This window comes from Schistocerca serialis, chromosome 5 (assembly GCF_023864345.2).
Source record: "Schistocerca serialis cubense isolate TAMUIC-IGC-003099 chromosome 5, iqSchSeri2.2, whole genome shotgun sequence".
NCBI lineage: Eukaryota > Metazoa > Arthropoda > Insecta > Orthoptera > Acrididae > Schistocerca > Schistocerca serialis.
Genome location: NC_064642.1, coordinates 417763708 through 417835796, shown reverse-complemented (window position 1 = coordinate 417835796; position 72089 = coordinate 417763708). Strand labels below are relative to the sequence as shown.

The window sequence follows — 72089 nt, the reverse complement described above, 5'->3', positions numbered from 1 at the left end:
GGATGACACCATACACAAGGATTACAACAACAAGGATTTACAGTTGTTTACCAATAACCATTCTTCCCTTGCAGATGCAGCCAGATGAGTGTTAACTTATTCTCTGCTTCACACTCTAAGATGGTACCTTATTTCTCAGTGCAATAGACAATGGGGTCATCGCAGAACACCATTGTATTTCAAATGCGGTTTAAGTTCATAAAGAACATGTGCTGATCACACAGGGAAAAGACTTCATGCCATGTCCATGTCGGGTGTGTTTCAAGAACTCTGCCCTAGTTCAGATCTGATTCATGCAGGTATTATACTAAGCATAGTAAAATTAAAATTATTGGTTTCTTTCTTCGTTGCTCTGGAGAACTATAAATCTACCTCAATCTATGTTTTCATCAAGCTGTACACCAAATTTAGTCTTCCTGGTTTAAGGAAATTATTTTGAGGTTACAGCAACAGATGGAAGGGATATATGCTCATTCCTCCCTAAATGCAATATCAAAGTCTGAATAGCATGCGAGAAAAAATGAAGAATGTAGTAAACTTTTGCATATCTTTCTGTCTGCTTATTGTTACATATACACTACTGGAAATGGAAAAAAGAACACATTGACACCAACGTGTCAGACCCACCATACTTGCTCCGGACACTGCGAGAGGGCTGTACAAGCAATGATCACACGCACGGCACAGCGGACACACCAGGAACCGCGGTGTTGGCCGTCGAATGGCACTAGCTGCGCAGCATTTGTGCACCGCCGCCGTCAGTGTCAGCCAGTTTGCCGTGGCATACGGAGCTCCATCGCAGTCTTTAACACTGGTAGCATGCCGCGACAGCGTGGACGTGAACCGTATGTGCAGTTGACGGACTTTGAGCGAGGGCGTATAGTGGGCATGCGGGAGGCCGGGTGGACGTACCGCCGAATTGCTCAACACGTGGGGCGTGAGGTCTCCACAGTACATCGATGTTGTCGCCAGTGGTCGGCGGAAGGTGCACGTGCCCGTCGACCTGGACCCAGACCGCAGCAACGCATGGATGCACGCCAAGACCGTAGGATCCTACGCAGTGCCATAGGGGACCGCACCGCCACTTCCCAGCAAATTATGGACACTGTTGCTCCTGGGGTATCGGCGAGGACCATTCGCAACCGTCTCCATGAAGCTGGGCTACGGTCCCGCACACCGTTAGGCCGTCTTCCGCTCACGCCCCAACATCGTGCAGCCTGCCTCCAGTGGTGTCGCGACAGGCGTGAATGGAGGGATGAATGGAGACGTGTCGTCTTCAGCGATGAGAGTCGCTTCTGCCTTGGTGCCAATGATGGTCGTATGCGTGTTTGGCACCGTGCAGGTGAGCGCCACAATCAGGACTGCATACGACCGAGGCACACAGGGCCAACACCCGGCATCATGGTGTGGGGAGCGATCTCCTACACTGGCCGTACACCACTGGTGATCGTCGAGGGGACACTGAATAGTGCACGGTACATCCAAACCGTCATCGAACCCATCGTTCTACCATTCCTAGACCGGCAAGGGAACTTGCTGTTCCAACAGGACAATGCACGTCCGCATGTATCCCGTGCCACCCAACGTGCTCTAGAAGGTGTAAGTCAACTACCCTGGCCAGCAAGATCTCCGGATCTGTCCCCCATTGAGCATGTTTGGGACTGGATGAAGCGTCGTCTCACGCGGTCTGCACGTCCAGCACGAACGCTGGTCCAACTGAGGCGCCAGGTGAAAATGGCATGGCAAGCTGTTCCACAGGACTACATCCAGCATCTCTACGATCGTCTCCATGGGAGAATAGCAGCCTGCATTGCTGCAAAAGGTGGATATACACTGTACTAGTGCCGACATTGTGCATGCTCTGTTGCCTGTGACTATGTGCCTGTGGTTCTGTCAGTGTGATCATGTGATGTATCTGACCCCAGGAATGCGTCAATAAAGTTTCCCCTTCCTGGGACAATGAATTCACGGTGTTCTTATTTCAATTTCCAGGAGTGTATTTCATTCTTATGGAATACCAATGATTTATATGTGATATATAATGTCACTGGTGTGACCTAGGAGATTTACCACCTTTTTCACACACATGGTAGAATTGTTGTGCAGCCTACCTCAACATACGAGCTACTCGACCGAATAATAGTGGCTCCGGTCAAAGAAAACCATCATAATGACCGGGAGAGCAGTATGCTGACCACACACCCCTCCTATCCGCATCCTCAGCTGAGGATGATACGGCTGTCGGATGGTCCCGATGGGCCACTTGTGGCCTGAAGACGGAGTGCTACCTCAACATACACCTCAACATACGTTCCCTAAATATAACCCAGCAAATGCATGTAAAAATGCTTACTGATTATAACTTTACACTCACCTACATGGGAAGCAATGATCATCTAAATAAAATAATAGAAATCAGGGCTCACATGGAAACATTTAAGTGTCTTTTTTCTATCCCATATTGTTCAATTGTTCAAGAGTGGAAAGATAGAGATACGGTTCATCTCTGCCAGGCATTTAATTGTGAATTGCAGAGTAGGCATGAGGATATAGATGTGATCATGATGCCACTTCAATGATAATAAGCTTCTGGAAATGGCTCACTCGTAGGTGTTTTATTGTAGTTAATTTTTCCAGATGTAGTGCTGAACATCAGGATTGATTATTTGCCACTTTCTTCTAAGTTGGATAACTCTGTTTCTTCCTCTCTCCCCAGAGTCTGGAACAATATTGATGAGTCTCTGCAACAAAAGAGAGCAGAAGGTAGGCAAGTGAGCTTGATTCTTATTGACCTAGGAGATTTCCCACCTTTTTCACACATATTTCCCGATATGTGGGACCTCACCACAAGTCAAAATCTGCTGTCTTCTGTCATGGTCTGAGTGTGATGGGAGCTGGGATTGGGCAAATAGGTGTAGCTCATGTGACGGGCCTTGTTCTGTGACTATGGGGTTACCTCTGCAGTTGGTAATATTTCTGTGACTAGTCTCTTGCACCAAAAAGCACTATCAAGATGTCTCACATTAATAGTGCAGGATACGCATTTTGCTGCATGCGAAAATTGTTTTATACGTATTTTAGAGTGAAGGCATTTAGGGAAAAGCCAATAAAATTGTAACATACAGCAATCGGAGGTGTGAGTGTTTATTATAGTATTTCAGGCATACATTGTAATGCAAAAGTATCCTACATCAGTAATTACAATAATATTTACTGCCATTATCTAAGCAGTATAGCTCTGCTGATGATGTTCCTCTCAATACAGTCTTTAGACCTACACTGATGAGGTGTAGGTGAGGGGTTGAGAAAAAATTATTGTTAGTAATAAAGCTGATATTAATTTATTATTATTATTATTATTTATAAAAAATACTTACACCTTGATCCCATATGAACATGTTCGTTTCACCACTGTGTACAGAGCATAAATGATAAATGGATTTAGATTAAGAGTGGGGAGAGGGAACTCGATTGCTATTGGCCCAGGGGGTTGCCACATGTTGGGTGAGGCAGGGGGAGGGGTCTTGTAAAGGTCAAGGTCATCTTGTTCTCTCACTGATGTTGGGTGACCCCCACCACATGTCAGATGGGAGGGAAGAGGAGTCTTATCTAAGTCAAGGTCATCTAGAACTCTATGGTGTGGTGACCTCACCACATGTCAGGGGGAGGGGTCCAGTGACCTTGAGGTAAGATATCATTACCTTGGCTCATTCTCTCACTGTTACATTACTCGCAGGGAGTTAAGAAGAATGGAGTACAATGGTTGATGATCTCCTTGAAAGCCACACATTTCTGTAATCAGTGCTACGCAATGCTTGGGGTAGTGTAAAGAGTGATGCCACTTGATTGAGAATGACTGAAAATGAATAATTTGGAGGATGAAGCACATTATACCCAGTGGCAGTCCTATCGCCGGGTTTGGATTTGGCTAATGCCCGTAGTACATTATCTGCCATCATGTGTAGCCAACAGTGAAGCACAGGGGACGTGTTTTCATGGCTGAGGCACAGACCCCTTACTGTACCTAAGAAAATGCTAAATGTGGAAGGATATGAGAACATTTTACAGCATTGTGTACTGCATACAGCAGAGGAACAGTCTGGACATGATGACTGTTTGTATCAGCATAACAATGCACACTGTTATAAAGTAGCACCTGTGAGGCAATGGCTTGTGCATAATAATATTTCTGAAATGGACTGTCCTGCCCTGTGCCCCCCCCCCCCCCCCCCCCCTGCGGAAGCATATGCTATTTGTTCATTCCTTTCATCAGTCAGCTCGACTGTACTGACATGGCTGAGGTCGACAATGGAGAAGGATCAACTTAATGGCTTAGCTCTGTTGAACACTCACCCTGACATTGACTATCCTATTGACAATGTAACTAATCAATTTGTCAGCAAGAATAGGCACATAGAATTCATCCTTAAAGGAAGAGAACCACAATTGTACCTTTTTAATATAATAAGATGGCATTGTCTTGTGCTTGTGTATAATCAGTTTAAAGAAAACTTTCTTAAACTTTGCATGTGACTCAATTATTTTTTATTATGGTAAAAGTAAAGGTAGCTCAACGTCCTTGAGGTTTTTTTGTATCCCCCCCCCCTGCCCCAGACCCCAGTGTCCAACGTCACTATCTCCTCGGGTTTAGGCTCCTGATGAAGAATATGCTGTCATTCAGCCATTTCCATTCAGATGCATAACTGTATGTGTTCCCAGCAGAACAGGACCGTCATAAAGGCTACAAGTGGGAACGCCCTATATTTATGTCCACTAGTAGGTGTCTGGATACTTTTGACCAGAGAGTATAATATTAAAAGCTAACTTTGGTAGCAACTGGAAGCAAGTGAAAATCAATTATTGATGGTTTTTCTGTCATAAACAACACACAGAAAAACATAAGTGAATAATGGTCCAAGGTCATACACAGCCCTTGGACTTCTGTTGAAACACCTACTTCTGTCAGTCACTGCTCTGGGAGTCTTTTCAGATTGTACAGTTGATGCTAGTTGTCTCAGTTGAGGGGTACACAATGACATAAGAGGTCATATACAAATCATACTCACTGCTACAAATTGTATTACCACTGAAATGAAACACAGCATTAAATGATGATGACTATGGTTCAGGCCTACTGAGAACAGTATCATTTAATCACCAAATTTGCCAGCTAGAAGAATCAACATATTAGTAGCTCGAATTCCAGATACCTCTACCGATTCACTACTGGCGAGACATGAAGCCACGAAAATGTGAGCGGACTGTACTGGAGCTGAAGGTATGAACTGTCCTCTTGAATGCAAGCCCAGTGACTTACCACTGTGCTACATCACTCAGTTGCCGTCAAAAAAAGGAATCATGCAACAAACTACTAGACAAAATTTTCAACTTCTGTCAAAGATGGACCACTTAGTGCAAATTGGCAGAAGGTATGTTTATGCTGCAGTCTCACTGCCAGCAGCTCGCTGCTCACTGCTGGTACATTGCATCTCACTGTTCACTAGGAACAGGAACATTTATCCTGTGGCTGTTCACATCATTAGTTGACTCCACTTGGAGTGTATGATACTAAAACTATGTTTTAAACATCATCTGATGACACTAACAATCATTTGACCATGCCAGAAGTTAGTTATTGACAACGAGAAAGAATAAGAGGTATGCATGCAACCTTGAGTGTAGATCATCCACACTGCAGATACTTTCACTAATTCAAACAAAATATCAAAAATTATGCTGAGCACTTTATGAGATGATTATCAATGTTGTAACAAATTTTCAACAAATTTTCCAATTTATTTTAAATACCAATATTACTGAACCAGAACAGTTTAAGATATCTAGTTTCAACCCGAAATTATTAATGCAATTTCAGTTGAAGAGCAATTTGTACATCTACTCACAGCGAGGTAATATTTTGTCCATTTTTACCCACATGTAATTATATGCTACATCTGCTGCTTGTAGATTTTTATGCTGATAGCCTCATGAAAACAAGAAAACAATCAATTAGATTAAACAGGTGATCTAATTTTCAAAAATTATTATGTCTAATATTAACCATCATGAAGTGGTTATGATAATCTGCATGTCATTGGTTCCTGATAGCTTTGCATTCAAAAACAGCTGAAATAAGTGCCTGATTAAATGGTCACTTGTAATTCTCAAAACTTTACTGTCTGTGTGGTTTCATTGATTGAATTCGGTGAAAAATTAGTTTACAAAAGAGATTGCTGACAAAACACTCATGTAACCCATGCTAGAATATAGCTAGGGACCCATACCAAATAAGACAATCAGCACACATTAAAAGTACATAAGAAAGGACACCACCAATGAACAAATATTTGTTTGATCTATGAGACTGGTTTACAGAAATTCAGAAAAATCAGACCTGGAAGATAACTGAAGTTAGAGACAAACTATCTTTCAATAGACTGGTTATAAAGCTTGAATTAGCAGTATTAAGTGAAGAATTTAGGAATATACTACAGCACCCTATATATTCATCTTTTTGTGATCACGAAGATAAAGATGCACTTATGCTGCCAACTCACTGCTTGTTGGCATGGCCTGGAAATATGATGAAACAAGTCCACTGAGTCTTACCAGCTGATTTAATGTGCAACGTTACTGTACTGCTCAGCCCACTGCTCTCTACAATCCTCACCAGGTGATGATGTAATGCTTGTTTCTGTTCCAGGCCACACCCATTGTTGCATGTCCTGGAACTTGAACCATGATTGGCTGCTTCAAGAACAGTTCATCAGTGCCATGTTTGATTCTTCTAGCACTCTACTAGCCATGTGAACAACTGGAGGGTAACAACTCTCTGTGTGCAGTGAGCATCGAGGCTGCATCGTAAATGTAATAAGGCTTCCAGCGAGCAGCGAGGTGTGATGTGCCAGCAATGAAGCTGCAAAGTACCCTAAGATGAATCTAATTACATCTTGCACAAAGGCATTTCAGAAGTCACTTATCCAATGCCCAAAACCTTAAAATATATGGCACAATGGGAAGTACCAGCTGTCATAAACTTAATTGCAATTTACAAACTATGGATGTAGGTAGAAACATGGAAATAGATGTACATTGCACAAAAATCCCATTACATTGTGCATGACTTCTGTTCCTACTACCAATGCTTCCCACTTACAGTCGCGGAACTGTGTCTTCTCAGAATGAGAAGACAATCCATTGGCATCACCCCTGTCACATGTGACAGCCACTTCTCTGTTGGTACGTCAAAGGTGTGTCCCGGAGGTCATTACTTGGCCTCAATCCATGCAGATGGTGCCACCTCCCACTCTGGCTGTATAGGATGTATTTCCCAAGCCATTGGCAGGGATTCCTGTTTTGCCCTCTCCCCATTCTCGATGCTGTTGGCATAGGTTGGACCAGAATGAGATTTTCACTCTGCAGCGGAGTGTGCGCTGATATGAAACTTACTGGCAGATTAAAACTGTGTGCCCGACCGAGACTCGAACTCGGGACCTTTGCCTTTCGCGGGCAAGTGCTCTACCAACTGAGCACTTGCCCGCGAAAGGCAAAGGTCCCGAGTTCGAGTCTCGGTCGGGCACACAGTTTTAATCTGCCAGTAAGTTTCATAGGTTGGACCATTTCCGGCCCTATATGCCAATATAAAGAGGGGAGGGGTTTCGTATCCAACAGTGATTCAGATTCCCAGCCTAACACAGACGTCATATGTCAGAGGTATTAAGGCTGCAAGCAGCAGCTGTGTGCTGACTTCATAAGGGGAGCCACCACTAAGATAAGAGTGTCATGTGGTGCCACCCTGTGGCAATTATTTGCACTGAGCCTGTGGCCTGGGCTCATGGCTTGGCTCCTTGCTTGCTGTACTTTGTAGCTGTTTATATCATGCCATTGCACAGCCAAGTTATTTTAAAGTCATGAGTGGGTACTGATTTGGAACTGTTGTACTTCTACACTGACTTTGCTATATCCCAGACTTGTTAGTGCTTTGTTCACTTCATGAACTGTAGAGATACATCCCCTTCTTTGAATTGGAGGTATCACATCCTTCAATACATATGTTAGAGGAAAGATGTTCATGACTGAGAGTGATCAATAAGTGGTGAGCAACCCACTTTTGGGAGTTGTTTTAAATCATAGGTGCTGATACAAGAGCTAATGATCCAGTGACTGGAAGTGGGTAGCAGCCAGATGAACCTACCTGCTGAGGTGGAGATATGAGTGCCATGGAGAGGGTGGCGTGGAAGAAAGAGCTCCATGAAATCTAAGAATGTGAAATTTCAAAGATAATATATGTATTGTAATTGTTACTAATCAAGTTGTTTATCAGATCTGTTATATACATAGGACAGAGAGGCAGTATGAGTTGGTAGCTGTCCTCATCTATCGTGTATTGAGTTGTAATTTTGGAGATAATATAAGAAGGTGAATTGACATCTCACTTCTTATCTATGTGGTAGAGTGAATGAGAACAAGTGGTTAATTTTCAGTTGCTTTATCTGCAGCCTGTATGGAGGCAAAGTCTGAGCCAAGCTGGAGGAAGAAGGCACACTGATTCAGGGCAGACTAGCTGGTCCCCGATTAATAATACTCCATGGCAATTGAACATTCATAGCATATAACAGGAGTGATCAGGTGGCAACTTATTTAAGTGTTTGGTGCATGAGGTGAAGTATAACAAACCACCACATAGCCCAACTCAACCTAAAATACTTCAGAACTTGGTGTATTGTGAGCTTATAGGAATGTGTGTTCGTTTCCCTGTGGTTTGGTGTTCCCATTGGAGCATGTTATGCAGGACAGAAAAGATATGCCGCACGAGTGCTTTAATTTTGAAAATCATGAATTGCATTTAAGTAGCAGCTTGCAAAGTGGTCACTATGTTGGTAACACAGCCTCATACACTTTTCCCCTCTACCATTCCATACTTCTTGACTTCTAATTTCTGTTTATCCACAAGTGTTTGTTTTAGCGGGGTGGAACTCACCTATGGACTAACCTGTATAGAAGGAATATAGATGGAAAACAAAACTGAAGACAATATTATGGCAAGGAAATTACATGAAGATAAGATGGGAGATTTGATACTGCTAAAAAATTCAACAGAGCATTGAAAGATTGAATTTGGAACAAAGCACCTTGAACAAATGTTATTATTTCAGAATTATTGAGATCCTTGGGAGAATATAACAAAACAATTCTGCCTCTTAACCAAGATATTTGGGAAGTGAAATATCTGATTCCAAGAAGAATGTAATAACTCAGTTTTGAAAGAAAGTGGATGCCGACAGGTGTGGACATTACTCAAACAATAGTGTAATAAGTCATGGTTGCAAAATACTGACACAAATTATTTACAGAACAATGGAAAGACTGCTAGAAGTCAAAGAAAATCAGTTTGGCTTCTGGAAAAAATTAGGAATTTGTGCAGCAATACTGACCATATGACTTATCTCAGTGGATAGGCTGAAGAAAGGAGAAATTATGTTTACAGCATTTGTAGATTTAGAGAAAGCTTTTGACAATGCTGACTGGACTGCATTTCTTAAAATTCTGAAAATAGCACAGATAAAATACAAGTAACAAAAGCTTATCCACAACTTATATAGAGGCTGGACTGCTGATGTAAGAGCTGAAGGACATGAAAGGGGACCAATATTTATTTTAGCAGGGAATGAGGCAGGATTGTTGCCATCTTCGTTTTCATTCAAGGAAGTGGAAGAGAGAAAGGAGAAATTTAGAAAGGGAATTAAAGTTCAGGAAGAAAAAACAAAACCTTTGACATTTGCCAATGACATTTTAATACTGTCAGAGATGACAAAAGACTTGGATGATCAAATGAATGAAATGGAGAGTTTCTTAAAATGAGGTTATAAGATAAATACCATCATAATTAATAGAAGTGTGGAGAAGTACAGTTGAATTAAATGAGGTGATTTTGAGGGAATTAGAATAGGAAATAAGATACTAAAAGTAGTAGATAAATTTTGTTACTGAGGAAGCAAAATAAATGATGATGGCCAAAGTAGTGAGCTTATAAAATGCAGACTGGCAATATCTAGAAAAACATTACTGAAAAAAGGATAAATTTGCTAACACTGCATATCAGTTTAACTATTAGCGAGTATTTTCTGGAAATATTTGGCAGATGTGTAGCCTTATGCAGAAGTGCAATATGGACAATAAGCATTTTAAACAAGAAGACAAATGTGGTGCTCCAGAAGAATTCTGAATATATAAAATTATTAGATTGGATAATGAGGAAGTAATAAATCAAATTGGCACGAAAAGAAATTTATGGTACAACTAGTGTACAGGAATGGTTCAGTTGATAGAAAACATATGAAACTTTAACAAAACATCAGTTTGGTTTTGGAGGGCAATGTGGAGGGTATACATTGTAAAGGGGGACCAAAGCTTGAATACAGAAAGAAGTTTCAAAGGAATGTAGGTTGCAGTTGTTACACAGTGATGAAGAGGCTTGATAGGATAGTATGGAGAACTGCATCGAATGGACAGTCTTCCTGGGTGGCTGCTTGAAATTATCCCTGAGAGTTCCTGATATTTTCCCAGTAAGTACGAGGTGTGTTTTTTAAGTAAGTACCGTTTTGAAATTTAAAAAAGACGTGCTCAGATATCTCAATAATTTTATTTTTACATGAAAGCCTGTACCTTAATTTATGCACTGACACCATTACAGCCTCATTCTTCCTTGTTAACGTTGTGTACTGAGAGTTTAACCTCTGATAATCGTGAGTCCCGCCGACTGTGAAGTACGGGCTGTTATTATATTTCTTAGTGTTAAAGGCCTAAAAACGATCAATGTTCATCATGGGATCTGTGCAGTTTATGGAGAAAACATTATGAGTGATGGAATGGTAAGAAAGTGGGTGAGAGCATTTAAAGATGGCCGCACAAATGTGCATGATGAACAACGGAGTGGGCGTCCTTCGGTCGTTAATGAAAGTTTGGTGCAGGAAGTGGACAATAAGATGAGAGAAAACAGACGCTTTATGATTTTCTCCTTGCAGGATGACTTTCCTAATGTTTCTCGTAGTGTTTTGTATGGCATTGTGACCGAGCACTTGAATTACTGAAAATTGTCTGCCCGCTGGGTACCGAAAATGTTGACGGATGTGCACAAAACCGAACGTTTAGACAGTGCATTGATTTTCCTTGAGCTGTACCACAACGACAGTAATGATTTCTTAAGCCAAATTGTTATGGGTGATGAAACGTGGGTGGCCTATGTCACACCAGAATCAAAGCAACAGTCCATAGAAGTTGAACAAGGGCATCATTTTGCTGCAAGACAATGCCCGTCTGCATGTGGCGAATCAGACCAAAGATCTCATCACATCTTTTTGATGGGAAACTCTAGATCATCCTCCATACAGCCCCGATCTTGCACCCAGTGACTACCATCTGTTCCTGCATTTGAAGAAACACCTGGGCGGTCAGCGTCTCCAAGACGATGACGAAGTCAAAACGGTGGTGATGCAGTGGTTAACAAGTCAGGCAGCAGACTTCTATGAGAAGGGTATTCAAAAACTGGTACAACATTATGACAAGTGCCTCAATATTGATGTAAATTATTTAGAAAAGTAGATTAAGGTTCAGGCTTTCATGTAAAAATAAAATTATTGAGATATCTTAGCAAGTCTTTTTTTTAATTTCAAAGTGATACTTACTTAAAAACACGCCTCATATTACAAATTTCCAGGTGAATATCTTCATTTCTTTCTTATATATCATCATTACATAAATGTGGGAAAATAGTGTTATTATAGGAGGTTTATAATGAAGTGGTTTAAAATAGTGATAAAAGGCCACTCAAAATGAATCCAAAATTATGAAATTGGTAGAAATATATTTAAAGTTAAACAAGCTTATACAACATAATTCAATTTTCTGTCAAAATTAAACACTTTAAATATTTTTCAACTTCAAATAATGTGTACTTATACAATATATATATATTTTAAATGTTTCACTTATCCAGGTCTCATCTATTTCTTTAAACGTTGAAGTCCCAACTTGAAACATGTAAAACATTTATTTAGAAATTTGGTACAGGAACCAAATTTTAGATATTTCTGATAATTTCACTATTTAGGAAACAAATACATGGTAACAGTGCAGTTACATAATTTTCTAAAACACTTATTTGTTCTTCAAGCACCAATGCTGCTTTTGAACACTTTCTAAAAAATGCTTTATTTCCAAGTCTTTTGCTTTCATGTCTTTTTTCTAAAATGCAATGCCTGCTGTATGTTGTTCTTCTTTGAGTTGATTATGATATTCTACATAATGTGAGTGTGTACTCCTTGTAGTGTGAATAAGGGATTTTGGAATATCCAAGTTGTCAATGCCTCCTATATGAGACACAGCGTCATATGTTTGTCTACGTGAAACAACAGATTTCTCCCTCATGTTTTCAAAGAGGCATTCACCATTAACAGAAAAGACCCTTTCAATGTTGGCATTCCCATGTGAAAGACTGCAACCTAATTTCATGACAACCATCAAATTTTCATATTAATCTCTGAGGATATCCCGCCAGAAACGATCAACTCTTTTCTCAAACGACTGTATTCTATAAAAGAATCGGTAGCATGTGGTAGAGAAGTCAGATCCTTGAATTACATTACATTATATGCTGCAGTTCCACTTAGGTGATAAAGAATACAAAGCAGCTTATCAAGATATGATTTTGCCAAACTGGTGTTAGACACAATCAAACCTGGGTCAAGATATGTAATGGTGAATGTCAGTAAGTAATTTAAGGGTGACCTGTTATTAAGTTTGATGACAATTGTCTGAAGACTTATCCTAAATTCTTGTCGAAACTTAAGAATATTGACAGTTCTTGCATCTGTACTAGTTTTCTTCAATTCCTTATGGGTATCAAAACCTAGATTTACATTTTTTGCAGATAGCAGATGTTTTCTTCGTTGGCATCAGCTAACTTGATTAACGTACTTATTTATAATATTGTCACATAGAGGAAAGTGTAAGTAGATGAATGACAAACACTTAACGAAGGTTTATTCAGCACTTGCACATACAAGAGCGTGGAGGGAACTGCTTCCAGCCAGAACACTTACGGTATATATACAGCTACACAACATTCCAGTACAATGATTCTTGCCATTTGTGGATACTTCTAGAATGTACTTGAACCAAATATAGAAATTACAATTTTTCAGTTCAGGTGAGTTTTGAACTCACAACCCTCCATGCAACAATCTAGTATCATAACCACTATGCTACAGTGACTGTGCTACCTGGCTTCTTTTGTGACATTGCTCCCTCCGTAAGAGAACAGCGTCTCTGTGTTACATCCTCCTAGTGTGGGAACGAGTCATCAGTTCGGCATACTCCAACCCCCGATGACTGACGTTCGTCCTGGTGGTGATCTTCTTAGAACTTCCCTTGCCGCTACATTCTTCGTTACCTTTCCGCTTGTTGCCTTTCGCCGGAGCTTTGAATTTACCCTGGGTTGCAGGATCCTTATAGGGCTTTATTCGAAGGACGTGGACCGTATCTCTTATCTTTCGTCATCTTGTGTCGGGGTTGAAATCTTCAACTTCGTAAGTAACATCAGACAACTGTCTTACAACCTTATAAGGTCCAAAGTAGCGCCTGAGGAGCTTCTCAGAGAGACCAACCTTCTGAACAGGAGTGAAGATCCAGATGAGGTCACCAGGCTGGTAAACAACAGGGCGGTGGCTCACGTCATACCTTTGGCGACCATTTTCTTGAGCCTACAGCATGTGGAGTCAAGCTAGCTGCCGAGCTTCCTCAGCTCTGGCTAACACCTGGCCGATGCAGTCACCATCCATGTCATCGGGATGTAATGGAAACACAGTGTCCATCTTTGTAGTTGCCTCACGCCCATGCACTAGGAAATATCGTGTAAATCCTGTGGTGTCTTGTTTGGCGGTGTTGTAGGCAAATGTCACAAAAGGTAGCATCTCATCCCAATTGCTGTGCTCAACATTGGCAAACGTTGATAGCATGTCGGCCAAAGTCTTATTAAGGTGTTCAGTAAGCCCGTTAGTTTGCGGATGGTTGGCAGTCGTCATGTGATGAGTAATGTTGCACCAACAGCTTATCTCTGTCACAAGATTCGATTGAAAAACTTTCCCTTGATCCATAATTAATGACCTTGTGGCACCATGTTTTAATACAATGTCTTCTATGATGAATTTGGATACCTCAAATGCTTCAGCTGTTTTCACGAATTTTGTAATGGCATAGTGCGTCAGATAATCAGTGCAAACAATAATCCATCTATTGCCACTAGCAGACATTGGAAATCGTCCGAGAAGGTCAAGCGCAACACGCTGGAAAGGGGTTTTGGCTGGTGAAATTGGTATGAGTCGGCCAGGTGGTTTCTGAGGAACTGCCTTTTTCCTCTGGCACTCTCAACAGTGCGACACATAGTGATGGACATTCCTAATTAAATCTGGCCAGAAAAGTCTCTTGCAGATCCTATCGTATGTCTTAATAAATCCTAAATGTCCGGCCTCAGGAGTGTCATGGAATTTCTGTAGCACATCTAAGCGCATGTGTTTAGGAATCGCTGGTAGCCACCTCTTTCCAAATGGATCAAATTTTTTCTTGGAAAGTAATCAATTAACTGCCTTAAATTGTCCTTTCACATCCTCTGACTGATTTAAGGCAAGCATAATTTGAGATATCTTGGCATCCTTCTTCTGCTCAGCAGAGAGATCCTGGAGTTCAGCAAGACAGTCACTATCTTCATCAAAGTCTTGATGGTCTTGCACAGGGTTTCTTGAGAGACAGTTGGCATCATGGTGTTTTCTTCCACTTTTGTACACTATGGTGATGTCATACTCTTGAAGACATAGTGCCCACCTGGCAAGTTGTCCTGTTGGATCCTTAAGACCTGTCAACTAACAAAGTGAATATTGGTCTGTAACAACTGTGAATGGCCTTCCATAGAGATACTGTCAAAATCTGCACATGGCCCAGATCACAGCAAGACATTCTCTTTCTGTAGTTGAGTAGTTTCTCTCAGCTTTTGTAAGTGTCATAGAAGCATAGGCTATAACCTTCTCTTTTCCATCCGAAATCTGCACCAGAACAGCACCAATCCCATACCTACTGGCATCTGTGTATAGTTCTGTAGGTGCTCTCTCATCATATAGACCAAGTACAGGGTCAGTCATCAGAGCTTTTTGCAGCACATCGAAAGAATCTTTTTGAACACCGCCCCAGATAAAGTTAGCATTGACTTTTAACAACTCTTGGAGTGGCCTGACTTTGATAGAAAAGTCTTTGATAAAACGACAGTAATAAGAACACAATCCAAGGAAGCTTCTCACATCTCTAATACTTTTAGGAATAGGAAATTCCGTTATAGCTCTCACCTTTTATGGGTCTGGCTGCACACCTTCATTTGACACAAGGTGCTCAAGTATTTTGACTTCTTTTGCTCCAGAGAGACACTTTCTTGGATTAAGTTTCAGTCTGGCTTGTTGGAGACACTTAAGAACGGCCCTCAGTTGTTTTATGTGTTCATCAAATGTCTCTGAGAACACTACACTGTCATTTAAATAACAAAGATACACTGGCCACTTCAGGTGCTTTAGAAGATTGTCCATCATTCATTCAAAAGTTGCTGGTGTATTACACAAACCAAATGGCATTACCTTAAACTCATACAGGCCCTCAGGGGGGATGAATGCAGTTTTCACACGATCAGCCTCATCTACTTCAATCTGGAAGTATCCCGAGTACATGTCCATGGTTGAGAAAAACTTAGCCCCTTCAGAAAATCTAGTGTATCATCAATTCGTTGAAGAGGGTAAACGTCCTTTTTAGTTATCTTATTAAGCTTCCTGTAATCAACACAAAAGCGCCAACTACCATCCTTCTTCCTGATGAGAACCACTGGTGATGACCATGGGCTCTGCGAAGGTTGACTGATGTCATTCTTTATCATTTTCTTTACCTCATCGCGAATTATTTGACGTTCCGTTGCTGACATGGTATGCTCTCTGGCTTATTGGTTGATGGTCTCCAGTGCTAAGCCGGTGTTTCACCGTCGATTTGTCTAAATTGCTCTTCACCTGTGGATTGAAGCCTTCAGAGAACTCTTGAAGAATGGCAAGTAGCTTCTTCTGTTGTTTCTTAGGGAGATCTGGTGATAGTAGAGCTAGAAGATCTTGTCTCGTAGTGGTAGCGCTAATTTCGCCCAGAGGCTGCAATTAACGGCTCAGCGTTTGCTACGCACATGCGTCTTGTGAGGATCTGCGGTTCTCAGCGACAGTTAACTATCCACAATTCACCAAATCCATTCTTAAACGAGACGACAGAGGCTGGGATGATCAAGTTATTCTTCAGTGGTATGCTTCTCTTACATTCCACTACAAGATCCATGGGTTGATGCATGGCACGACACTTGACAGCTACCTTTCTAGTGATGACTGCAGGAACAATCACTTCATCCAGCACACATAGTCTCAACACACTCGGATGCGCATCTTCGTGTCTACAGTATCTAACCTCGTCTAGCATAATCTTCGAGTGACCACAATCTATAATTGCTTGAGAAGCTTTCAAAAAGTCCCATCCAAGAATGACGCCATGACTAACTATTGTAAGATGATGAATTCTAAGGGCTGTGTATGGCCACTTACATCCTGTAGGCTTTACATATTTCCCATTAGCCACCTTCAGCAGAGATGTTTTGTTGTCGACGAATATGGTTTTCTGCAACTGGCGATGGTACTTCTCTGAAGTGACTGAACTGCCTCACCTCCTAGGAAGGTCGCACCCTTTAGTTTTACAGGTTGTGGGGGCTAGGTGATTGGCTGGAGCTTCTAAACAGTGATCGATACCTTGATCGGTGTGTTGGGGAGCATCCTCTCCAGCGGCTAGCTTCCGGTGATGGCGACCGACGTCATCCTGCACCCTCATGTTCTTATTCATCTTCGTCGTCCGGGAATTGGCATCGGCTAAGATCGATCTGCTGTCATCTGGCGCAGGTGTCATCAAATATCCACCACCTTTCTCGACAATAGCACACCACATGTCTCAGTTGTCCGCAGTGGAAACATACTGGTTGGTTATCCTGGGTCCTCCAGACATCAGTCTTCCTTGGTGCCCAAACGGGTTCCTCATGCAGCATTATAGGAACGTAACTTCGCCTGGGTCTCGACTTTTTCACTGTTTTAAAGGGAAATGAAGGATGAGAGATGGGGTTCAATGTCTGTTCCACTTCCTCCCTTATGACCTCTTGAAGTGTCTCAGTTTTTTGCTCGCCCTGCAATCCAAGTACTTTCTGAACTTCTCTCACTGTCTGATGAAGAACACTTGTGAAATCAGCTTCTTCCTCCACCACAGACATCGATACGACATTTGGAAGCTGTTAAAACTTCTTGTGTGTAATTCTTTTTTCATGCATTGTCTCGATATACTGGTACCATTTTATGAAGTCATCTGCTGTCGAAACCTCCTTCAGGAGTAGGGCTTGATACATGTCCTCAGCAACACCCTTCATGAGATGTGCAACCTTGTCTTCCTCCTTCATTCGAGGATCCACTATTTTACACAGCCCCAAGACATCTTGAATGTAGGATGCTGTCGTTTCTCCTGCATGCTGTGCCCTGCACTTTAATTTATCTTCAGCCTTGCACTTATGATGATGTGTGTTGCCGAAATACTTACACAGTTCTGTCTGAAATACTTCCCAGCTTGTGAACTTCTCCTCGTTGTTCTCATACCATTGCCTGGCAGTGCTGTTGAAGTAGAAAAATAGGTCAGCCAAACAGATGGTGTCATCCCATTTGTTAAATTATGCTATACACTCATATATCTTCAGCCACTTGTTTGGATCTTGGCCATCGTCACCAGAGAACCCGGAAGGATGTCTCATGTGGTGGCACACAGTTGCTGTCATCGTGATGTCCTCTTCTTCTTCTGTCTCTGATAGATTGTGATCTGTTGAGTATGGCTCGAACTCAGGTTTCTCGTCACATAAACGGCAGCTCTGTCGGAGCCACTGTCGTTGATAATGTGCGGTATCACAAGTTCCAGTACCCATTGCCTCCACCCGAGTAATGTCACATAGAGGAAAATGTAAGTAGATGAATGACAAACACTAACTTCACTTAACGAAGGTTTATTCAGCACTTGCACATATAAGAGTGCGTAGCGAACTGCCTCCGGCCAAAGCACATACGGTATACATACATGTACAGAACATTCCAGTACAATGATTCTGGCCATTTGTGGATACTTGTAGAATGTACTCAAACTGAATATAGAAAGTAAAATTTTTCAGTTCAGATAGTTTTGAACTCACAACCCTCGATGCAACAATCTAGTATCATAACCACTACACTACGGCAACTGCACAACCCAGCTTCTTCTGCGACAATATCTCCAACTTCATAAAATATTCTAATACGGTCTTTACTGTAGATATCAAAGCTGTGTGGAGAGACAGAGTTAATGGAGCATCTGTCTCGAACTATGTTTGGAAAGGTTTGATATCACAGGCTAACAACTTGAAAAAGGAAGTCAACAGTGTAACATTAATAAATTTACTCAACAACATGAAACTTTCGCTCTTCAGTTCATTCTTATCCTTCTCCCCACCCTCAAGAAATTTATTCGTGTTATATTGATTGCTCTTGGAGCAACTGAGGAATTCTCTAGCCATGTAATACAACAATTTTTTTAAACATAGGGCAGCCTGATACTTAACACACAATGCTCTCCTGGTTGGGACATTCTTGATCAGATTGTACAAGGCTCTCATAAATAATGCAATGTCCCATTGTGTTGCCCTGATTGCACCTTTGAAAGTATTATGAATGTAATGAAGCTCACAACTAAAAATCTCTAGCAGTTTTAACTCTGCTTAATGTGCTTTATATTCTTTCACAAACAGCCAGTTCACATTTGGCCCATCCATTGAAATCTGGAGAATCTTTCCCTTTGGTACGTCTTTTCTCACATCAATGAAAGAAGATAAAAGGGCACTAGCTCTGGAGCAACCAAGTAAAAAGGAAGTAAGGTACCCTGTTGTTATATCTTTTTTATCTTCATTCCAAAATCTTACATCCATTTGTTTGCATCCTGCAATGTTGTTCAGTGATTCATCAAAACCAAGAACAATACAATGCTTTCACCGGCAACCTAGGCAACTGCTGATTAAAGTAAGGAGCAATTCCGAACATATCCTACCTTATCTCATTTACATTGCATTTTGTGAGCTGCAGCACTATCTTTACCCATTCTTGACATTACAGCAACATCCTTTTCAGCCTCCTGAAGTGACTTGGTGTCATAGGTGTTTCAACACACCAGAGAATTTCTGCTGTCATTATATCTTCTTTCAATACAAATTCTTCAAGTCTGTGTGGATGATTTGCTGTTGAAGGTATGATTTGTTGTTGAAGGTTTGGATTCTGAAGAAGAAGAAGAAGAAGAAGATGATGATGACGATGATTGGTTTGTGGGGTGTTCAACTGCACAGTCATCAGCGCCTGTACAAAGCCCAATTTTTACACAGTTCGATCTAGCCAGTCACGAATGATGATGATGATGAAATGATGAGGACAACACAAACACCCAGTCCACAGCTGAGAAAATCCCCAACCCAACCGGACTGAAAAAGATGATACCAAAGTGTTTGGCTCAGAAGTAGTAGGTGACAGGATAGCAGTTGACTTTTGTGGCTGAAAAACCACTTCCAGTTGAGATGATGTTCCCCTGCTTAAAACACGTTGTGTATGCTTCTTCCAGTTCATGTGCCTAGACAGCAACTGATGTCCCATATTACTCAAAGATATTTGGCTACAGCAGGAACTACAATAAACTAAAGAAAGTTCATTAGGCACAGGGTCAAGTCAGTCCTTTAAATCTGGGTGACTCTTCCAAATATCTTGAAATTATACAGTTCAGCACTATTAATCCGTAAAAGAAGAACAAAATACTTATACCACTTAAAACACACACACACACACACACTCTCTCTCTCTCTCTCTATCCATTATCATGTTTAAGAAAAACGTTTCCTGCTGCGTTTCATAACATGTGCCTAACTTTCTTCCCGGTCTCCGTCTCTGTCCACACCAGTGCCAAACATTTCTCACAGTGTAATTGCATCACCTGTAACACTATTTGTCACATAATTTTCATATCGACTGCTATGTTATGTCTAGCAATGACAAAAAGTAATTATATATGGTGCTGCACTATTAATACTCAAAGATTCACGCAAACAAAGTGAAAGACATCATTGTCATCAATGGACAAAAACATACTAAAGAAGAACTGGCAGTAATAACTTGCTACAGGAGCTAAATACAGAAGACAGCTCTGGTTTTCATAAATTCACTCAAATGTCATCCACCAATTTTGAATTCGTGGCAAATGTGGTGGCATTACTTGTTTAAATAAAAAGACACAGGCTTCAGGAAAGCAATTACGGTCACCAAAGAGCTGCAATGGGAGATTCATTTCAGAGCCTTGTGTACTGGCAGAGTACTTATTTCACATTTTGAAACAAGTTATACCTTGAATAGTTTCTGAAGTTTATGGAGCACTGGTATAAGTCCTGAAAGTCTGAGTAATGGTAACTAAATGAAAGACAAACATACACACAAAATTCAAGCTTTCGCAACAAACTGTTGCCTCATCAGGAAAGAGGCAACAGTTTGTTGCGAAAGCTTGAATTTTGTGTGTATGTTTGTGTTTGTTTGTGTGTCTATCGACCTGCCAGCGCTTTTGTTCGGTAAGTCACCTCATCTTTGTTTTTATATATAATTTTTCCCACGTGGAATGTTTCCTTCCATTATATTAACTAAATGAAAGACATCATTAAATATGTAACCAAAATTTTTTTCAGTTGCATGATCCCACATGTCCAAAAATTACTTGCTCAACAGTGTTGTTAGTTTCTGGGATGGTTATAAATGTGACAGGGGAATGAACACTACTTTTTGTACCTCTTTGTTCACAGCATTTAATTTCTTTTGGGTCATGAACATCATTACAAAACTACAGGAGCAAATAACTTGACTATGTTAGGTTGTCAGCAGTGCCTGCACCACCGCCCAATGTTTTGCTGTTCACCACCTTCCTTTTTTCCCACACAACCTTATTTTCTTTTCAAAGCAGTTGCTACTAGCATCAAACATAGCAGCAACTCTCTGCAGAGCATGTATTTATTGTGCTGTTCTTGTACTGCTTTCTCCGTACAATCCACAAGCAGACATCAGCCTGGTAGAGTGATAACAACTCAACAGTCTGCTGCATTGTCCACTCCATTTCTTTCGGAAAAACTCAATACAGCAAGCAAAAAGGCAACACAAAAAACTCTGTACACCAGAGACAATGCGACATTTGAACATGCAATAGCACTGTGCAGTTGTGATGTACAGTAGCTGGCTTGAAAAATTGTTTCCTGAGATTTGTACAAATACAGATAGTTGTATCTGTATTTCAAAACATGTTTCGAAATTGTTTCCACACGTAACAACTGGAAATATATTTTGAAAATATGTTTCAAGTTCAGTGTGTATGTGGCTTCACAGCTCATCACAACATTGAACTGTATCTACTTTCCTTTCATCAATGCAGAACAATACTTATCTTTAAATGTCAACTCCTAAACAAACTTTTCTAAAAATTGAATTATTTAACTACAAGCAGAGAACATACTAGAAAATAACAAACTAAAGGCTGAAAAAAAGTGTGTAAAATATATTGAAATCAGCATGAATGGTATTTAAATGTGTGTGTTGTAATATCACCTGAACACGGATCTAGCTAGTGTCATGTTTATATATAGTACCCTGCTTCATCCATTTTAGTTTGCACGAGATGTGTAATGGATTTTCATTTGGACTTGGGATCTGTTTTGAAAACACATATTTACTATGGTTAGCTGTGAAAATGCTTGTAAAAATATAACAGATGTTCTACTAAAAATATTTTTACCTTACATTTCTTGTAAAAATCAAAGTGTGAAAATAAAATGTAATCACTTTAAGAAAACCATTATGTAACAATACACTTGCTCCACTTCAAAAAACATTGCAATGCAAATCTCCATTACCCTTCGTCTGCACATTGGCTCCAACATGGGCCAGTATTTGTGGTCAATGCCCACACATTTGAGCCAACTTCCAGCTGAATTCATATAGAGCCAATGCAGACATGTATGATGCACAGATCGTAGCCAGTGCATTTGTTGTTACCAGTGTGAATAATTATACTTTGTCACTACAAAACAAAAGGAAAAAGAAATATAAATGAAGTTGGCAGGTGATAACACTTTACATATGTTTCAAAATCAGTAAGGTTTAAATACGGTACAAAATTGTAGGCAAATAGATCCATAAATGTATTTCATGCTGGCATTATTCCAAAAACTCAAGAACTTCCGTGTTACTTCACTGTCCCTGAGACATTGTGATTTAAGGAATTCAACCTGGAAGTACAAATGACACACAGCCAACCTCGGGTTTCAAAATGAAAAGCTGAGAACCAAAACAACATTGGCAACAATGTGTGGTCACAATATCAAAACTTACCGCAACACTCTTTAATGTTTAGTCAAACTCTGACAAGAAATGGAATTGTACCAAGACTGGGGCCAAAGTTGATTCCAAAGCGATTTCATTGATCCACACAGTGGATCAACTGTGTTTATCACCAACCCATGCACCCAAACTTAAACTTCAATAATTTATATGGAATAATATTCAGATAAGTAGTACACTTTGAAATATTTGGTATTTTATAACTTTTGGCTTATAAAGTTCAATAAAAATGAGTTACAGTGCAAGTTAAAAACAGAGAATTCCCTGAAAATTTATGAAATTCCCTGGTTTTTCCATGTAAAATGTAATTCCCTGTCAATTTCAGATTTTCCAGAATTACCATCTTGTGACTTTGGACTGCAAACCACAACAATATGTAGGTTTTTCACAGGGTATCAGACTCTGAGCCTCCTATTTTATTTGCACATTTGTATCATCCTATTTGACTATGATTTTCACAGCAGTATTGCTTTTATTAATTGCTATGGACAGAGAAGAGATACCCAGATAGCCAAGCACATTAAAGCACCTGCTTTTGGAACACGGGGAGGCGTGCCTACCCAGTACTGAAATTGCCTCAGAGGTTAACAATGGGGCTTGGTTTGCTGGCGAGCCTGGATGTGATTTTTAGGCAGTTATCATCATGTTGAGTTAAAGACAGGGCTAGTTACCATGTCCCACTTCAGATACACGATGCACAAACTTGGACTCCTCCCCACGGGAGGGGCAATTGGCAATACCTTTAAAATGCCTCTGGGTGCGGAAACCCCATTGTAATAATAGTCTATATACAGGGTGGCCCATTTATCTTGACCACCCTAAACAACTGTTTGTCCAGACGCAAATTACAAAATGTTTCAAGCAAATGTTCTTTAGCCGTCAGGGGGACATCAATCAGCATGACTGAGTTCCTTGTTGCTTTGCTTTTTACAAAGGTACAAACAGCGGTATGACTTATTAAAATCGCACCCTGTCTTTTTAATTCGGTAATTCATTTCCACTCCTAAAGACCTATTCAAAAATGTATCACAGTGTACCATTCACTGAAACACAACATTATTAATTACATAACACAGCATTGGCCTTGATGCTCCCAGCGCTTAGTGCATGTACTCGGGGTAATGGAACACATCCACGTGCTGACGTTGACCGAGGACAAATGCAAACATAAGTAGACTGTACACCCGTCATTCCATCAATCACCGTCAGTTGAAGAGTTGTGTGAGCAGAATGTACACCAATGAAGAGAAGGTAGAAATGCTACTCATCTATGGGGAATGTAAGTTAGCAGAACAGTAATTGCAATCAATACTGTTTTCTTATCTACGGGTACATTTAGTACAGTAGTTTAGCCCTTTATTTAGTATTTAATACTATTGTACAGAGTAGGCATACAGTAAAGGCCGACCCTTAATAACTATACCTGTTCCTAATTTCGTGGTTAGCTGAAATTGAAAACAATGTAGAGAGCAAAATTGGAAGTTCTTCCACTACGTTTGACAATCACACATTGATTTAATTTTGAACCAGGTACTGCCATTGAGTCTTTTCTTGAAAGTGTAACACTGGACACAACACCAATTTTTCAAAAGTGTATGATGACCCTTGTGGAATTATTAAAAAAATATTAACATTCTGAAAATTTTGACAGATGCATTCCTTACTCCATGTGTTCACTGATAATATTCTTTTGAATTCATTGAGTATAATTGTTATAATGAAGCTTATCATCATCATCTTCTCTTCAGGTATTAGGCAGGAATTGCCCGTTACGGTACCCATCTCTGTTGGGGTCTTCCTTTGTCTCTTCTCCCATGGCACTTATTAATTTCTTGCCTTTAAGGGAACACACACTATCTCTCTTCATTCTTTGTAGATGTTCGTTCCATTTTCCTCTGTAATCTCGAATTTTATCATTGCTTATTTATTTTTATATTTTATGTAGCAATATCTACAAACTCATTTCTTCAGCTAGTTTATGTTATACTTACTTCCAAAAGTTCAAGTACGTTTCTCTGTCTGTCTGCATCTGCACTAGTACCATGTTAGCTTCACACACAAAATATTGTATTTTATTAAATTTTTAAAAGTAATTTTTCAGTTTTTAATACATTTTACAGTCTCTTGTACTGTTTTCTCTCTATCTTGAGCAAGGTGATTTACATTTTCAAGTCCTTTCACTGCAGTTTACCACACATGCAAGAAATTTTGTACATATTATCTTTCTCATAATAACAAGATCACTATAATATGGAAATTGGTACTGCAGTAAGAAGCAGACTTTCGAATTTCAATATTCAATAACTATTTGAAATATGAAGTGGATGCAAAACTAGACAGATTTTCTTAAATATATTTATTAGTATTTCAAGTGTGGTCAACTTTATCCACCATGAAGCAAATCTCTGGGAAAGCTTCACACTAGTTATTTCTTTAAATTCTGCTTGGAGATTTAGTAAGAATTACTTTGATTTGTCTCTGTTGTAGTCATTTTTCGCATCATCCTCCTTTACAATATGGTGTGGTTTTAGAGCATTTTTATATTTGAGAACGCTAAGAAATCAAGTCACATAAGTCTAGGAGAATACAAAAACAACAGAACAACGTACATCCATTGTGAATAAATAGATGCAGAAACAATGCATTCTAGATACACCTACACAGAATAGCCAATGGTTCACTAGAGAATCTTTTAGGCCTAAACTGAACTAAAAAGCAGAAGAATGTATGCTTCTGATAACAATGCTACATTCCATACTGATGTTACTTCTCTCATAAAATTATTTTTGTAAATACATTTTTAGAAACACCTATACTGTATCTCACACTTTAGATTTAGAGCACAATGTCAGCAAATGTTTCTGGGTAAAAATTGACAAGTTTTATTGATTTTTTTCCCAAAATGAGAGTACACTCAGTAAATTACAGAGCTTGAAAATTCTCACTTAAGATAAGACTGGAGAACATGAACAGATACTGTCCATAACAAAAATACTCATGCACATATTGTTACTACATACTATGCACATTTAACTTTGATATGGTGATGCATTGTGACACGTAGATATCAACTACTACTACTAATTTCTTTTAAATGAGTGCTCATTCAGTATTACAAATTTTAATGGCGTTTTTTTCTTATTCTTATATTTTAAAAATAAATAAAAATTTCTAATCATTATACACTAGAATTTTCTCAATTGTTTTACTAAAACGTGAAAAGACATTAAGGACTGTACAGTTCCAAATTATACAACAAAGATGGTAAACACAGCCAAAGTATTTTTGTATACTGTTAATGTTTATGACTGAAAGTATTTGACACAAAGGATATTCAAAACATTACAAGTCTACATGAGTATTCTGCAATGCACTATTTCAACAACATGTTCTGCTTTCTACAGTCTCTGCAAGTTACATGTAATTACTTGGTTTGACCTATTTCAGTTCTGAACTGAAATGGGCACACTCTTATAAAGCAAAATGGTAGTGCAGAATGCACAACATTTGTTGCTTATTTGTCTTCAATACTAGCTAAAAGAAATACAATCATGGGACTTTCTCAATATTTCATTAACAGCAGCCTTATACTAAAAAGGACCATCACTGCCATTAATGGCACATAATGTCAAAGCAAATTCAAATATGAATACAAAAGACAGTATAAATTTTAATAGTTTATGCAGCTTACAGAATATTGCATTGTAGTAATGTGCAAAGATTGTTCTACATACATATTCATATGTAAATCCTTACAGATGAAGCCTAAATGAAACACACATGTGAAATATGCTTTTGCAATATTTCCATGTATATTTTTTTTGGTAATTTGAACTGTACTAGAAACAAATACTATGCAATATAAGAAACAATACGAAAAGCCATTCCGGTGAACTTTACAAAACAGAAATACGAACAGAACATGTTTTAAGTTTATTCCACATTTTTCACAAGGAGCACATACATAAAAATATTACAAATAAAGCCATACAAAAGGCACAAAATTTTTAAGACAAATATTAACAACAAAATTATCAAACACACACAATTAAAATTAAATGAGCAGTGCCAAAGATTTCAGTACTAGAGCTGAAACTTTTGCCTTTTTATTACAAGTTTTTTTTTTTTGAAAACTTCAAAAAGCTGCAAGTAACTACATACAAAAAACATAAAAGTAAATGTTTCACTGTCATTATGCACTGTTCCCGCAACACACCATCTGAAAGAAGAACCTACTGATCACCCTTTTTGTACAGGTGACCTATGCAAATATCGAACACTGTTCTTCCTACACTGATCAGTACCTTCAACAATAGTGTGTACGCTTTCAATGACGTTCCACATACACAAAGTGCCTGATTGTATTCCTACTGTAATGTAGCAATTTATGGTTTAAAACCACATTTGTCAAAGAACATACATTACTGCAAAATTAGAAGTTGGTCTCTTCAGTAATTTGTTATCTTTAACTCACCACCACAACTATTAAGTTGTATCACAGTCATCATCTAATGCAATGCTGACCTCAGTTTTAACATACTGTGGTATAACAAGAGGTGTCTGGGCATTGAAAGCATCAATAGCAGTCTCACCACTGCTGACAGTATCAATCACAGAAGTGATACCTGTTGCAGTGCTACACAGCAAGTTTGATTCAACTCTTTCAGGCTTGATTGCTTCTACTACTGGCATGACAACAGCAGCTGGTTGAGGTGAGTCAGCTGGCGTAACATGGAAGATAGAACCCCTTCCAATTGTACCTTCAGATGTGACTGGAACCTGACCATAACTTGGACTAGAGTCATCAGTTTCTTTGTAGAAATTAGCATGCAGCTGATTCGTTACAACAGCTGGGACAGTCTGAACAGGCAACGGATGAGACATAATTGGTGTTGGTGTTACAGACTCCTGTCCCATCTCTTTCTTTACATCTGTTTCAGGTAGTCTTCGGGTGCCCACACTGTATAACAACAAAATACAAATATTAATTTTAGAAACAAATTCAAAACTTTTAGTACCCACACACAACAATTTTTTTAAAAAAGAAAAGTAACAATGATATACAGCAGCATACGCAAACCTCTGTCATATTATCATACAACTCCAAACTTACAAATCTCTGTCCATGCCCTATACTTTCATCAATCAAAAAAAGTAGGATGGGGCAAAACTGATCAACTTATGGCTGTCACATTTCCTTTTTAACCAGAGATTTAACTACCAAGGGTGCACTTCATTTGTAATTTCAGCAGCATGTCCCAAGTATAAAAAGACAGTGACATTCATCCAATATGCTACTAATATGACAAGAAACTATATAAAAATAAACATCATTAACACACTCTTTTTGGATTACAATGACTAATACATTTAAGTACAGTATATTCAGAAAGAATGCAGGTACATGAATTAAAATTGATGAACTAAGAAACAATACAATTTTGTTGGTTGTCACATTTTTCTTTGAATACTGGACGGATCTGTTCATTTAGAGAAAAAAAAGTTGACACACAATAGACACTCCCAGGCAAATTATGTGTTGTTGTTACTGTGGTCTTACACTTGAAGATTGGTTTGATGAAGGTCTCCATACTAGTCTATCTTGTGCAACTCTCTTCATTTCTGTGAACTACCACAACCCACATGCTTTTGAACCCATTTACTACATCCAAGCTTTTATCACCGTCTACAATTTTTACCCCTTCCCCCCTCATTTCATTATCAAATTGAGGATCCCTGATGCATGGAGTGTTTTATCAACCAGTATCTTCCTTTAGCCAAGTTGTGCCACAAATTTCTTTTTCCTCAATTCAATTCTGCACCTTCAAATCTTCATTCTTCTGTACCATCACATTACCAGAACTTCTATTCTTGCCTTGTCTGAGCTGCTGATTGCTCTAATTTTATGCCCGTACCAAGCTACACTCCATACAAATACCTTCATAAAAGACTTCCTAACACTTAACTTTATATTCTATGTTAACTAATTTCCTTTTTCCAGAAACTTTTTTTGGCTATTGGCAACCTGTATTTGATATACTATTTACTTCAGCCATCATCAGTTAGCTGCTCAAATAACATTCTTTTATGGTCTCATTTCCTATTCTCTCGCATTGCCTGATGTAAATCAACTACATTCCGCTACCCTTTTTTTGCTGTTGTTGGTATTCACCTTATAACCTCTTTTCAAGAGAGTGTTCATTCCCTTCAACTGCTCTTCCCAGTCCTTTCCCAGCTCTGACAGAATTATAATGTCATCGGCAGGCCACAAAGTTTTATTTCTTCTCCTTGAACTTCAATTCTCTCTCCAAATTTCTCCTTGGCGCCCTTATTCTCCCTCACTTCTCAAATACTACTTTCCTCTCACATTCTTCCACTCTTATAAATACAGTCTGGTTTTTGCAAAAGTTGTAGATAACTTTTTGCTACCTGTATTTTATCCCCACTACTTTCAAAATTTCAAAAAGTGTATTCTAGACAAGATAGTCAAAACTTTTCTATAAGTTTACAAATGCTATGAAGATTTTGTAACATGTTTGCTTTTCTTCAGCCCGCCTTCTAAGATAAATTATAGGTACAGTATTGTCCTGTGTGTTATTACATTTCTCTGGGACCCAAACTGATCTCCATTCGGGACAGCTTCCATCAACTTTCCCATTCTTTTATAAATAATCTGTGTCAGTATTCTGTACCCACAATTTATTAAAACTGATAGATAATGGAGAGACAGTGAAGGTTTTGGGCAATTGGTAAGAAGAGTTGGTCAACAAGAATGAAAAATTTTTCAGTAGCAACACCATAATCAGTTGCAATGGGGCACCCAAGATTGTTGGGTTCGTGGATTTTGGTGTGCATGAAAGATGGGTATGCAGGGTGTTAATGGGGTGGAGAGGGAGATGGTATCAAGGAGGCAGGTTCCGGGACGAGCCTAAGGATTTCAGTGGGGTTCTGAGATAGGATCACTATGACAGAGTTTGTAAATGGAAGAGTCAGACAGTTGGGTGAAGCCTTCTATCAGGTAGTCCCTGCAATTCATCACGACACAGCATGTAATGCAGTCTTAAACAGCTATGACCAATGCAACAGGGTGTCACAAAAGTAGGCACTATAACACTGTCAGGGCTGGTGAAGCCTGCACACAGCAAAGGCGATAGGGAGAATGTGGGAGAAGATGCACATGGACAAAACAGGAGAGACAATGTACACGTAAGTTCTAGACAGTAACAAAGGAACACAGAACACAAGGTTTAGGTATAATTTTGGAAATTTTGAAAGTAGTGGGGATAAAATACAGGTAGCAAAAAGTTATCTACAACTTTTGCAAAAACCAGACTGCACTTATAAGAGTGGAAGAATGTGAGAGGAATCAACTGGTGGCTCCTGTTTTGTCCATGTGCATCTTCTCCCATGTAGGACAATTCTGATAGAATGTAAATTATTTAGGAATAAAGCAGACCACTCACCGAATAGCAGAAGCATTGAGTTGCTGACAGGCACACAGAAAAAAGATGTAAAACACACTAGCTTTCGAGATAAATTCTTTGTCAAATTGGAGCCCCCCTCCTCCTCCCCCACCACACACCCCTGCCTATGTCCAACATTGTACCCACTGGACACACAATGCCAGGATTTACTTACGCAGTGGGGCTACAGCGCGACGGAGATTGTGTCGAGTAGGGTGTGGGTGGTTAGCAGCTTGCAGTGAGTGTGGCAGGTGCTTGGACTAGGCAGGTAATGCATGGGTAGTGGAGAGAGTGAGGTACAGTGCACGTTGAAGGTGATGTCAAGATGTAGATTGGATATTGGATGGGGATGACAGGGTAGAGGAAAAGGAAACTGTTGGGTGGCAGGTGTGAGAACAGTGGGACAACACAGATTGAGGCCGGGTAGGCCACAGGAGCAAAAGATGCATTGCAAGCATAATTCAATCTGCACGGTTCAGAAACAGTGACAGTGGAGGGCAGGATCCAGATAGCCCAGGTTGCAAAGCAACGATTGAAATGAACACGTTGTGCCACTGGGTGGTCAACTTTGTTCTTGGCCATTAATTCTGGTGGACAGCAGTCTGGTTGTCATATTGACATAAAAAGCTGAGCAATGATTGCAGCGGAAGTGGTATATTAAATGGCTGCTTTCAAAGATTGCTCTGCATCTGATGGAGTAAGATAAGCTTGTGAGAGGACTGGAGTAGGAAGTGCTAGCTGAATGGATTGGACAGTCCTTGCACAAGAATCTTCCACAAGGATACGATAACTGTGGCATAGGGGTGGGAATGATCTTGAGTAGGATGTCCTTCATTTCTGGGCATGGTGAAAGATACTCAAAGCCCTAATGAAGGACATGGTTCAGTTGTTGCAGTACAGGGGGGTGTGGGCTGACAAAGGAGGTGCTCCTTTGTGGCTGGTTCTTGGGGTTGATGGGAGGATTAATGGTGTGTGAGGATGTGGCATGGAAATCCTGTTTGGAGACAAGGCTTAGGGGCTAGAGCTTGTCTGTGAAGGCCCTCATGAGACCTTCAGCATACTGGGCAAAGGAGTTCTCATCACTGCAGACACTGCTGTATCCTCTCAGCCACTGGGCACCCACTTGCAGCCCCTCTTCCTACATCCCCCCCCCCCCCCCCTCTATCCACCCCACTCAATAAACCCACACACCACCCAGTCCACCTGCCAAAAACTAGCTTGACAAACGATTTATTCCACAAGCTAGCAAGTTTTCTTTCTCTCTTGTGTGGGCACCTGTCAATGACTCAACATTTTTGCTATTTGTTCAGCGATCTCCTTTACTCTTAAATTATTTACACCCCACCAGAAATTTTTTACATAATTACACCATCCTTCTTAAAATTTGAAGATATTTTGCCATCTCATGTATATTGCATACAAGGTGGGATAGTTTTATCATGGCTGGATCTCCCAAGGACTTACACAATTCTGAGGCAGTATTGTCTCCTCCAGGAGATTTATTTTGACCTATTTCTTTTAGAGCTCCGTCAAATTCTTCTCGTAGCATCATATCATTCACCTACAACATCACTTTCTATAACATTATCTTCAAAAGTTACTCCTTCTATGTATTCCTTCCACCTTTCAGTCTTCCCTTCTTTGCTTAGTACTGGCTTTCCACCTGAGCTTATACCATTTATACAGTTGATACACTTTGTTCTTAGGTTTCTCTTAATTTTCTTACCACTGAATCTATTTTGCTGCAGTCCTGGATGCCTGCTTCTAAAGCCTTGGATTTCACATCTAGTCATTCCTGCTTTGCCAGATTGCACTTCCATTATCCTTATTTCTTAGATGTGTCTATTCATTTTCGCTAGCTTCAAATGTGTTTTCATATTTACTCCTTTCATCTGTAACATTCAATCTCTCATGCATTATCCAAGGCTTTTTACTGGGCCTTGCCGCTCTTCCTATCCGATAATCAGCCACATTCACCATTTCATCCGTCAAGAGCACTCATCATTCTTCTTCTATTGTCTTCCTTACCCTTATTTCAGTTAACTGTTGCCATGTGCTGCTCACTTTAAAGCTCTCAACAACTTCCTGTTATTTCAATTTATACAGATCCCTTCTTCTTAATTTCCAACTGGGTTGTTATAATTAAATAATGGTGTTGCAAGTGCTGCAGTGTGGCCTGCATACACTGCAGGACACTGGAACATTGTAGGTATGTTCACTAGTCGGAGCACTCGCAGAATATGCTGAAAAAATATTCCCACTTTCTGCCACCAGGTGAAAAAATGGTGCTGTAAGCAGTCAGAAAGTGAAATGTTTCCTGTTTTGACGTCAGTATGCTGTTTGTCACTTGGCGACACATGCTGATTTCTTTTGTGAAGTGACCATTGGTGTAAAGGATTAAAAAGGTTGAAGTTTTACATATGAAACACAATGGCTGTTAAGAAGAAAGATCATGCACTGTTGGAAAAGATTTTTTATCAGAATGGCAACAGCAGCAGCACCGCATTGCGTAAATGCGCCAACAGAAACATCTTCAAAGGTCAGTAAATGGACTACAGAATATGATCAAGATATTTGAAGAGCCAGGTGAATTAGGTAGTGTAGCAGGAGGATGGAGGAAGCTGATTCTCATGATAGTTGATAAATAAAGTTGCTGTAGTTATAGCTAACTGTGAAGCACATGCTTCAAATTCTGCAGCCAGTTATCAAGCTGATGAGAATTCTGTCTCCCTGGTCAATAATTCCAAAGATTTTGTGGCACATTTTACCCTGGTATTCCTACAAGATTTAAAATGTCCATCATGAAGTCCCAGGATTTGCTGTGATCTTGAACTCTGTCTTTTGCCACACATAGAAATAGACGACAGGCTATCTTTAGATGGACAAGGCACATTTCAATCTGCACAGTCCGTGAAAGCACAGAACTGTTGCATATGGAACTCTACTCAATCACATATTGTGCAGAAACAGTCACTGCGTTTAGCTTACGTGGCTGTGTAGTGTGGTTTCAGAAGCTCTTTCATTCTTGGTCCGTTTTTCTTTGAGAAGATGACACCTCGCAGGCCAGTTAGGTGTACAGTGACACCTGCACATTATAAGAACTTCCTTGTCCAACACGATTCCAGCTTTGCAAGAACCTAACTGTGTCCATACCACTATTTATATGAAAACTGGCTTTCCACATCTCCCAATCTAAATCTATGCGATTCCTGACTGTGGGAATGTCTGAAAGACTGTATCTATCAGGGGTGTAGCTGGACTCTTCCTGGACAGGACAGCATATGATGACGTCACTAATTAAACCAGATATGCTGCAGTGCCCTGTTACAAATCCAGTATGTTACAGAGTGAGGAGACCATAATGAACATAAGTTATAGTTTGTGGCCATATCCTAATAAACGTCCCAGGACCACTGTAATTACGTGTTTGATCGTTCCTCCCCTTTTCCTGCACGCACACCACATTTTGACCGCTTACAGCACCAGATTTTCATCTGTTGGCAGAAATGGGAAGTATTATTTTTTCAGCATATTCCCTGAGCCCATCAATCAATGAACATACCTACATCTTTTCAGCATCATCTGATGTATACAGCTCACACTGCAGCACTCAGAACACCGTCAGGTTAATTATAGACACCCAGTAACTTAAAGCTAAACAAGCACCACAGTAGTATGAGTTTATATGCCAACTCTCTCCAAAGACGGCTAAGAGATTGAAAAAAGGTATGGCGAGGAAAAAAAAAATTATTCGTATAGTTAAAGAAGAGGAAAATTTAACTGTGATGGGGAAATTAAATTTGATAGTAGAAAATAAGAGAAAATGAGAAAAGATAGGGGAAAAGATAGGAGAATATGGACAGGTGGGAATGAATGAAAAAGGTACCCCTTGGTAGAATATCACATGCAGCATAATTTAATCAACACCAACAGTTGGTTTAAGAATGAGGAAAGAAAGTTGTAGACATGGAAGAGATTTGGGGACGCTGGAAGGTTTCAGATTGATTATATAATGGTACGACAGAGATTTGATTTCAGAACCATATTCAAATTGTAAGAAATTTCCAGCGACAGTTGTGGACTCTGGCCATAAGTTATTAACTGTAAGATTAAAAAAGAAGAAACTCCAAAATGTCTAGGAAATTAAAGATATGGGACCTGGATGTGCTGTACGAACCAGAGGTTGTCTAAAGTTTCAAAGGTCATATTAGACAACAGTTGACTGAAACAGAAGAAAGAAATACAGTAAAAGACAGATGGGTACCACTGAAAGATGAAATGTGAATTCAGCAGAAGGTCACACAGGTAAAAACACAAAGTGCAATAGAAATTCTGTGATATCACAAGAGATATTTTTAATGAAAGGAGAAAATATAAAAATGCAGTAAATGAAGACAAAAGGGAGTTCAGACATCTAAACAATGAATTGATGGTAAGTGCAAACTGACCACACAGGAATGGCTAGTGGACAAATGTTACACCTAGAGATGCACGTAAAACTAGGAGAAATACAGATACCACCCACAGAAAAATTAAAGAGGCCTTTGGAGAAGATCGAAGCAGCTGTGTGAATATCAAGAGCTCAGACACAAAACCAGTACTAAACAACGAAAGGGAAGTTCCAAGACTGAACGAATATAAAGAAGGCCCCTAGAGCAGACATTCTTTCAGAACTATCACGAGAGCCAGCTACGACAAAATATTCCACCTCATGTACAAGATGCATGAGACAGGCAAAATAGCCTCAGATTTAAAGAAGAGTAATAATTCCAATTCAAAACAATGCAGGTGCTGACAGGTGTGAATATTACCAAACTATCAGTTTACTGACACAACCTATTTACAGATGAGTGGAAAAAGTGGCAGAAGCCAACATTAGGAAAGATCACTTTGGGTTCCAGAGAAATGTAGGAACACGTTACATGTGAGGCAATACTGATCCTATAACTTACCATAGAAGATAAGTTAAAGAAAGGCAAACCAATGCTTATAGCATTTGTAGACTTAGAAACAGCTTTTGACAATGTTGAATGGAACATACTCTTTGAAATTCAGTAGCTAGCCGGAGTAAACTACAGGAAGTGAACGGTCATTTACAACTTGTACAGAAACCAGACAGCAGTTTATAAGAGTCAAAGGGCATCGCAGTAGTTGAGGAGGGAGTGAGACAGGGTTGCAGTCTATCCTTGACATTATTCAATTTGTACACTGAACACACAGTTGTGGACGAAAAGAAAAACGAAAGAAAAATTTGAATAAGAAATGAAAATTCAAGGCGAAGAAATACAAACTATGGTGTTTGTCATGGACAATGCACTCCTGTCAGAGACAGCAAAGGACTTGGCAGAACTGTTGAAAAGAACAGATATGGACTTGGAAGCACAATATAAGATGACCACTGAAAACTATGTAACTCTAACCCACAACTAGAACATGGTTCAAACAAATAGCCAGGCCACCAGGAAGTCATTCATCACAATAATTAACTTTTCCACCACACGCAAGTTATTTACTGTTAAGTAATGTTGCAAGACATATATACTTGGATTACTTGAAAAACAAAGCTAGCTTTAAGAGACTGCTTAATTCTGTAACTGTATATAAATGTAATACCTTAAATCAATGTAACCTGCAGTGTTTCCACAGGGTGGGCTTGGAAGAAATGGTGAATTTCCCTCTTCACCATCACAGCTGGCAACATCAGGTAAATTTTTTACTAGATCTTTCAGAAAATCAAAACGACTTTCTGACAGAATACACTGTTTCCTGTAAGGCAGATCAGAAGGACAAAAATAATTTAATTCTGAATTCAATTGCATGTACACAAAGGAGACACCAGTACTGCTATTAAAGTCTATTTTAAATAAAAAGTCAAATTACTGTTTCTGAACATGTTTCTTGAATTTATTTTTAGCTTGGGTCATAGCATCAATGCCCTACAACATGTAAGCAAAGATTCAGAATGTTTCCTTCTGCACTTGCTCCCTGTAGTGTCCATCAAATGAAACAGTACCCTCATGGAAGCCATAAGCATTTTTCAAAGTGAAAATGCACCAATAAGAGCATGGCCATGAACAAGAGACTACTGTGATTTATCAAACGCAGAATTGTACTGTTAGAACTTAAACAAAATTTCAGTGATTTGAGAGTCTATACAAAGCAGAAGAATTCATCTACTCACAGCAATGCTATAAAGAATTTATAAAGAACTCTCCCTCTTCACCACATGCTGCTTCTGTGTACCCATTAACCACCCCAGCCAAGACCATTATTCACTGCATAAGCCAAAAGTTCTCTACTCTGTTGTTTAAGCAAAACCTGGCCTAATTTGTCCAATAGATTAGCCTCCTTTGAAATGCTATTAAATGTACTTTAAATGTGCCTGTCGGTGGCTCAATGCCTGCTCTATGTGGTAAGCAGCAATCTACCATATTTCAATGTTGTTATTCAACCCCACAATTTCTATCATTTGATTTAGAGTAATATATTACGTTGTATTTGGTTTGGTCATAAGGATCTTTTGGAAGACACTGACAGCTCAATTTTAATTCCCACATCAAAATGAATAGGTTTTGTACTTGATTGTTCTTGTGATTAAAATACAGCCTTCCTTGTGGTTACAAAGGATGCTTCATATCTAAGACAAAGGTTGGATGAAATCATTACTATCAAAATGAGCTCAGTCAGCTGAATAGAAATTTTTTTTCTCTTGGCACATTTTTATCTCATTAACATAAATTACCGAGTTATCTCATTTTTATTATTTTTATAGGAACTTGAAATCCTGAGCATATGTGGGCAATTTAAGGTCAAATATTTGAAGAACTAAAACTTCACTCATATCTGTTTCAGCATTGATAATTAAGTGTTTGGCCACTAGAGAGCATCCACTCCTACATTTGTAGCTGGTGGTCATGTTTTGGTTGAAGTGGTTACCACTAGTTATCGCCTTTATTGTGCACAGCTTTGGATACACGATAACAAAACATGTGCTTTCTGCCTCTGTCTTGTATCATTGTTTAGCCTGTGCAACAGAAAATGGATCATTAAGAGATCCTCAGATTGACTTCTAATTTTGTGGCTCAGAAAGAGAAGAATGTGATGTCACTTTATTGGAGACTGAAAATAAGGACAGTTGTCACATGATTGACAAGTGTTTGCTAGTGGTATGAGATAACTATGTTTACTGTGCTCCACAAGTTCCATCAAAATTTTCGTTCAAAGGGAACCATAGTGAAATACAAATTTTGACCTCATATCTACAGAAAAGCTAAAAAATGGCTAAGTTTCAGGATATTTTAAACAAAGTGCAGTGCACAAGTATATTCGGTATTTTATTAATGGTGATCTTCAAAAAAATTTAAATTATTCTGGGGTTAACAGCTATCTTTATAATTATGTCCATATATAATGTCATTCATTAATAAAAAAAAAAAAACACTATTTTTGGAATATAATTTGTAAAAAAATGAATACACTGGGGATTTAAGGCCATCGCAACAGCCACCTATGGTCTCGTGACCAGAACCTTCACCACTGATGTCCATACTTTGAATGTCAAGTGTGACTCGTTTCAGTCATTACACCCATTCTCATCATATTCACCTACAGTAAGTAGATCTATGTTTTATAAATGCACTTGTGGAAGAATGAAAATGAGAGTGAAGTCTAATGTGTGTTGCATTTGATTTAATATAACAGGACTATTAAAGATTCCAGATGAAGTCTTTTGTTTTACCTACTAACACTAAGGCTGGGGACACTATGTAACTAACGCTATTTCTTATAATAGTGTATATAATACCAATTACTATCAGCATGAATAATGATGTCTTAAACACTTGAAGAACACAGTTTTAATGCACAATAACCATTTTCAACCAACAAAGTAACAGTTCAGTTCAGAAGCTAAAAATAAAAAAAATTAGGCTAATAGTAAAACGCACATAAATGAGACATATAATTATTACAATACATCATTCACTAGTGAAGAACCTGACACAACCAACAATGTTAGCTGAACAAGAATAACATGACCTGTGAATTTCAGGGAGCTAATGGATAGGAAAAACACACAGGGGATAGGAAAAATATAAAGAAAGTGATTTATCTTAGCTATCTGAGAACAATACAAAAACCACAAAAATTTTATGTTCAGAAACAAGCAGTTGACAGCACACAATATAAGCATTCCTAATCAATTTCTCAATATAGTAAGTTTGCAGTCACACTTGACAAAGTGCAGATCAATACGTGTTTCTTCTAATACCTAACACTATTCTTTATCATTACACTAACTTAAATAATTATAGCAAGTATTGCATAAAGTTAATTCAATCAGGAACCAACAAGACAGCAATATACTTACATGTGAGATGGACTCAAAGTCTTTGCATTTTTAGCACTCGTAATTTCCATTGCCTTTTTGAGCAGAGATTCTACAAAGAGCTCCAATGTTCTGGGTACAAGAGTTAAGAAAACATGCTGAAGAAAACTGGATAGTGAAGTTCGCCATTTGTTACGTCTAGGTGTTGGCCATAGATAGCTGGTTAGTTGTCAGAACCACATACAGTGCTACAGTTCATACCAAGATCAGCTTAACAGTGATAGGCAGTTGAGGATGGAAAGGAGTGGGGAAGGAGGCAGAAGATTTTATTGTTTTATCACTATGCACTAATGCAATACAGCCCTGTTAGTAGCAGCCGTTCAGTTCTATACCAAGTACATTTATACATGCACATGCAGTACTGAGTTTACTTAGCAGGATCCTAGTAGTCTTAGCTAACTGAGCACAGAAGAGAGGGTATGACCAAACAGGTGCTCTAATTGGTAAATGGAAATGTCGTGTGGCTAGGGCCTCCCGTCGGGTAGACCGTTCGCCTGGTGCAGGTCTTTCGATTTGACGCCACTTCGGCGACCTGCGCGTCGATGGGAATGAAATGATGATGATTAGGACAACACAACACCCAGTCCCTGAGCGGAGAAAATCTCCGACCCAGCCGGGAATCGAACCCGGGCCCTTAGGATTGACAGTCTGTCACGCTGACCATTCAGCTACCGGGGCGGACTCTAATTGGTTATTGCTATGGTAGCTGTCCTGTAAACAACTACCTGTACGTCACTTTGTTATTCCAATCGAAATATAATTGCAGAATGGCTGGTCCATGACATGGCTGCTTTCAACTGTGGCCCTAACCTTCACTGGATGAGAAAAAAGAGAATGAACTAGAGTAGGAAGTGATGGGGGTACGAAATTGGGAGGAGGAGTGGAATAGGGTTAGATTAATGGAGACATACTTTTGCTCCACAGAGCCATAGTGAGAGAACCTCACAAAGTTGAATTTGTCAAAATACAAGAATATATAATGTACAAAAAAAGCTCTACACTAATGTTCCTACACAACAAGTAAAACAAATCTTATGTTTTCATTTTTGAGAGAATACTGAAAGTCGAAACAAACATGTAACTTTTTATACACTAAGGTAAACACAATAATTCCTAGTATGCTGTAGCTACATATCATTGGACAGAAAGCAGTTTACAAAATTTATTTACACTAATTACTTCACTAACTAACTGAAGATGAAAAGAAGTAAGATTTTACATAATCCCCACATTATCTGATATTAATAATAATACTTAACAACATATGCATCAACTGCTTCTATTAAGAAATTCATCAATTGAGTACAAAGGGTTAGCCACCAATAACTCCTTTAGGCTCCTCTTAATTTGACTTTATTAGTAGCTAAACATCTATGGTTGCTGAAAAGTTCTTGAATGTGTGTGTTCTTGAAAAATGGATACATTTCTAGAGCAAAGTAAGTGAATTCAAATCTTGTTGAAGATTATTCTTATTTATTGTTAGCACTAATTCCATGAACTGAGCTTTGAGGTAAAAAAAATAAAAATAAAAAAAATAAAAATACATTGCGAAGTTGTAGTTATAGTCGCTTGTTGCTTGAACTGACCTTAATAGAATGTTCTCAAGTTCACACCACAAATAATCCGTATTGTTTGCTTTGAGGCATGGAAAACTTTATCTTGACTAAATTAATCACCCCAAAAAATGATCCTTTATGACATTTTGGAATGAAAGTGTGTAATGTTTGGTAGTTTTTCCTACTTTTACATATCACTTATGCCTGCCACAATCTACACTGGAAGTAAATACTTGTTTAAGTGCTTCAACTGTTCTGTGGTGTGCTCCTCCCACATTCTGTATTCCCACAAATTAGTCGGACTTTTTGTGATGTCACTGTCAGACACCGCACTTGCTAGGTGGTAGCCTTCAAATCGGGCGCGGTCCGTTAGTATGCGTCGGACGCGCGTGTCGCCACTATCAGTGATTGCAGACCGAGCACCGCCGCACGGCAGGTCTAGAGAGACTTCCTAGCACTCGCCCCAGTTGTACAGCCGACTTTGCTAGCGATGGTTCACTGACAAATTACGCTCTAATTTGCCGAGACGATAGTTAGCATAGCCTTCAGCTACGTCATTTGCTACGACCTAGCAAGGCGCCATTATCAGTTACTATTGATATTGTAAATAATGTACAGACAAGAGCTATGTTCAACATTAATGGATTAAAGTTAAGTATTCTACCAGTTACCTCCTTTTTTCTAAGTTCTAATTTCCTTGTCCTGTTCCAGACCTCACGCCAGCCTGCGTGAGCTTAAACGCGTGCCTTTCGGCTTCCTCTCAATTTAGTGGATTGGTCTCCTGCCAATCCACAACACTTTTCTACGTGCTTATTGTCATATTTTAGACAAATACTGGGAGAAAACTCCCTTATAAGTTCAGAACTGTGTATAGTTTTCAAGCCCAGCATTAAATTAATTGAAACAATGTGCAAAATATGTCATGATTATTTAACACTAGTGTATATGCTCGAATTAAGGGAGCAACAAAAAATGTTTCAGAGCTGAAAAAAGTCTGAACACAATGTAATGCAACATCACTACAAAATAATGAACTACATATGGTTTCTACAACTGAAGGGAATAAAACCCCAATTTTTTTGTCTATGTACGCTGAAACTGACCCAACAAGCAAGTGAATAAAAACAATCAAAATATTTCTCATGTTATATTACGTCAGAGAAATGAGATGAACTGCTTGCAATTCAAATAAGGCAATGACACATTAACAATGACGATGACAATACAATCCATTATCTGGCACATAACTGTTCAAAGGGTGTGTTACAGACCATTTACTACCAAATGTATGACGGAGTTAAAGTTAATGGTCCACAAATGTGGAACTGATCATTTATTATCAATTCACTTGTCTTACTATTTGAAAAAAAGTATAACACAAACATAACCAAGGTCGGTTGCCAGTGTGCCTTTCCACTGCATGAATTTTATACATGACATGGATTCATAAGATCTCTTAATGAAGGTGAGGAATGTGATCCAAGGTCAGCAGTCTGTGAACCACTTATTATGGCCACAAGCAATCATTTACCTAAATTGGCACAAATGCACTATGATGTTGCTGTTGCTGGGTGTGGCTTCCCAATTAAACACAAACGCTTCACCTGAAACCATGGCTGAATTCAAAGATCACATATAGGATACTCAAAGGAAGCATGGAAAGAAGACTAGGGTTTAATGCCCTATTGACTACGAGAGCATGAGATACAGAGGGAAACTACAGCTGAAAATTCCCACCACAAAAATAAGAGAAATTATAATATTTATTCATAAAGAGAACATTAACCAGCCAACTTTAAAAGACCAAAGTACACAAGAAATGCAGCACCTAGCAAAATGCCCCACTATCAATTACACTTGCCTTTGTCTACCTCATTATGTTACTACACCTTGAACATTACACAATTTGAATAATACTCTTCAGGTACAAGGGGGTCATCGATTGACGTACTTCACACACTTATTAACAGCTTACAGCACTGCCAAGTGACTTGATATTTCTGATTAGAGCCTGACTGCAATCTTTTTGTTCAAATTTTGTACTGTCCTGTTGGGAGAGCAGAACCATAAAAGAAGCAATTTTTAATTAAGTCCAACAACAGAGAATGGAAGTTCTGGTATACTCTGGTAGTTATTTACTTTTAAAATAGAGTGGCACTGTGCAAATGTTTCATTAATATACTTTCAGACCTGAATAATAATAAAATTCTGAATCAAATGTCTTAAGGAATACACTAACCTAAGTGTTGATTCACTAAGAGATCAGTGACAAAGTAATTTTAAAATTAAGAAATATTCAATGTTAAGCACCTTCATGATTAAAAAGGAAAGGAAGATATGAAGATTCAATGCAGGAAGAAATACAGGAATATGAAAATTGGATCACCTATGATGACTTTAGCATTTTCTATTCTAATATTACATCAGTATTTGAATTTTCATCAGTAGTTATGTTTTTACCAACCTTCTACTCTACTGTGTGGGTAAATAAATAAAAACTAATAACTTCTTTTTTCAGCCATTAGTTCTCCTTGGTTTCTTGCACTACTCACAACTCACAATTTAAGAACCTCTTCCTTGTCTGAGCTTCACATTGCACTTTCAAGCTGGACTATAGCAGAGCCAGGACCACAGTCCTGATCATGTCCAGCTGCAGTCACAGCAGTGTTTCGCTACCTTATAGTCTGGCAACATGTCCGTTTTGCATGATAGTTTCAGCTAAGCAATGGAAGACAATAAATGAGGCAATGCATTTTGTTGAAACTGAAATCACTTTCTTTTTTGCTGATGTTACAAATAGGTCACAAATTACGAGGTTAGAGTCTGACAGCACAGCTGAAACTGCTGCAGCAATTAAATTTATAATTTTAATAGTGACACACAAATTATCTGGTTGTGATTAGATTGGACTGACAGTTTCACTTACAAATATTAAATTAACAATCTTTGTTGTGACATATATTTCACTGTTTCTTCTAAAAACACCACAGATTAATGAGATTTGGTTTGGACCTAACACACAGGTTAAATTTGATTAATAATCTCGGCTGTGAAAATGTCTGCCTGTTATTTCAGAATGTGTTACGATTTTGGAGGTTGTGATATACTGACGTGAGAATGAGACAATATTTCTTCGCCCCTTATTTCGACAAACATTGCCTGTCTGCTGCTGCTCTCTCATTATCTGTGTAAACACAGCAACTGACGTGAAGTTCCAAGTTATCCTGTGTCTAGGAAGTGTTAGTACAAAAGAAAATGGCAAATCCAATTGTGGTTTATCCTAACAAAAAACGGTTTGATATTTCACATGCATCAACTGTTTATCTATGGTTCCAGTGATGAGGAATATCTGGGATCTGATGACTACCACTGACAGAGAGACCTTAGTATGGATAATATACCTCATTAGACACTGCTAAGTTGTAAGTTCATTGCAAAGACATCAGATGTTCAACAGACTTAAATAATCCATTTGCTTGTAAAAACTTAAAGACTAAGCTGAAAATTTACTTTATGTAACTATAGTTTTCTTTATAACTTACTTAATTCATTATATATACTGATTACTGTCTCAGTAACATAATCTGTTTAAATATTTCCTTAGTGAGCACAAAGACCTCAACCTATTCTTTTATAGACGTTCAGCATCAGCAACCAGATAGGAATTTGGCTAATCAAAAATAACATTCAAGACGTTTTGTAAAACAGTAAAGCTTCCAAACACTTATTTCATTTCTACTTTATCAAAAACATTATTATTCAAGACATTATCATCGTGAAAAATAAACAGTAGATTTAACCTGTTTAACTTACACACACAAAGGTCAGTCCATCACGTGCATTTACAAAATTCCTGTCGTCGCACTGCAATATCATGTGTTAATGCTTTATGTGAATTCAAATCATATGCACTGTTTTGCAATTGCTGACGCAAATGATAATTAATGTGGGAGTAATCTATAAACTCTTGCCAGAGAAAAAGTCAAAAAACGATCAAGAAATATTGTGTTAGTTACTATAACTCACATTTTAAAAATGTTTATCTGACAAATTCGATATGCATGTACTATGGTTGTATTCGAAATAAAAATGTGTAATTTTACGATACAAAATTCGTTCATAAGAATAAAAAAGTAGCCTACCAACCAGGAAATATTAAAATATTTGTTCAATTTAAAGAATTACACGTCAGTTGTCCATAAACAACAAAGGATAAACAATGCAAAGGATATAGATTATGACAGGTACGGCTTGCGCCACTTTTCCCACTTCTTCATCTGTCTGCATGATCTTCTTAATACGACCCTATAACATAAACTGAATTTGCATCTTTTTCTTTTGTTAAAGAGAAAGGTAAACATGTAAACAATGAGGTTACAGCACAGTAAGAGCACGCTTTTACATTTATTTTTTAACTACATGATTGACGCTCTGTTAAAACAAATGTCTATTATTAATCATAACATAGTTCACTTAGATTTTAAATCTTTTGAATAGGTATCTATGTTAAGCAACTTGATAAATAATTTGGAAGTATGTTACAGTTGTGATCTCATGGTAAACGCGGACAGTTAAATAGTTTTCATTAACAAGTATCAATGATTTGTTTTGTAAACAATCAACATGTTTACTGCTTACCGCAGGAAACCGTGCGTTGTACTTTTTCTTCTTCGTTGGCATTTTGTTTGCTTGATGTTCAGTACAACACAATAACCAAGTAGATCAAAATACGTGTAACAAATCTCACCAATTCTCCTAAACTCTCTCGATATCTCGAACATATTTAAACATTCTGACCATAGATTCTTATAAACGTACAACTTCCTCGATATCTCGGATGTATGTTTACTGATTTGATGTGAAGCCTCTCGATATCTCGAACAAGCAGGAGTCGCACTCATGCACTGCGTGTTTGAGAGAAGAAAGTTTAGTGTGTAGTGAATAAGAGTTAACCACAACATAACATGACACTTTTTTTTTTTAATAGATTGGAAACTGATCAGTGTAGAACGACGCTGCCCTTAAAAACTTTTGTAAATTTGGGTGGTGTGCTAGTAGTTATCCAAAAGTGACTGCACGATGGGTGCCGAGAAACCTGACCCTGGATCACAAGAGTGCAAGAATTGGGAATCAGCCTCGATCACTTGACGACAGAGAGGGAAATAGGTTCCTATTAGGAATTATGACAGGCAATGAGAGGTGTGTGCCCCACTTTATCCTAGAATCTAAGGCTGTCTCAATGACGTGGAACGCCCCCATTGACGAACGAGGAAAAGATTCGAAGTGTCACACTAGTTGGAAAAGTTTATGGCCACGCCGTACTGGGACGCGAAAGGTGCGATTCTCCTTGATTTCTTCCAGCAAGGGGCCATCAGTGCGGAACACTACTGCGATACCCTCACACAGAGTTGGTCCGCCATTTGACGAAATAGACCAAGGGCTCTGGAGTGAATGTGTTGGATAACAACGCAAAACTACTTACGGCCAAGATTCGTCGCTTCGGGTGGTAAAATTTGGATAAAATGGCCTATAGCCCCGATATTGCACCAACGGACTTTCACTGGTCCCTGCATTGAAAGATGCGCTCTCGGGACTTTAGTTCCAAACTAATGCTGAGGTGGAGTGGATTGTGCAACATGTCCTTGCATCCCAGGGCACCGAATTTTAACAGAGTGGTTTTTTAAAACTGATTGCTCCGTACGACATATGTCGATGGCGACTACGTCGTAAAATAGTGCAAGGTGTATAGGTCATGATGCCATGGTGTATTTGCTTTTGCCGATAAGATGTCCGTGCGAAACAGTGACGAAACTTACTTTCGGAACGCCCCACGCATGGTACGAACAAAACTGCACAATATTTTAGGCTGTGTAAAGTAGTTGTAGCAGAGAAGCAATTACGGAAACTCGCAGCGTAACACTCACAAGAATAATACACAGGGGCGTAGTAGACGAAACATAACTGTACTTTGTGCTCCCCTTAATATGAAGAGTGAATATTCGAGATTAACTGTGTTGAACATTTATCGGGAACCCCTCTTGCTATTAGTGAAATGGTTTCGTGTCGTTATTTGAAATGTTACTGTTTCTGCTTCATGGCAACAGCTAATTCAGTGCAGGTATTCCATGTATACACATTTAAGGTATACATCATGGCAGGCCTATGCTGCAAAATGCAAAAGTATCTCAGAATCAGTTAATAAAAGACGTTGTTTAATAACCCTGACGGTGTTTTATCAGGGCATCATATCAATAGGCTGATGAATTACACAAAAATTGCATTTCTTTACACAAAAACTGCATTTCTTTACACAAAAACACAGTAAGCCTGGTATTGGCATGACGATATTGCATTACAGTTTAGAATCTTATTAAAAATGGATGAGCAGCTATCTAGTCGTATAGGCTAATGCTTGCTCAAAAACGTGGAAGTCTACATAACTATCTTGTAGAAGTGCAAAGAGCTTATTAAATAGCCTAATTTTATGCCCTAAAATCTTAGTTATTAATTAACTTTTACTGTGAAGTACTTCTGGGGTGATAGAAAGTGTAATCAATAAATAACACTATTCCAGTGCCCAAAGATGGTGTTCTTGCAGTGTTACGCCAAGGGGTAAATACTTAGGCCATTTTTTTCTAAAACTGTCCTGCTCTGCTGATGAGTATGATTGTGCAGAACAATCTAGCCATGTGGAACAAATGGGTGTTGTGCACATCATCACAGGTTACTAACAGCCAACAGCAGTAAAGATGAATGCTTCTGGCAAGAGACTACTTGCACAGCCATAAACACCCAGTCTGACAAAAGCAGTATCTGTCTCTTCCCATTGCACTCCCTAGGTCTTTATTAATGAAAATATGTGTGTGAGACAGACCTGCAGAATATAATTTCAAATGAAAACACTACAAGCAAACCAAAATACTGCAGCTTGGGCAAAGTCAGTCATATTAAAGAAAAGTCTTTTAGTATACTGTGTTATACATCAGGAACCTCACTACTACAGGGAACACTTCTTGTAGACATACCAGTATAGGAAAATGAAGGGGCAAGTAAATTGCATGTGTTGTGCATATGGTAACAAGACTTGGAAATCATTGGAAGGGGACAGTTTCATGTTGATGGGTAGAAGCTAACATATTCTGCTGTGGAACCAGTGTGAAGAAAGGGGGAATGAAGTTGACTCCTAGGCTATTCAGGTTGATGAATGTTGTGTTAAACAGCTCTTTGAATGCTGTTCCCCAATAGTGGACCAGGAAACATTCAAGCTTATAGTACTGGCAAGATATGTCTTAAGCTTCATAAAGCAACTTCGTGATAGTTTTGACCAGGTCATCCAGACATTAACGATTCTGGAGATTTTAATGCAGATTTTCTGTCAGGTAGTACTGATAGACTATCTCTTTGTTGATGTCAAGCTTTGGATTCTTAACCTAAGTAAAGTTCCCTTTAAGAACTGAGGGATGTAGTGCAATAGCCGTTGACAGATTCTTCGTAGACACAACCACCTTCAATGATAAGCCAGTAGTTGTTTTAAAAATGTGAAAATGATGGTCATATGTCAACAGTAAAATTTATGAATTATTTATGTATAGATTAGAGAAGAAAATGATTGTAGCATATTACAGAACCATGAACAATAATTTACACACAGTGTTGAAAGATAAACTCCAGATAGAATGTTGGGAAGAGGTTGATAAAACATGCAGTGTTTATGGAAAATTTTAATGTTTTCCTAACATCTCCATACACTTTGAGTCATGTTACTTGCTAAAACAGAGTAGGCCTGCAATTAAATAGAAGCAAAGATAAAGGACATTTACTCCGAGGATGAAGGTATCTTCTGTGAGAAAGTGAAAGTGCTACCTAATTCAGAAGACAAACTGTAAAGAGTTGAAGCTCTGTTGCTGTCAGTATAGTAACATCCTCTGGGCATTTTGCTTAGCTAGTTTTATTCTTGCGGTTTGAGGATTGCTCAGTTATGACGTGCCACCCACTCAATTCACAGCATCGCAAGTGTTGGAATGTTGGTGCCCAAACGTTATTGGCTGTATAGAGATGTTGAGGTTCACCGATGGTATTGTAATTCTGTCAGAGACAGCAAAGGACCTGGAAGAGCAGTGGAACGGAATGGACAATGTCTTGAGAGGAGGATACAAGATGAACATCAACAAAAGCAAAATGAGGATAATGGAATGTAGTCGAATTAAACCGGGTGATGCTGCCGGAATTAGATTAGGAAATGAGACACTTGAAGTAGTAAATGAATTTTGCTATTTGGGGAGCAAAATAACTGATGATGGTCAAAGTAGAGGGGATATAAAATGTAGACTGGCAATGGCAAGGAAAGCGTCTCTGAAGAAGAAAAATTTGTTAACAGCGAGTACAGATTTAAGTGTCAGGAAGTCTTTTCTGAAAGTAGTTGTATGGAGTGTAGACGTGTATGGAAGTGAAGCATGGAGAGCTGCATCAAACCAGTCTCTGGACTGAAGACCACAACAACAACATAGATGTCGACCACAATGTTCCAGGGTGCTGCTGCTGCTGCTGCTGATGGTATGTAATATGTATATCACTATCCCTCCCTCTACACATATGTTTATATAAAAATTATGTGCTGTTGTTGTCATGTATGCTTAACAAGGGTCATTGTTGTGTTTGTTGTAGTGACTCTGACAAAAGGCATACAATTTGTTGTGAGCCAGTGGATCCCTGTGAGCCAGCTCGTGCTCCAATGATGTTGATGATTTGTGACGAGATGAAGAAGCGGGATCAGAAGCCACCACCTTACCACTGATTTATTCAGGCATGGCAGAGTTTTTACATGAGTATCTGTCCATCTCTCTCTTTTTGCATGAGCATATAAGTGTGTGTATTAACTCCAGAAACTTATAGGCTGCTGTGTTGTTATTTTGCAGAAATGTTCGGCGAATTAGTGCTGCCGCATCTATCGCCTGCGTCCGCACATGGACTTTTTTATTTTATTTGCTGCAATTCACAAATAACTGAACCTAGTGACCAAATTGTGCATTTACGTAATGTGAAGTTGTTATTGTTGTAACAAAATTTTAACAATGGTGAAGCTTTAATACTTGTAAACACAAAACTAACTGAGAAATAAAAGTGCTGAAAATTAACAATTTATGTATTTAGAAGACAGGAAAATAGAAAGATATGAAAGAGTTTAGATTTGGAGAATACCACCCCTGATGCTCCCCATGAAGGAGGACCTCAGAAAGACATTGAGCCCCTCACTCCTGGCAACCCTACCCAATCAGCTACCACTTGCCATCTGAGGATGAGGACCTCAGCAGTACTTTGAGCCTCTTGCACTCAGATGACACGATTCTACATCTAGGTTAGGTACCTTTTCTTCATCTATGTCTACACTCTGCAAACTACCATGAGATGCATGCAGAGAGTACATTCCGTTGTACCAATTATTAGAGTTTCTTCCTGTTCAATTCACTTATGTTTTCTAGCATAAAATAATGCATGGTTATGTTTTTATTTGCTTCTGCTATCTATTAACTATTACTACTTGTTTAAAGTTTTGAGTGCGTCATGTATGAAGCAGCCATTCTGCTGTTCATGTTGCTATAACTAGACTTCATTCTGGGTGTTGTGTGCATATCAACACTGATCTGATCATTTCCTTTTTTATTCTTCTATGTTAACAAGTGTTGTACAAATTGTTGCTGGCCGGTTGGCCGAGCGGTTCTAGGCACTTCAGTCCGGGACCGCGCGGCCACTACGGTTGCAGGTTCGAATCCTGCCTCGGGCATGGATGTGTGTGATGTCTTTAGGTTAGTTAGATTTAAGTAGTTCTGGGAGACTGATGACCTCAGATGTTAAGTCCCATAGTGCTCTGAGCCATTTGAACCATTTGTACAAATTGTTACATTGCGGGAGGGGGGAATGTAGTGGCATGGGAATTGGGGAAGTAAATGGGTATCTTCCATGGTATTGCATAATTTGTTCAAGGGATAGGAAAATAGCTGGACTGGAAGGGAAGATGAGTCCTTAAGGCTGAACTGGATAGTGCTAGGCAGGAATTGATTAGGTTAAGGGGCAGAAGTGTGAAGACAGGTAGGAAGTGGTAGCAAGGAACAGGGACCACAGAACTGGACAGTGTCTTGACAGCTTCATCATTGACACAAACAATAGAGTTGCCCTGCTACCTCAGTTAAGGAAGGATGTGGTTCAGGTAGATGGTAGATGTAAGTGTAGTCAGAACTCAACAGTCTTTCACCAGGAAACCATGAAAAAAAGTAGAAAATAGGAGGAAAATTCTGTTGTTAGTAGCCATGGAAGAGGTGTGGGCCAGACCTTGCTGGAAAAAGTGCAAGTTAACCAAGTGATAGAGGATGTAGGATCATTGTGAAAGAGGTTTACAAAGCAGGATCGTGTTGCACTAGTGGATGGAGCAGGAAATGGTACTGATAGGGATCAGGGCTCCAATATTGCGTGTGACCTGGTGAAAATAGCATCTGCAGTGAACCATACAAATGTTGGCTTGGTTCCCACTTTCATGTGGTATGATTGGCTCCAATTGACCAACTCTGTCAGGAGGGTCAATATGGAACAGTATCAGCTGCTTTGGGCGGCTTCTTTGTCAGAATAGGTCTTGTTCCTGTTAATAGAATTGGCAGGTGGGACTTCACAAGACATGGCCTGCATCTCAGTAGGAAAGGGAAGGGTGAATTGGACTAAAATTATAGCAAAATCTTTAAGGGGGATACTAAAACTCATGGGTGTACCCCTTTTTTAGGCTAAGATCAGTGTCCAGTGATTAAACATTGAATGAAATTAAGTTTAATGAGAAGCTCAGACAGGCAGGTATTAGAGATGTTGAAATATCACAAGATTCTCATAAAAGTTCAGTGATAAATAGTATACTGCATCAGAATATCAGGGGATTAAAATACAAGAAGATGAACTTCTTGTTTGTTTAGAAGATTTAGGAACTGAGAGTGTAGAATAGATGTACTATGCCTTTCTGAATATCATACAGTCTTAGATATGAAAAAGGTAAATATAGGTGGATATAAGCTTTCAGCACATGTACATAGAGACACTGTAGGGAGAGGAGGTGCCATGTAAGTTGAAATCTGTCATAGTGTAAAACATTTAGAAAATAATAAAAAAAAAATTGTGTAGAGCAACATAAAGAAGATTGTCCATGTGAGCTTAAACTAAGTAATGGTGCTTTTGTAATTCTTGCTGTGTATAGGTCCCCATTGGGAAATTTTTGGTTATTTTTGAAAAACTTGGATTGTTTGTTATGCTATCTGTGAGACAGAGGGAAGCAAATTATTGATTGTTGGTATTTCAGTGTAAATTTTCTGGAAGAGTCTGATAGAAACCTTGACCTTGAAGCATTACTAGGTTCTTTCAATTTGACGTCAGTTATTGATTTTCCTACTCGGGTGGTACAGGAAAGCTGCACGCCGATAGATGTTTTTATAGACCAATGGTCTGTCCGATTGTGTTGCACAGCTAGTTACAGTATATGAAATAGCTCCATACAGTAATGCAAACAGTCCTCCAAAACAGTGCATTCAGTTAACAGTTTAACAATTGAAAATTTTAGGAAGTCTTGCAACAGTTAGACTGGGATGAGGTGTACAGAGAACCTGTGCTAATTTTTAACCTATTTCACAATACGTTTGTGAGTGTATTTGAAAACTGTTTCCCTAAGAAAACAGTGAATATATAATTTTAAGGAACCACCTAAAAAGCCATGGTTTACTAAAGTGGGAAAAAAATCTTTTAAACAGAAAAGGAAAATGTATCTTATAGCTAGGAGTAGTAATGATTCCGAAACAGTGAAACGTTATAAAAACTACTGCACTGTATTAAGAAAAGTTATTAAAAAGTCCAGAACATTGTGCATTATGTCTGAGATTAGCACATCTGATGATAAAATGAAAGCAATTTGGAACATTGTTGAAAGGGAAACAGGGCAACTGAGAGCACAGGAAGACTGTATTTCTATCAAACTCAATGAAAAGGTAGTTAACAAAAAGTTAGGAGTAAAAAACATTTTTAATAATCATTTTTAGGTGTTGCAGAAAAAATAGGATCCAGCTATTCACTATAAAATTCAAGGCAGTATGTGGAAGAGGCAGTACCTATGCAATTTGATAAAATTGAAATTCAACTCATCTCTCCCACTGAAATTTTGAAAATAATAAATTCACTCAAAAGCAAAAGCTCACATGGAATTGATGGCTTTTCCAACAGAGTACCAAAAACTTGTTCCGAACAGGTAAGTTGGATTCTCAGGCACATATGTAGTAGCTCACTGAAACAGGAAATTTTTCCAAAGAGACAGAAATATGCCATTGTTAAATCAGTGCAAAAAAAAAAAAAAAAAAAAAAAAAGAGGATAGGTCTGATGCTAACTACTACTGCCTGGCCTCACCTCTGACAGCTTTATTCAAAATTCTTGTAAAAGTAATGTATTCGAGATTAGCATCACATATTTGTAAAAATGATGTACTAACAAAATGCCAGTTTAGTTTTCAGAAAGGCTTTTCAACAGAAAATGCTGTATATGCTTTCATTGGTCGAATATTAAATGCTTTGAATAACCGAACATCACCCATTGGGATATTTTGTGATCTCTCAAAGGCTTCTGGCTGTGTAAACCCTGAAATTATTCTATGTAAGCTTAAGTATTGTGGTATGAGTGAGAAAGTGCACATATGGTTTAATTCATATTTGACTGGAAGAGTGCAGAAGGTTGAAATTAACACTACAGATAGTCTACAAAAATTGGTAGTCCTTTAACTGGAGAGGTATCAAGAATGGTGTCCCACAAGTTTGTCTTTGGTCCCTTATTGTTCTTAATATATATTAATGACTTGCCACTCAATTTTCATGAAGATGCAAAGCTAGTTCTTTTTGCTGTTGATAAAAGTTTAATATTCACACCCAACAAACAAGAATCAGCTGAGGAAATTGTAAATAGTGTCTTTCAGAAAATTATTAAGTGATTCTCTGCAAATGGACTCACTAAATTTTGAGAAGACACAGTATATACAATTCTGTACAGTAAATGGCATAACACCTTTGATAAATATAGACTGAATAGAAATCTATTGCTAAGACAGAATGTTCAAAATTTCTGATGAGAAATTGAATTGGTAGAAACACATTGATGATCTGCTGAAAGGGTTAGGCTCGGCTACATATGCTGCTAAGGTTATTGCAATGATAAACAATCAGTAAATTAGCCTACTATACCTATTTTCATTCACTGCTTTCATATGGCATCATATTTTGGGGTAATTCATCATTAAAAGAAAAAGTATTCCTTGCACAAAAGCATGTAACCAGAATAATAGCCGGAGCCCACTCGAAATCACTCTTCGGATGTTTATTTCAGGAACTCAGGAGGTTCATAGTACCTTTGCAATACATATATTCTCTTATGAAATTTGTTATTAATAACCCATCCCAGTTCAAAAATAACAGCGAAGTGCATAACTACAACACTAGAAGAAAGGCTGATCTTCACTATTCTGGGTTAAGTTTGACTATGACATGGAAAGGGGTGAATTATGCTGCCACAAAAATCATTGGTCATTTGCCAAATAGCATTAAAAGAATTTCTGAATGATAACTCTTTCTACTCAACAGATGAATTTTTAGACATGAAGTACTAACTGTAATAATAATAATAATAAAATCCCAATACCACAACAGATAAATGCAGACTTTGCAAACAACAAATAGAAACAGTAGATCACATCACAAGCGGGTGTACAATACTAGCAAATACAGAATACCTCAGAAGACATGACAATGTAGCAAAAATAATACATCAACAGCTTGCCTTACAACATAAACTTATTTATAAAACAACACGTTCCCACATACAAGTATGCACCACAAAATGTGCTGGAGATTGATGAATACAAATTATACTGGAACAGAACCATTATAACAGATAGAACAACACCACATAACAAACCTGACATCATACTCACCAATAAAAAGAAGAAATTAACACAACTAATCGAAATATCCATGCCCAATACAACAAATATACAAAAGACAACAGGAGAAAAAATTGAAAAATACATCTAACTGGCTGAGGAAGTCAAGGACATGTGGCATCAGGATAAAGTTGACATTATACCAATTATACTATCAACTACAGGAGTCATACCACACAGTATCCACCAGTACATCAACGCAATACAGCTACATCCAAACGTATATATACAACTACATAAATCTGTAATTATTGATAAATGTTCAATTACCCGAAAGTTGCTAAATGCAATATAACATATACCGTACAGTTAAAAGGAAATCACGCATGATCAAGGTCTGTGTCACTTTCCATTTTTGACCAGACATAACGTCTGAGAAAAGAAAGAATAATAATAATAATAATAATAATTACTGAGCTTTGGAAGTATACAGGGGATAAAGCAGTAGATAAACTGACAGAAATTATCAGCCAGGTTTGGGAAACTGAAAGACTTCCACATGGCTGGAATTCTGCTCTAATTCATCCTCTCTGTAAGAAAGGCAACAGAACAGATGTAAATGACTATCATGGTATCTCTCTCATTTCTACAACCTATAAGGTTCTGTCGAAAGCTCTGTAAACTAGGATGGAAGAACAGCTAGACTCAAAGCTGGGAGAGGATCATGGACGTTTCAGGAAGGGGCGATCATGCGTCAAACAGATAATGAACCTCAAATCCATCCTTTCATACCTGAAGCTCAGGAATAATAATTTTGTTGTGACCTTTGTGGATTTCAAAAAGGCGTATGACTTGATTGATCATAAAACCCTGATCAGCCTTGGCCTAGACAAGAAGACCAAAGTGATAATCCAGCAAACACTAACCAAAACAACCTCAAAAGTGAAATTTGGAGGAGAAAAATCAGAAGCTTTTGAAATAAAGACGGGTGAAGCAAGGATATGGGCTCTCACCTCTGCTCTTCAACTGTGTGCTCGAGAAGGTGATTCGTGAGTGAGCTTAATGTACAAGCACAGAAGACTGGCTTGCACATTTCATTTGAGAAAACCGAGTTTATAACAAACATAAATCCACCACAAACGGAGCTTGCAGTGGGTCAAGGCAAAATTAAGCGAGTTGAAAAGTTTAAATATCTCGGAGAATGGATAACAGCCACCTTATCAGAGAAAGAAGCCTTCGTATCTTGCATGAACAAAATGTAAATGGCATTCCATTTAACCAAAAACATCTACAACAAAAGATCAGCATCATTCAATGCGAAGTTATGGCATTATTGCAGTGTCATTTGTCTATAGGTCTTTTACGCTTCTGAATGCCTAGTAATGAACAAAAAAAGCCTAATCAAAAAACTGGAGGCCAACGAAAAGAAGATTTTGAGAAAGATCTTAGCTCCCATCAAAGAGAATGGGGAATATAGAAGATGTCATAATCATGAACTGTATTCCCACATAGAGAAGGTAACTGATACCATCCAGAAAAGGAGGATTATGTTTTGTGGACATATGACCCAATTGAGCCCTGGAAGACTCACCTACTTTCAGGAGAACAAGAAAAAATGGTCCTGGTTCACAGAGGTGGAGAAAGATCTTGAATAAGTGAGGATCACCCAAGATGACATCTTGGAGCGTGTCCCATTCAAGTAGAAACTTGTGGCATGGCAGGGTTCCCAAGAAAAGCCAAAACTAAAAACAGGAAAGGCTTGGTCCCAGGGGAGGAAAGGGCAACACTGAGAACGAATGCAGGAGCACTGGGCAAACATCAGAACACGTAAAGTAAGACAGCTGAAATAACATAGTCCAGAGATGGCCTGTGTGGAATGCATGACTGAATAATAACAACAGGCATGCACGGTGGATACAAGCAGAAACAGATACATACAAGATGATACCACAAATGCCTGAAGTGATAATTTTGCAACATGAAGTCACCCAAGCAATTAATTCTACTCACAATTGGAAAGCCCCTGAAAAAGATAAAATAGCAAATTTCTGGCTAAAGAAATTCACCTCAACACATTCACATCTAACTAAATTATTTAACAGTTACATTGCAGACCCATACACATTCCCTGATACACTTACACATGGAATAACTTATCTGAAACCTAAAGATCAAGCAGATACAGCAAAGCCAGCTAAATATCGCCCCATAACATGCCTACCAACAATATACAAAATATTAACTTCAGTCATTACACAGAAATTGATGACACATACAACACAGGACAAAATTATAAATGAAGAACAAAAAGGCTGTTGCAAAGGAGCACGAGGATGTAAAGAGCAACTGATAATAGATGCAGAGGTGACATATCAAGCTAAAACTAAACAAAGGTCGCTACACTATGCATACATTGATTACCAAAAAGCTTTTGATAGTATACCCCACTCATGGTTACTACAAATATTGGAAATATACAAAGTAGATCCTAAATTGATACAGTTCCTAAACATAGTAATGCAAAATTGGAAAACCACACTTAATATCCAAACAAATTCAAATAATATCACATCACAGCCAATACAGATTAAGCGTGGAATATATCAAGGAGACTCATTAAGTCCTTTCTGGTTCTGCCTTGCTCTGAACCCACTATCCAACATGCTAAATAATACAAATTATGGATACAATATTACTGGAACATACCCACACAAAATCACACATCTGCTATACATGGATGATCTAAAACTACTGGCAGCAACAAATCAACAACTCAACCAATTACTAAAGATAGCAGAAGTATTCAGCAATGATATAAATATGGCTTTTGGAACAGACAAATGTAAGAAAAATAGCTAGTCAAGGGAAAACACACTAAACAGGAAGATTACATATTGGATAACCACAGCGACTGCATAGAAGCGATGGAAAAAACAGATGCCTATAAATATCTAGGATACAGACAAAAAATAGGAATAGATAATACAAATATTAAAGAAGAACTAAAAGAAAAATATAGACAAAGACTAACAAAAATACTGAAAACAGAATTGACAGCAAGAAACAAGACAAAAGCTATAAATACTTATGCTATACCAATATTGACCTACTCATTTGGAGTAGTGAAATGGAGTAACACAGACCTAGAAGCACTCAATACACTTACACAATCACAATGCCACAAATATAGAATACATCACATACATTCAGCAACTGAAAGATTCACATTAAGCAGAAAGGAAGGAGGAAGGGGATTTATCGACATAAAAAACCTACATTATGGACAGGTAGACAATTTAAGAAAATTCTTTATAGAACGAGCAGAAACTAGCAAAATACACAAAGCAATCACTCATATAAATACATCGGTTACACCACTGCAATTTCATAACCACTTCTACAACCCTTTAGATCACATAACATCAACAGATACAAAGAAAGTAAATTGGAAAAAGAAAACACTACGTGGCAAGCACCCATATCATCTAACACAGCCACACATCGATCAAGACGCATCCAACACATGGCTAAGAAAAGGCAATATATACAATGAGACGGAAGGATTCATGATTGCAATACAGGATCAAACAACAAACACCAGATATTACAGCAAGCATATTATTAAAGATCCCAATACCACAACAGATAAATGCAGACTTTGCAAACAACAAATAGAAACAGTAGATCACATCACAAGTGGATGTACAATACTAGCAAATACAGAATACCCCAGAAGACATGACAATGTAGCAAAAATAGTACATCAACAGCTTGCCTTACAACATAAACTTATTTATAAAACAACACGTTCCCACATACAAGTATGCACCACAAAATGTACTGGAGAGTGATGAATACAAATTATACTGGAACAGAACCACAGATAAAACAACACCACATAACAAACCTGACATCATACTCACCAATAAAAAGAAGAAATTAACACAACTAATCGAAATATCCATACCCAATACAACAAATATACAAAAGAAAACAGGAGAAAAAATTGAAAAATACATCCAACTGGCTGAGGAAGTCAAGGACATGTGGCATCAGGATAAAGTTGACATTATACCAATTATACTATCAACTACAGGAGTCATACCACACAATATCCACCAGTACATCAATGCAATACAGCTACATCCAAACTTATATATACAACTACAGAAAACTGTAATTATTGATACATATTCAATTACCCGAAAGTTCCTAAATGCAATATAACATATACCATACAGTTAAAAGGAAGTGACACTTGATCAAGGTCCACGTCACTTTCCATTTTTGACCAGACATAACGTATGAGAAAAGAAAGAAAGAATAATAGTAATAATAATAATAATAATAATTATTATTATTATTATCATCATTGTTATTATTATTATATTATGTAAAGAAAACTTGTGTTAAACTGACACGTTCCAAATCATTACGAAATGTCATATTCATGATCTATGGAACAAGTATTAATGTAATGTAATACTATACACCTTTCCAATCCAAAAAAAAGCTGGTGTTGACAGATGTGAAAATTACTGAACTATCAGTTTAATAAGTCATTTCTGCAAAATATTAACACACATTCTTTACAGACGAATGGAAAAACTGTTAGAAGCTGACCTTGGGGAAGATCAATTTGGAATCGTAGAAATGTTAGAACACATGAGGCAATACTGACCCTATGACTTATCTTAGAAGATAGATTAAGGAAAGGTAAACCTATGTTTATAGCATTTATAGACTTAAAGAAAGCTTTTGACAATGTTGACTGGAATACTCTCTTTCAAATTCTGAATGTGGCAGGAGTGGAATACAGGAAACAAAAGACTATTTACAATTTGTACAGAAACCAGATGGCAGTTATATGAGTGTCGAGGGGCATGAAACAAAAGCAGTGGTTGGGAAGGGAGTGAGATGGGGTTGTAGCATATCCCCAATGTTATTCAATCTGCATGTTGAGCAAGCAGTAAAGGAAACAAAAGAAAATTTGAAGTCGGAATTAAAATCCATGGAGAAGAAATAAAAACTTTGAGGTTTGCCGATGACATTGCAATTCTGTCAGACACAGCAAAGGACCTGGTAGAGCAGTTGAACAGAATGGACAGTGTCTTGAATGGAGGGTATAAGATGAACATCAACAAAAGCAAAATGATGGTAATGGAATGTAGTCGAATTAAATCGGGTGAGGCTGTGGGAATTAGATTTGGAAATGAGACAATTAAAGTAGTAGATGGGTTTTGCTATTTTGGGAGCAAAATAACTGATGATGATCGAAGTAGAGTGGATATAAAATGTAGACTGGCAATGGCAACGAAAGTGTTTCTGAAGAAGAGAAATTTATTAGCATCAAGTGTTGATTTAAGTTTCAGGAAGTCTATTCTGAAAGTATTTGTGTGAAGTGTAGTCATGTATGGAAGTGAAACATGGATGATAAATAGTTTAGACAAGAAGAGAATAGAAGCTTTTGAAATGTGTTGCTACAGAAGAATGCTGAAGATTAGATGGGTAGATCACATAACTAATGAGGAGGTACTGAATAGAATTGGGGAGAAAAGAAATTTGTGGCACAACTTTACTAGAAGAAGGGATCGGTTGATAGGACATGTTCTGAGGCATCAAGGGATCACCAATTTAGTATTGGAGGGCAGTGTGGAGGGTAAAAATCATAGAGGGAGACCAAGAGATGAATACACTAAACAGATTCAGAAGGATGTAGGTTGCAGCAGGTACTGGGAGATGAAGAAGCTTGCACAGGATAGAGTAGCATGGAGAGCTGCATTAAACCAGTCTCTGGACTGAAGACCACAACAACAACAACAAGAATACTATGCAAAATAATGATTGTTATAAATCTGTAATTCTTAATGTCTTAATTCTTTATGTTTAGATCTGTATATGTTTATCATTGCCTATGTCAGTTTCAGCATCTGAATCTCTATCTGTGTCATGCAATATATTCGTTATCATGTATCCACTTTTGATTCTTGTGTGTCCACTATTGTCCATATGACACGTATAAGGTTTGGGACACTTCATGAGATACATTGTTCAAAACATCCACATTCTGCACATGTGCATGTTTCTGTCTGGCTTAGAATAACACTGCATAGACACACTGGATATGGACAATGGTCCATGAGGAAATGAACCATGCATTGGATCAGCATGCTGTAGCCTAATTCATTCCCAGGTACTGGGGGAGAAGTTGATGCGATGTCCCTTATCAGTTGTATCCCATTTTCTTTGCCAGGTGCCATTCCCCCATTGTTTTAGTAGGTGTTTTTCTGTGATATCTTCCGTTATTTCCAGTGCCTTGTCACACCTGCCCCACCTCAACCAGTATGTTGCCACTCTTTTACAGATGGTGATGCCAATGGGGCACACTCTTAACACCACACACAGTGGCTCCACAGACATTGTGCCAAAAGTCCCTGACATCCTGAGCAGTATGCTTCTTTGCCCACGCCTTTTTTTTCTTCTTTTTTTTTTTTTTCTTTTTGCAGGCAAAAAGACACAGTCGATGTACCGAGTTGCTTACCACAGAATATAAGATAGATTTGAATAGGGCAGTGTGATGTGTGCCTATTGTCTTTACAGGTAGTCTGTATTGCTTAGTATCAAGTCTTCCAATTGATGCATTAATATAATTGCTTTGTTGATTGTAAGTCTTGTGTGCTAGTTAGGTGTTAGGCTTTTGCCATTGTGTATACCCAGGTATCTTATCACTCCTTTTCTTTGTATGTTGATGTTATCAAGTTTAATGATGGGGTTTATTTTGAGTACCTTTAAGTAATAGGTACGCTGTTTTATTTACTTTGATTGTAGTTTGTTGTTTTTGCACCAGTCAATCACACTCATAAGATGCTGCATGTTATCAGTCTCTAATTGTATATGCTACTCCCCATTTACCCTGTCATCTCTTAGTTTTTTAAGAGCAGCTCAATGGCAATATCTCAGAATATGGGCTCCCATATTGATCCTTGTGGGTAGCCCTTGGTGATTTTCTTTTCATACTTTTGCTGGCGTTCTCAGCATTCTACAACTCTGTTTATAGGAATCAATTACCCTTTTATATAGGTTTAGTTTGAACTTGCATATCTCTAAATGTTGTGAATAGCACAGGCCACCAAAGGTTGTTGAAACCACCAGTGATGTCAATTAATATTGCTAAAATGTATTTGTCTTGCGTGTCTTGACTTATCTGTAACACTCGATTGATTGCACCATCTATTGACATTTGTGGACTGGAACCATACTAGTATGGACTGAGGCTGAGGAGCTGCTGGTTTGATTGTAGTCTCTCACACAGTAAGCAGTCTCTCCTGCAGTGTAGCCAGCATGTTTAGAAGGTAGATGGGTCTGTGTATATTGGCTCAGTTGGCTCAAGGGCACATGGACTACAGCAGCCATGTGAGAGCGGCCGTGATTCAGGTTCACTTGCACTTCTGTGGCCACGGTCGCCAGTGGCCAGGCTGTCGTGACCAGGAGCAGTGCCATTACTGACTCCTGGACTGTCGTGAGCAACAGCAACACCATTGGTGACACATCAAAATTATTAAAAATTGAAATACATTCACTATATTCAAAAATAAAATACTTAAGAATCAAATTCAGACATGGAGACAAGACACAAACAAAAGTGTTGACTCAAATGAAACAGAGCTCTATAAAAAGCTCTGGCAGGAATGGTGACGCTTTTGAATCACTGACTGCCATACACAATGATTACTTCACAGCTATGGCAGTAAGCATTATACCCATGAATAAACAACTAAATACATATGCTTTAGATTTTCTTGTGCACCAGAGTACATAACTCCACTCTGTGCCATAGGTCATGAGGCAAAGTCTGCATTAAATTATTTTTGTGGCATGTGATAGAATTTTGCAAATCACAGTTCAGTTGAAACTGACTTTTATTATTTGCAGCAAAAACTGTTATGGAGGTAATACACTGTGAAGTGAGCATAAGAATTCAAAGTGCCGTAGAGAAACCTACACAATATTTTTATTGTTCGCTTCTGCTGAATGAATGCTTTATTTATTTTAGGTGCTCTGTGCCAGAAAATAATACAGCAAGATAACAAAGAGTGAAAATACATTAAATAAGCTCAAATTATTTTCGAAAATGAGGTATACTTGTGAGGGCAAAACATGCCGACTTCTTTGTTTTACAGTCTTTCTTTTTCTGCATTTGCAATATTACTAGTTATATATGTTATCTCGTCTTTTGCGACTTATTAAGACTAAATTTCAACTTGTTCCAAGCATGCCGAATTGGGTTCACATCAGTGGATACTGCAGGCCATTTAGTCTGTTTGCTTCATGCCTCCCGACAGAAGATTTTCACAAGGTGGGTGCAGTTCCTTATACATTATAATTATGAAAGAGAAAGCAGTCGCCAGAATTTTGACTGAAAGGCTGTGTAATGGGATGGAGGACCTTGCCCTAATACTGCACGGTCCCCAAATTACCATTTATACCAATGAGAGGCATCCAACTTCTGTACATCATACAGGCCCAAAACATGGCGGAAGCTTATCACTGTTGTGTTAGTGGGCCTGCAAAGAGTGCTTCAATACCTGGCCACGTCCACACTCTTCTTTGGTAAATGTCTGGCAGATCCTGCACTTGTTGGTGAAGAGAACTCTTATTTCATTAATCTAAATTCTGTTTTTTCACTCATCCACCTACTGTGCACACTACTGTACCACTGGGGAGGGGGGACTGCACCATTCGTAATGGACTCTTTGAGGCTCAATTGATCATGTGGTGATCTGCATCCAGAGTCCTCCTGGTTGCAGAGTACAATACTGTTCTATTCTCCTTGAGGGTACCTATGGCCATAATTTGTAATAGTGGTCATCATGTTTACCATGAGCGAGTACTAGAAGGCAGATATTCAGTGTTTTTGTGTGTCATGGCAATGGTTGAATGTTCAGATGTTGTGTCTGTAGTGTGGTGGCAGGCAGCTTCCCTTGCTGAGGAACCTCCTTGTGATGCAATGATCCATGCATTGTCTCAGCTTGAAGCATATTTACAAGTTGAATAGTGCATATAAGCCACATTGCCATTCATGATTGAAGAGACAGCTCACACACTGGTGAGCTGCACTGGAAAAGCATGTTTGCTTTTACCTCCATTACACATGAGACAGTAAGTATTGATTTATTATGTTCAGAAGTGTACTGGGAAAGAGGCTTCTGATGATAAATAAATAAAAGAACAGTAACTGTGCTAGTCAGTAAGATGGTATGAAAATTTTGTGAGCAGTTTAGATATGTGATTTACTGAAATGATGCTGGTGTGAGTAGTCAAATGTAGATGTGAGTGGTTATTTCTAGTCTCATAGGAATTCTCACTATTCAAGACCAGAATGAAATATCTCAAGTCATGATTTCATCTGATTGTCCTACGTAACACATTAACTGTTGTGTGGCCACTGGCAACCCAGCAGAACTGCACAGTTCATTCAGTTCTGAACAAGGCAACATAAATAATTTTCAATAATAATCCAGTATGGAGGAATGGAAATATGTGAAGCCATTGTTCAGAATTCCTGTGGTGCATATTGATCAGACCTTGGAAGTGGAACACACATCTATAGACCTTCACAAATACCAGAGTTCATCAATATCTGCTGTACATATACTCAGTTATGAAAACATCAGAAAATTACCTTCCTTTGCATATGTCCATTCTTTGATTTCACATGTAATAATTTTATGGGAAAATTTCACATGTGACCATAAAGAGTTCACTGCGCAAAAATGTGTTTTAAGGATAATATCTGGTGTCCCTCTCTGAAATTCATGTAGGCAACTGTTTGAAAATTAAGCATTAACAGCAGCATCAAAATATGTGTATTCTCTTATAAGTTTGTCATGAAAAATCAGGCACTATGTGAAATTTATAGTAGTATTAAATTAGGAACAAAACTAGCCTTCACTACCTAAATTTATGCAATTAACCTTACTCTTACACAGAAAGCAGCAAAGTATGCATCCACAAAAATATTTGACCACATCCCCTGTGAATTAAAGGTACTGGCAGATAATAAAAGATTTAAAAATGGATTGAAATCATTTTACTAGGCAGCTCTTCCCACCCCATATATAAATTTCTGAATAGATTGTCAGTGTGTAGTTGGTCTATATTTATCATTTTTAACAAAAAATCCAATTATGTATGTGGCTAAGATGGAGCACCATTTTAACAGTGAAAATTTTATTTTGTTTGTGAACTTACTGACACATTCTACAACATGGTGAATTGTCATAAATATGATGCACAGAAAATGCAAAAACTGAAAACAAATTGTTACTTCCTGATATTTGAATCGGGTGCCTGATTCTGATTGTGAGTCATTGGTATTGTAGGCATTGTACTACATTTCGAATTTTTTGAAGTGCAAAATTTTATATTTCTAAGCATTTAAAACAATTTGCCAATATTTGCACCAATTTGAAATGGTATCAAGATCTGCCTGAATGCTTGTGCAGCTTTTTATATTTCTAAGCATTTAAAACAATTTGCCAATATTTGCACCAATTTGAAATGGTATCAAGATCTGCCTGAATGCTTGTGCAGCTTTTTTCAGACTACTCGTGGTCCTTGAGACCTGAATTTTCTCTTATATCTGTCAATGAGCCTTTCAGATATCTCTCCAAGATATCAATGAAGTGACTCCTTTGAAACCTAATATGATCACACTTTCAGTAACAAGCATTGGTGTGATACCAAGTCAAATGCTTTTCAGAAGTCAAGGAATACTGCATCTACCTCACTGCTTTGTTCTGAGGCTTTGAGGATATCGTGTGAGAAATGAGGGAGCTGGCTTTTCGATGACTGATGTCTGTGGAATCTGAGCTGACTGGTATAAAGGAGGTCATTCTGTTAGAGATAAGAGTTCAAAACATGTTCTTAGATTCTGTAACACATGGATGCCAGAGATATTGGATGGTAGTTTGGAAAGGTGTGGCCTGTGCTTTCTTCCAATTACCTGGTATAGTCTTTTTGTTTGAGGAATTTACCATCAACAATACTTTATGATTAAAAGAGAGATTAATTCAGCAGCAAGTTTTGTATAGAATCTGACAGGTGTGCCATTGGGTTCAGGTACCTTATTCAGTGTCTCCAGTTTTAGCTGTTTGTCAATGTCATTGCCACTGCCACTAATATCTGTACTGCTCATCTTTGCAGTGGTGCGAGAATTAAACTTGGGCAGTACTCCTGGAACCTCTTTTGTAGAGTTCAGCATTCTTACTCATGCTTTCCTATCATCAGTTTCAATTTGTGGGACATCTGTAAGTGTCTGGACACTATCTTTGGTGCCATAATCTGATTTTTTATTTTTTATTTTGTGACTTTTGGCCTAAAGACCATAAAGCCCTTTTCCAGTGTTTTTGAATTTCACACGGAAAGGTTACATTTATCTAAAACTTTCATATTTAGCTTTAAAATTAATATATGATTTTGGTGAAGGAGAGTTACTATATTAGTTGGTAATGGTGGATGAAATCTGATTAACTGTTGTATGAGATCAGTTTGCATACAGTTTACATTTGGGTGGGTGGATGGGTGGGTGGGAGAGATTGATGTTATTCCATGACATTCACACTAAAGATTTATCTCGAAAGTGTATTCAGTGAAGTTGGCTAAGGAACAATCCCTGATTAAATTTCATGTGAACTTTGAAACTTATAAACATTTTATTCACCTTTATTGTATGGAACAACAGTTTCGTAGGAATGTTTGCCTGCATTTATCCATGATATTTTGCCTTAATGTGTATCGACAATTGACGTATGTCTCCCCATTGCTATCTTGTTCTTCTATTAATGTAGTCTGATGTTTTTAGAAGTGCCATTTCATTATATTTCACCGTAGCTCATCCATTGATCCACGTACATTTTCCCTTCTTTTTGAGATTTTTGTTTTCCTTGGTAGATTTCATGATATCTCTTACCAGTGGATCAGTTTTCTTGAGAACAGCTGATGTCTGTATACTATGGAGCCCATCAAATGGTTTGTGATGAAGGGTACTTTGTGTACCACTGTCAATTTCCCCCTCTCCTGTTCCAGTCGCAAATTGTTTGTGGAAAGCATCGTTGTTGGTAAGCCTGTGTGTGAGCTCAAATCTCTCTTAATTTTACTTTCATGGTCTTTTCACAAGACATTTATCAGTGGAAGCAATGTGTTTGTTGACTCATCTAGAAGCATGCTCTCGGAAACTGTAAACCAAACTGTGATACAGACTGCTTTTGCAACATCTGCACTGGAGTTGGCCAAGCATCTTTGTGACACTTTCATGCTTATTGAATCAATCTGTGATGAAACATGCTACTCTTCTTTGTATTTTAGTCCTATTGACATTACTGGCACTTTCGATAATCAATTATGGGTGTCTTTCTTCAGTAGCGTTAAGGGAGTTGGAGTGGCCAGAGGTGTTATACAACTGCCTGAGAGACTATTGCCATTGGGGAGGTGCATCTTTAATATGCCCAGGAAAGGAAATGACGAAGACCATAGCAAAAGCCAGTCCACAGGGATCAGTGTGTGGTGCAGAATTTTGAGTTGTAGTGCTGGAGCCCATACTCGAAGTTACACGAAAATAGTAACATAAGTAGATTGGTAGCATCTGCAGATGAAATATTGTTCATCATAAATGGTGACTCAAGAAGAATTATGGAAAATAAATGTCGCACAGCACTCCATTATCTTAAAGGATGGTGTCAAAGAAGTGTCAAATTGTCACTAGCTTTTCATAAAACTATGAACCTTCTGCTGAAAGGGAACCTTGGAAAAAATCCTAAAATAAAATTCAATGAGTGAATGATTAGAAGATGTGTAGTAATGAGATATGTATGGGTATTTCTGGACCAACACCATAATTTAATACATTGTATAGAGGTGCCAGAAAATGTACAAATGTGATGCAAAAAATTATAACTATCATAACAAATATGCAATTTTGAATTTATTTGAAAACTATCGGAGCATACCACCAATGTATATTAGCATTAGTTGTAAGATACACTGTGAGTGTCTGGGCTTGTATATTGCAGTTTGTGAAGCTAGCTTCCTTAGCCAGAAGAGTTCAGTGAGAAGACCTTCTTAGATCAAAGGGTGCATGCTGCTCTATCCTGAGTGATATATTGTTAGTAATTCTAGGGATATGCCCGCTGGGCTTGGAAATCAGAAAAAGGGGAGCCCTTTATTGATTAAAGAAATACAGGCAAATGGTAGTATGGAGGATACGTGGAACTGAGGCCAATACAAAACGGTTAACACAAGGTCACATATTACAACTGGAACAAAATGAATGGGACAATCGTAAGCACAGAGAGGAGAACACACATATTTCTCCCTAACATCAGGGAGAGACTAAAAGTGAGACTACTACTTCCGTTTCGTGGATCTACAGCAGATCGGTTGTGGCCCATATGCTCTGTATCTGATACGTACAAAATCAAAAGATGGATGAATGATAGTTGCACATGCGGCAGTATGGACACTCCAGAGCACACAACATAGGACTGCAGTCTACAAAGATGCAGTGAGTAATGGTCATCAGGCATTAATAATTCTGGATTTGAAAGCAGCACTGAGGAATGAGTCAACCTATCACGCCATAGACAATACTGCAGCTGCAGTATCCAGGAAACAAAGGAAGCCTTCACAAAGCTTTCAACTGTATGAAAGTGTGCTTCTGACCCAACTAGACTATATATGATACAGATAGAGAGAAGGAAAATGCGGTTGGCAACCACTGACAACCCAAAAGAGTTCATGAACACCCTGACAAGACAGAAAAAAAACTGCAAACTTAAGTTAGTAGTAGTCAGAGGTTTAAAAAGACCAAGAAGGTCCTTCTGCTAGAGAGTAGTCATGGGAGGGGAATGTCTGAACTAGCACAGAATTCACTGTGTAGTAAATATTGTGTAACTATTATTTTAAGTCAATTGCAAGGCTCGATGATGTCACCGGTGATTTAGACACTGGGAAAATATAATTTTAAAGAAGATGATAAACTGTTTATTAGGAGTGGCAGGACAGTTTGGACCAAAATCTCAACTACAAAATTGAAGATGATGACAGGCACATTGCTGGGAATGCTCCTCACACAATCTTTGATGTGACAAGACCTGGAAAAAGCATTCCATTGACTGTATAAATACAGAGCTTCAGTAGTTGCTCAACAGATCAGAGCAATCACATGTGAGTGTGATTGGTGACTTGCTCCTCGGGTGGCAGCTGGACCCCCTTGGCAAGTGATCCTCTCACGATGATGTCAGCGTGGTAGTGGACTCGTGATGGAGACAGACGTTATGACGGTTAAGTTTTACAGTACAGTTACAAGTCACATTCAGTACTCTTTATTGACTGGTTTCACTCAATTTATCAAAAGAATCATCAGAAACTATGGAATTTAAAGTATCTGACTGATTACATTGTCAACTGTTAACTTGCTTGTTCTCTAACATCAGCAATGTAACCAGCCAACTACTTCGCAAAGTAAATTCCACAGTTTTTGACAGTGCTCTTGTTAAACTGAATTGAACTGGTCAATAAAAAATATTGAGTCAGACTTCTGGCTGTTCAGTAAAACTCAATTTCAACACTCATGTTTCCCCTGCAGGCAATGTCTGTTCTTGCTAAAATTATGGTACCTGTCTACTCACTGAACTATTGCTTTGATGCATGCTTAGCGTGGGTGGATGGCAAAGTGCCAGAGTGCCCCTGGTTATGGTAACAGGCCAGGCATTGACCTGCAGGTAATGGTGATGCTTAGTGAGCCCATGTCACGTTGATAGATCAGCGTATTGCTGTAAAAGGGTGATTTTGTGTTATCAGCCCACCGGCCTAGGTCAATGTCATTACACTCTTCCCCTCTTCAAAGAATTTGGTCCACTGAATTCTCCCTGTTGATACGTCTGGAAATAGTTAATTCTTTATATTTCACTGCAGACACATCTAATTAGTATTTGGCTCACAACATCTGTAAGAGAACATCTGTGACACTTCAATAGCTGAGACAGATATCCAGACAAATTAGAAATTTTTGTGGCGGTGTTCGTAGTGACAAGCAATTCGCTGTAGAAACGGCTTACGAAGTCACCGCCACACTTTTAATAGCGGGCCGACCGGTCCGCTGGAACAGTGAACAGAAAGATGAAAACCCAAACACTCTGATTAAATAAAAGTCGGTACTTATCTTTATTAACGAAGATACAGAAACACAGTAGTGAACTAGTTCGAGTCGGAACGGCTAGGTCAGCGTCGGCTGACGACAAACAACAACTCTGCTGCGATGAACACACAACTGACTAGCAAGTACACAATTTGGTGGCGAGTATACAACTGAGCGGCGAATACAGAACTGTCCTAGCGCTCGCGACTCCAGCGCTTAAGAAACCAGAAGCCAGCGGTGGCGCGCGCAGACTTGCGGCGATTTCCTGTCTCGCTGGCGCTGCTTATGCGGACGGCGACCAGACTTTGATGCTGCCAACCTTTTGGCAGCGGGCTCGGGTGGCATTACTGGCTAGGATATAACACTCCTCCCCCCCCAAATCGCCGCACCGTCGTTGAATAATGACGTGGCGAGCGTCGACGGCGGGGGAGGGGTCTGGCCGCAGGCGTAGCAGAAGAGACCGGGGCGGAGACTTGTCGGTGGCAGTCCCCGGTCCGCACCCCAGCATTGGCTGCGCAGGGCCTCGGGAAACACCGACTGAAAACCGAGGTCAGGGTGCACGCCTGTGACCACGGGCGCAGCTTCTGGTACTGGACGCGACGAGGCGTCGGGACCCACGAAGAGAGGCAGCGTCTCCTGACGCTGTGTTGACGGCTGCTGAGTGGGCGCCGGACAAGGCGCTGCGGTGTCAGACTCCTTGGGGGTGCCCAAGGAAAGCGGCTGCAGGACAGGCTGCACAGCCACCGCTTGGGAAGGCGGCCCGGCTGAGGGGTCGACGTCCATCAGCTCCGAAGGCGGTGGCGACTGAAGAGGGACCGCAGGCGCCGGAGCGACCACCTGGGGCGCTCCTGGATGAAGCTGCGCGGGAGGCATCAACGGGACGGGCTGTCGGCGTGGTAGCGGCGACGGCTGATGCTGCTGCCCTAGGGGCGGCAGCGAAGTCGGAAGGCGCGGCTGGAACCCGCCGCGGACCAAATCTGTGGACAAAGAACGAGCGGCAGAATCCGGGCGGCCAGCGCGGCGCAACTGGTTCTGATGCCTCCTGTGCACCCCAGTAGCACCTTGAACAGTATAAAAACCGCGACCCTGGACACTTATCACGGTACCACGTTCCCAACGACGGCGACCGTGATAAACTCTGAAAAAAATGGCGTCGTTGCGCTGAAAACGCGTGCGATGCTCAGAAGCGGCGGGTCGATCCGGGGGGTGCAACAACCGTAGTAGGGTGCGATAACGCCGGCCGTGGAGAAGCTCCGCAGGCGAAGGGCCGTCGCGTGGCGTGGTCCGGTACGACGACAGGAACGTGAGGAGGGCCTGCTGACGAGAGTGCGTAGCATGAAGGCGGTCCATATGATCCTTGAATGTGCGTACAAAACGTTCCGCTGCACCATTCGATTGAGGGTGGAACGGCGGAGTAAGAACATGGCGAATGCCATTGGCAGAACAAAAACTTTCAAATTCAGCAGAGGTAAATTGTGGACCATTGTCAGACACTAAAACTTCTGGAAGACCCTCAATACAAAAAATTGAAGTCAAAGCCTGTATAGTTTGTGCAGACATTGTAGACTGCATGGGCACAACAAACGGAAAATTACTAAATGCATCTATCACAATGAGCCAACGAGAATTCCAATATGGACCAGCGAAATCAATATGTACTCACTGCCAGGGACCGGCAGGGCGTGCCCACTCAAAATAGCGTTGAGGCGGAGCAGCTTGGTGTTCGGCACACGTCGAACAATCTGTAGACATCTGCGTAATCTGCTTATCAATGCCGATCCATGTACAATGACGGCGGGCAAGCTGCTTGGTGCGGACCACTCCCCAATGACCTTGATGCAAAAAGTCGAGGACCTTGGATTGGAGCACTTGGGGAACCACTACACGAAGCTGGTCATTCTCGGTGCGTAACAGCAAAACTCCGTGCGAAACAGACAACAGATGACGTTGCGGATAATAGCGACGAACCACAGGATCCGATATGTCCTTTGCCTTGGACGGCCAACCACGTTGAACAAAACGTAATAGTAAACTCAGATGAGGATCCATAGCTGTCTCACGTGCCACCTGACGATAATCAATCGGAAAATCCCGGAGGGATTGATGCTCATCGGCGTCAATCTGATGGCAAGAGTCGTCAGAGGAATCGAAGACATCATCCGCAGCAATCGGCAATCTAGAAAGCGCGTCAGCATTTGCATGCTGAGCTGTAGGGCGATACAGTATCTCATACTGGTATTGTGATAACAAAAGAGCCCAACGTTGTAGTCTCTGAGCTGTCCACTGAGGAACTGGTTTAGACGGATGAAACAGTGACGTCAGGGGCTTGTGATCTGTTACTAAATAGAATGGTCTACCATAGAGGTAGTGATGGAATTTTGTGACACTGAACACAATAGCCAATGCTTCCTTGTCCAATTGGCTATAATTACTCTGAGCTTTGTTTAGCAATTTAGATGCGAACGCAATAGGACGTTCGGTGGTACCGACTCGGTGAGACAACACAGCACCGAGGCCGAAAGAAGAGGCATCACAAGCTAACACCAGAGGCTTGTTAGGGTCGTAATGGACCAGACAACGATCATTCAATAAAGCCTCTTTAAGCTGCTGAAAGGCTGATTGGCAATCAGCTGACCACACAAACGGAACATTCTTACGGCGGAGACGATGCAACGGTGCAGCAATCTGTGGTGCATTAGGTATAAACCTAATATAATATGTCAATTTGCCAAGAACTGCTTGCAGTTCCTGCAGATTGCGAGGGGCGGGCAAATCACGAATAGCTGCTAAATGTGACTGGGAGGGATGAATGCCTTGAGCATTAATAACATGTCCCAGATACTCCATCTCCGTAAGGAAAAATGAACATTTATCGATGTTGCAACGTAGGCCTGCCTGAGACAACACTGTAAACAAACACTCCAAATTACGGAAATGTTCAGCAGGTGTCCGACCGGACACA

At 39.1% G+C, this 72089-nt stretch overlaps 1 protein-coding gene and 1 long non-coding RNA gene across 2 annotated transcripts; one reads left to right on the top strand and one right to left on the bottom strand.

Annotated features, from left to right (window-relative positions):
* Positions 1-25441: 25441 nt before the first annotated feature.
* Positions 25442-44816, bottom strand: LOC126480745 (dr1-associated corepressor). Its single transcript, XM_050104025.1, has 5 exons — positions 44627-44816; positions 44221-44293; positions 38415-38508; positions 35660-35812; positions 25442-27543 (listed from the first exon to the last, which is right to left on the bottom strand). The coding sequence occupies exons 1-5, from the start codon at positions 44666-44668 to the stop codon at positions 27069-27071; spliced, it is 837 nt and encodes a 278-aa protein (XP_049959982.1). The 5' UTR covers positions 44669-44816; the 3' UTR covers positions 25442-27068.
* A 68-nt stretch (positions 44817-44884) lies between these two features.
* On the top strand, positions 44885-49113 carry LOC126480746 (uncharacterized). Its single transcript, XR_007587464.1, has 3 exons — positions 44885-48541; positions 48653-48813; positions 48904-49113. It is a non-coding gene; the product is annotated as an uncharacterized LOC126480746 (long non-coding RNA).
* Positions 49114-72089: the final 22976 nt, after the last annotated feature.

Bases quoted from the DNA above. Each gene is read 5' to 3' on its own strand.
- LOC126480745 (XM_050104025.1), bottom strand. From the start codon at position 44,668: ATGCCAACGAAGAAGAAAAAGTACAACGCACGGTTTCCTGCG. The intron at 44,294-44,626 runs GTAAGCAGTAAA...TTTATGTTATAG, and splicing joins ACAACGCACGGTTTCCTGCG to GGTCGTATTAAGAAGATCAT. The intron at 38,509-44,220 runs ATATCCTTTGCA...TAACTCTTGTAC, and splicing joins AGCCGTACCTGTCATAATCT to CCAGAACATTGGAGCTCTTT.